This window comes from Glycine max, chromosome 5 (genome assembly GCF_000004515.6).
Source record: "Glycine max cultivar Williams 82 chromosome 5, Glycine_max_v4.0, whole genome shotgun sequence".
In the NCBI taxonomy this organism is placed as follows: domain Eukaryota; kingdom Viridiplantae; phylum Streptophyta; class Magnoliopsida; order Fabales; family Fabaceae; genus Glycine; species Glycine max.
The window spans coordinates 31,498,560-31,559,507 of record NC_038241.2 but is presented as its reverse complement, the minus strand read 5'-3'; the positions used below and the strand labels follow the sequence as shown (position 1 = coordinate 31,559,507).

General features: G+C 34.1%; 4 protein-coding genes, 1 long non-coding RNA gene and 2 pseudogenes across 5 annotated transcripts; 2 read left to right on the top strand and 5 right to left on the bottom strand.

Moving 5' to 3' along the window:
• Window positions 1-14,988: 14,988 nt before the first annotated feature.
• On the bottom strand, window positions 14,989-16,176 carry LOC100814876 (uncharacterized). The gene is made up of 3 exons (XM_006579950.4): window positions 16,046-16,176; window positions 15,458-15,975; window positions 14,989-15,356 (listed from the first exon to the last, which is right to left on the bottom strand). Exons 1-3 carry the CDS (start codon window positions 16,137-16,139, stop codon window positions 15,258-15,260), a joined length of 711 nt encoding a protein of 236 aa, XP_006580013.3. The 5' UTR covers window positions 16,140-16,176; the 3' UTR covers window positions 14,989-15,257.
• LOC121174864 (uncharacterized) lies at window positions 16,171-19,059 on the bottom strand. Its single transcript, XM_041015291.1, has 4 exons — window positions 18,003-19,059; window positions 16,752-17,914; window positions 16,207-16,637; window positions 16,171-16,186 (listed from the first exon to the last, which is right to left on the bottom strand). Exons 1-4 carry the CDS (start codon window positions 18,439-18,441, stop codon window positions 16,171-16,173), a joined length of 2,049 nt encoding a protein of 682 aa, XP_040871225.1. The 5' UTR covers window positions 18,442-19,059.
• Window positions 19,060-24,973: 5,914 nt separating this feature from the next.
• LOC100814344 (high mobility group B protein 13-like) lies at window positions 24,974-30,679 on the bottom strand (annotated as a pseudogene).
• An 8,349-nt stretch (window positions 30,680-39,028) lies between these two features.
• LOC100813812 (WAT1-related protein At1g68170) lies at window positions 39,029-43,208 on the top strand. The gene is made up of 7 exons (XM_003524036.4): window positions 39,029-39,258; window positions 39,376-39,438; window positions 39,585-39,701; window positions 40,563-40,812; window positions 40,904-41,062; window positions 41,435-41,586; window positions 42,876-43,208. Exons 1-7 carry the CDS (start codon window positions 39,065-39,067, stop codon window positions 43,096-43,098), a joined length of 1,158 nt encoding a protein of 385 aa, XP_003524084.1. The 5' UTR covers window positions 39,029-39,064; the 3' UTR covers window positions 43,099-43,208.
• Window positions 43,209-46,409: 3,201 nt separating this feature from the next.
• LOC100813274 (WAT1-related protein At1g68170) lies at window positions 46,410-48,480 on the bottom strand. Its single transcript, XM_041015447.1, has 5 exons — window positions 48,178-48,480; window positions 47,805-48,054; window positions 47,368-47,526; window positions 47,108-47,259; window positions 46,410-46,779 (listed from the first exon to the last, which is right to left on the bottom strand). The coding sequence occupies exons 1-5, from the start codon at window positions 48,315-48,317 to the stop codon at window positions 46,593-46,595; spliced, it is 888 nt and encodes a 295-aa protein (XP_040871381.1). The 5' UTR covers window positions 48,318-48,480; the 3' UTR covers window positions 46,410-46,592.
• Window positions 48,481-51,704: 3,224 nt separating this feature from the next.
• LOC100812736 (WAT1-related protein At1g68170-like) lies at window positions 51,705-54,262 on the bottom strand (annotated as a pseudogene).
• A 3,317-nt stretch (window positions 54,263-57,579) lies between these two features.
• LOC102662799 (uncharacterized) lies at window positions 57,580-58,630 on the top strand. The gene is made up of 3 exons (XR_414383.4): window positions 57,580-57,631; window positions 58,226-58,293; window positions 58,536-58,630. It is a non-coding gene; the product is annotated as an uncharacterized lncRNA (long non-coding RNA).
• The last annotated feature ends 2,318 nt before the right edge of the window (window positions 58,631-60,948 follow it).

The following is a 60,948-nucleotide window of genomic DNA, read 5'->3' as shown; positions in this document are numbered from 1 at the left end:
ACATTGATGGATTCCATCACAGTTCTGGTTCTGGAATTGAATACTCTATATGCTCTGCTGTTTGTAGAGTATCCCAGGAATATTCCTGCATCACTCTTGGGATCCATCTTTCTCCTTTGCTCTCTATCTGCCAAAATGTAACATGGACTTCCAAAGATGTGGAAGTGCTTGACAGTTGGCTTCCTCCCTTTCCAGATTTCATACAGTGTGGTTGGAGTCCCTCTTCTCAGTGTGACTCTGTTGTGGATGTAGCATGCTGTGTTCATGGCTTCAGCCCAGAGATTATAGGGAAGTTCTTTGGCATGAAGCATGACCCTAGCAGCCTCTTGCAAAGTCCTGTTTTTCCTCTCAACTATGCCATTCTGTTGTGGTGTAATGGCTGCAGAGAACTCATGAGTGATGCCTTCAGATGTGCAGAATTCAGTAAACCTGCTGTTTTCAAACTCTCTGCCATGGTCACTCCTGATTCTCTTGATGACACAGTCTTTTCTCTTTGAAGTCTTAGACTCAACTCCTTGAATACTTCAAAGGTGTCTGATTTTTCTCTGATAAAGTTGACCCAGGTAAATCTGGAGAAATCATCCACAACAACATAGGCATACCTCTTTCCTCCAAGGCTTTCAACTTGCATAGGCCCCATCAAGTCCATGTGAAGTAGTTCCAGCACCCTGGAAGTGGTCTGATGTTGAAGCTTCTGGTGGGACATCTTGACTTGCTTTCCAATCTGACATTCACCACAGATTCTGCCTTCTTCTATTTTCAGATTGGGAATGCCTCTAACAGCACCTTTGTCAATGATTTTCCTCATGCCTCTTAAGTGCAGATGTCCAAATCTTTGATGCCATATTCTGACTTCATCTTCTTTGGAGGATAAACATGTGGAGGAGTAACTGGTTTCTTGAGGTGTCCATAGGTAACAGTTGTCCTTTGATCTGCTGCCCTTCATTAGAACTTCACTCTTCTCATTTGTCACCAAGCATTCTGACTTTGTGAAGTTTACATTGAATCCTTCATCACACAACTGACTGATGCTGATCAGGTTTGCAGTCAGTCCCTTCACCAGCAGTACTTTGTTCAGACTAGGAAGTCCATCATGAACTAGCTTTCCCATTCCAATGATCTTTCCTTTAGAGCCATCTCCAAATGTCACATAGCTAGTGGAGCAGGGCTCAATGTTCACCAGGAATTCTTTAACTCCTGTCATGTGTCTGGAACAGCCGCTATCTAGGTACCAATCTTCCTTAGCTGATGCTCTGAGTGAAGTATGAACAACAAGACTGACAATCTTGTGTTTTGGAACCCACATCATCTTCTTTCTGCTGTTGCTACTTTGAGTTCCATGATGTGGATGGCCATGTAGATGATAGCAAAAGGGCTTTATGTGACCATACTTGCCACAGTAGTGACACCTCCACTTCTTTCTTTTACTTCTTTTACTCTTTTTCTGCTGCGTTCCATGATGTCGAGACCGATGTTGTGACATCGTGGCTCCAGTGCTGTTTTTGGCAGGAACAAATTCTGTCATGGTTATTCTGCCAGCAGATTTAAACACAAGTCCTCTCTGGTTTCCAACATTCTTCCCAAGCTGTAGCACTTCATCAAGCATATCTGAGCCTTTATTCAGCATCTTTATTGATTTTGTCATGTTTTCCAGTTTAGAGTTCAGAAAATCAACTTCTCCTTTAAGCTCAGAGATCTCCTCTTCATGTGCCTCCTTCTCAGCCTCCAGATCTGCAATGACCTTCTTCAGTTGTGCTTCTTGCTGAAGGATCTTCTCACTTTTGATGCATAGTTTTCTATAGGATATAGCAAGCTCATCAAAAGTGATTTCACTATCTGTATCACTTGAATCTTCAGCAGATTCAAATCTCCCAGTGAGTGCATTTACATCTCTGTCAGAATCACTTTCTTGTTCACTCTCTGTATCATCAGACCGACATACAGAAAGTCCTTTCCTCTGCTTCTTGAGATGAGTGGGACATTCAGCTATGATGTGTCCATAGCCTTCACACCCATGGCATTGAATTCCTTTGCTGTGACTGGGCTTTTCATCTGACCTTTTCTGGTATTTACTACCTTTCCTGATGTCGAAAGGGATGTTCTGGACATGTGGTTTCTGCCTCCTGTCCATTCTGTTCAGCACTTTGTTGAACTGCTTTCCAAGGAGCACAACTGCCTTAGTCAGACCTTCATCAGTATCCAGGTCATACTCATCTTCTTCTCCTTCATCATTGGACACGAACGCCAAGTTCTTGCTCTTCTTTTCAGCCCTATCCGAGAGTCCTAGCTCAAAGGTTTGAAGGGAACCAATGAGTTCATCTACTCTCATGTTGCAAATGTCTTGGGCCTCCTCTATTGCAGTGACTTTCATGTCAAATCTCTTAGGCAAGGATCTGAGGATCTTTCTCACCAGCTTTTCATCTGTCATTCTTTCTCCCAAGGCAGTGCAAGCATTGGCAATTTCAAGAATGTTCATGTGGAAGTCATGAATACACTCTTCCTCCTTCATCTTCAGATTTTCGAATTTTGTAGCCAATAGTTGCAATCTGGACATCTTCACTTTGGAGGTTCCTTCATGAGTGGTTTTCAGGATCTCCCATGCATCCTTGGCCACTGTGCATGTGTTGATCAGTCTGAAGATATTCTTGTCAACTCCATTGAATAGAGCATTCAAAGCTTTGGAGTTTCCAAGTGCCAATTCGTCTTCTTCTTTTGTCCAGTCTTCTTCTGGCTTCAATTCATCAGTGGGCTTTCCTTCTGTGTCCAGCATCTTGGGATGTTCCCAGCCTTTGATGACAGCTTTTCAGGTTCTGCTATCCAGTGATTTGAGGAAGGCCACCATCCTTGCTTTCCAGTATTCATAGTTGGTTCCATCCAGAATTGGTGGTCTGTTCACTGGTCCTCCTTCTTTCTCCATGTTCATCAGAATTTATCTCCCTAGATCTCACTCAGTGATTTCGAGTGCCTGCTCTGATACCAATTGAAATTCTGATACTGGGGACAGATGTCGTACAGGATGTCACGACATCACGCTTCAGAACATGCAGATTATATTTGGGAGTATGAACAGATTAAACAAGTAAATAACACACGAGAATTGTTAACCCAGTTCGGTGCAACCTCACCTACATCTGGGGGCTACCAAGCCAGGGAGGAAATCCACTAAAATAGTGTTAGTTCAAGGTCTAACAGCCACTGTTTACAACCTTCTCACCTAACCACTACCCGTGCGATCTCTACCTAAGAGCCACTCTTAGATATGAGAAACCCCGCTCACTCCCTCTCAATCACACTCCCGTGTTTACAAACAAATCAAAGACACACCAGAGATTGCTCTCTGAACAATAGAGATCAACTCCACACACTAGAGATCAACTCTACACACTAGAGATCAACTCTACACACTCAGGTCCAACACTTGATGTTAGAGTAACATCAAGGTGGCTCACAAAACACTCAAGTCCCAAAACTCACAAAATAACTCTTCAATCCCGGACTTGGTACAGAACTCGTGCAGCCTTCGTGTTTATATAGCAGTGAGCGTATCTGGGCTGCAACTTCTTGTGCTGGATGAGATCTATCATTCTTCTGAAAAATCTGCACTTAAAGATCTAAAAGATACAGTTTGATCTTTTAGTTTTTATCTTTAATCTTTAATCTTTAATCCCTGAACGAACTCTTCTAGTTTGTAATTCGAACTTTACTTATCTTTTAATTCGTTCCTAAAGATAGATCATCTTATCTCTTGCTAACTGCACAATAATCTGTTAACGATATAACAGATTTATATGTCCAGTATTTTCGGGCCAGATGTCCTGGACATCGTATCCGACATCGTGGATCCTGCAGCTTCAATGCTTTTAGCAACTCCAGTATTTTCGGGCAGGATGTCCTGGACATTGTATCCGACATCGTGGATCCTGCAGCTTCAATGCTTTTAGCAATTCCAGTATTTTCAGGCAGGATGTCCTGGACATTGTATCCGACATCGTGAATCCTGCAGCTTCAATTCTTCATTTGACATTTCATCTTGCCTTGTGCATTGTGCAGCCCGATCTTATTCTTTGACATAACGTTGGACATCATGTGCAGCAACTCCAGCTTTCCTTCATTGTCTAAGTGCTTATGTTTTAACAAAATCTTAGCCAATCTTTTAAAACTCAGTAGAGCTAAACACTAACATAGTGAATATTGACTGACTCAAAGGAAGATTTTTCTTATTCATAAAGTTATATGATATAAAAATCACTTTAATATTATATTAACAAGTCATGCCCTGAGGGAAAAATAGTTTAAAATATTGATTTTGATTCTTGAATAGCTAGTTGTAATACTAAGTCATTCAACATCTGCCTGTGACTAGGAGTATTTGCCTTTGTTAATATCTTGAGGAGGTAGTGATTTGAAGCTCACTAACTTCAATAAGTTACACAAATCCTTGTAAACGGAAGCTTAAAATTAAAACCATCCCCTGCAATGCAATTTTGCAGTGTTAGTCCTTAGATATTTGCATTTGGGTCTAGTTCAACCCCAAAAGGTAACTCAAAATGTAAAAATTGTCTTTTATTTATAAACTTTATTTTGGTCATATCATTAATCGATATAGTATTTCCAGCATGCAGTGCATACACACAACAGACCATTCTGTCCAGATTTAAGGCATGTCTTGACCCCTAAGTTGTATGGTAATATCTTAATTAGACTAAGAACCCAATCACTCTTGTCTGTACCTTCAATCTCTAATAACTAGCCACTAAGTCCAGCTTGTAGTGAACTTGGAAGATCAACTTTGAATACATTTAGTTAGAGATGCTTGTGTGTTTGTGACATTCATAATTATGCACAATCATACATATGTTACAGCTTCAAGTTTGCTATTAAGTATAGGCTCATTCATGGCATTATCTTGACAGCTTCAACTTCCACATCCATTGTCTGCATGTGCACACTGAGTGTTCATCTCAACCAACTTCTCTTTGGGACTACAGTCTATAGGAACTGGAATGTTAACAGAATTTGAACCCAGCTATTGGTTCCCTTTGGGACTGACCTTAGTCTAATGTTGGAACCATGTGACTTGAGTCCATAATTTAAAGTCATGTTTCTAACACAGATCCAAACATGTTGGTAAAAGAAAAAATCATGTTAAACCCATCCTAAACTCAAGTCATGCCTTCCAAACTGCTCATAATTTCCTGCTGCATAACAAAAAGTATTGCAGTCTAAACTAAAAATTTCAACCAACCAAATATCTAGAAAGTCGAACATCAAGAAGGGCTACATTATTGATATATAAATAGCATCCTGATATTAAGCCTTTGCCAGCCTTGTTACCCTCATTTCATTATGACTTGGTAGATTCTAACCAAAGGGACGGTTGAGTGCATCAGGTTGAGATTTTTGAATCTTTTGGAGGTGTGTTAGCATACTTCCATGAAAAGTGATGCAGTCCATTGTCTCGGGTCCTTTTCTGACAGTTTCACTATTAAGGCCGCTATGTTTTGATTCATGTTTTTAATCTTAGTTGTTCCTGTGAAGGTCCAAAGAAACTGAGGAAATTATCATACGCTCATGCACCAAAATATAGATAAATATTGAACATATTTGTGCTTCATGATCAGGACTGAGGAGAAGGAGAAAAGTAAAAAACGTGAAAAAGAAATCTCAAAATGCTTTGGATATACTTAATAGTTCAAAATTCTCGAAATACTTCATGCACTCCTCAATATTTATCAATGACACGATACAAGTCAAAGCCTTGGCTTTAAGGACTTCAGGCCGATTGGATATACAACAAAAGAAATCAACAATATTTTAAAACTTTAATAGAGCTTCAACCTATTGAACTTTATCAAAACTAAACACTTGAGAAATGAAGTAGAGATTTATCTGGCAAGATTTACAATTCGCTTTGAACAATTATTAATTGAGAAGACCTTCAGTGAGTAACCTTAATGAGAATCATTTCTTCTGAATACTCCCCAACATGTGATTCAGAAACTGGTAAATTGGGGCAAGACAAGCCCTGAATGGGTTTGCATGATCTGAAACCCTCCATATTGAATAGGAAGCAGCCCTGTTCTTTAGCCTTTCCCAGAAAGTCATAAAGCAGTTTTCGTTTTTGGTAATCTACAACGCCGCAGATTGTAGGTAAACCGAAGTTGCACGCTTCACCAACTCGTTTCTGATAGCAAGGGTCGAGTTAAAGTCATTTTCCTCATACAAGGTTAAATAATACCTTGTTGGTGTGTTACATTTGATGTCCTTCAGGCTCGTGTATTGCAGATTTTCAATGATATCAGAGTCTCTAGCAACTGAAGAGATTTTGGGGATTCTCAATGAACGTGTGCTCTGAATCTCTTCTATTTGTGTTTCCATTGTTAACAAAAAGCCATGTGACGTTGAATTGCATGCAAATGAGGCCATGCTGATCAAGTATACAAATTGTTGTTTTTTGCAAATATTTGAAGTTTTTACTTTGGTATATTGTTGGGGGAAAGAAGAAAAGGGAAGTTCATGCATTATTAATTTCTATATTTGGTGTAATAAGATCACCTTTGAGGCATGGAAAGGTAGAGAGAAAGAGAGACCGTCAGAGGTTGGGGGAATTACTCACTATATATGGTTTCCTAACTTTCCTTTGATGTAGGGAAATATTCTCCAAATACAGGGTTAAATTGCAGGCTTATTAGCATTTATATTGGGAAAATTAAAGAAAGCAGCCATATTTCTGTCACAACCTTAATACTTGCATTATGATTTACGCGATACTTACAAATCATATATACAATATCAAGTGTTAACTAGTTATGATTCATATTTAAGAAAAGGACATTTCTGAACTGCCAATTTTGATATTCTGATTTTTCTTTCTTACATTTTTTTTTATAAAAAAAATTATCTCTTTTTTTTAACATCATTCATTACATTTCTTACTTCTCATTTTTCCTTTTCTACCATTGAGGTGTATACATGCCAACGGGTGTGAAAAAAACCTTTCTTTCTAATCTTGACAAATACATAATGATATCATGTCTTTTTCCTGAACATTAATTAATTGATAGCCTTGTCTTTCGCAACAAAGTTTGAGAAAAATGAAAGTCGTGAATCTCATCTCATAGGCTAAAAATCTGGTTTGTTGATTAGATTGGGCTGCAAGAGAATCTTATAGCAATATGGCCCACACACACACACACACACACACACACACACACACACACACACACACACACACACACACACACACACACACACACACACACACACACACACACACACACACACACACACACACACACACACACACACACATACATATACACACACACACATCCTATGCACATCAGATTAGTCTCCATTTACCTTGGCTTAATCCAACTCTGTTACTTGCTCATTGTACAACAATGCCTTCTTAAATGGTTTTCTAGTTCATGAGGTTTCTAGCAGTGAGGAATAAGCAAAGATGCTGCAGCAAGGACTTCACCCAAGTCCCCATATTCTTCTTCACAGAGGCATCCAAATTGGCTTTCATAAGATAAACAGTTGGCTGCTTCCATTTATGAATTTGGACATTATCATTTGATACCACTTCAATTGGAGGCACAACTAAATTCTGATATTTTTCTAACAATAGTCACATGGGGACTTTCCTTTGTTGAAAACAGCCATTGGTTACTTCTAAACCAGATGGTCCACAGAAATTCACAGATACGAGCCACTCCAATATGTAAACACTTGTCAAACTAGACCGCAAAGTCCATATCTTACAAAACATCCATTCTTCCTTCTAACGAAGATGTAAACCATGCCATGTTCGATTCTTCACATAATAATAAAGCATATACCTCAGTTTCAGGTTCTTGGGTAGAATCATTTCCCAAATCTCACAAATAACCGTGCATCACAAAAAAATTACCATCACTAGTCAACTTCCAATGAGACAATTCTTTGTGAGCTTCGGATAAAGTTAAAAAAAAATAACTTTGTTAAGAATTTGTGAGCTACGAAAACCATTTAAAATCTCATTGCTTGATATTTGCTTCAGCTTCCATGGAGATTGTGGTCTCTTTGAAACTCGTTGTTGCAGATCTGACAAATGAACGTATTAGTTGGCAAGAGAGTTTTTGGAGACCACCTTCTTACTACCAGTGGGAGGTATTTCTCTTTTACTACCTACACTAGAATCCCATACTTCTAATGTGGGACTAGTCTCATACCCTGTTGGATCCTAACATTGGATCTTGGTTAGCATCTTGCTTTTGCTTGTATTATTATGACTAGTCTCACAACTATTGATGTCGATATTTGTATGTTCTTGTATATCATCAATGTAAATTGCTATATAAAAAACTGTTGTTCATGCTGAGTGAACCTTAGATTCCCATTTGAGACTGAATGCAATGATTCTTGCGGATAGTTTGCATTAGTCATTGTATTTAGTCTTGAATTGTCCGTTTGGACAGTTTGGGGAGACTGGTATTTTTATGTTAGATTCATTTGTTAAGGTTATTATTATTTTGATTAATTTGATGAAATTTCGGTTCAATGCATTTCAAGTTGTTCTCTGAGTGCATACTTGATTATCGGGAAATTCATTTCACCGATGTCATGTCGTGTACTTGGAGACCAATGCAAAATGCTGCCGAAATTTAGTCAAAATTTTCAAAATAATGCTAACCCTGACGTTTGAAGCTAACATAAAAGACAATCTTTCTAAATGGGATAGGGCCACACCTATAAATAAAAAAGTGAGATTTTCATGCATGGAATTGCTTAGATGGATCGAAGTTGGATGAATGAAAGTCGCATAAGCCCAGAATATGAGGATGGCGTCGAGCAATTCTTGCAATTTGCTTCAGAAAGGGGTCGACCGAATGAGGAAGGAAAATATTATTGTCCTTGCATCAACTGTTTGAATGGAAGATGACAACTACTGGACGACATACGGGACCATCTATTGTGTGATGGGATTAAGAAGAATTACACGACGTGGATATGGCATGGTGAAGTGACAAACATGTAGAGTGGGTCCCAATCTGAACCGTTTGATGTAGAAATGGGAGATCACTTGGAGGACATGATTCATGACCTTGGACAAGAGTCTTTCCAGCAAGCACATGCCCCTGTGTATGAAGGATTGCAGAGTGATTCAAAGAAGCCTTTGTATATGGGGTACAAGAATTCCTTAACTCTGTTATCTGCAGTGTTAAGTCTGGTTAATGTGAAGGCCAGGTATGGGTGGAGTGACAAAAGTTTCACCTCACAGCTTGAGGTAGTGCACAATCTGCTTCCAGAGGACAACACGTTGCCTAAAACTTACTATAAGGCGAAAAAGATATTGTGTCCGATGGGTATGGAGTATCAGAAGATTCATGTTTGCCCCAATGATTGCATACTATACAGGCATGAATTCCAAGACATGTCCAAATGCCCTATCTATGGGACTTCACGGTACAAAGTGAAGGATGAAAGAGAAAGCAGTTCTGATGAAAACTCAAAGAAGGGCCCTCCAGCGAAGGTTTTGTGGTATCTTCCAATCATTGCAAGGTTTAAGCGTCTTTTTGCTAATGAGGACGACGCAAAAGACCTTACATGGCATGCAAATGGAAGGATTTCTGATGGAATGATCCGTCATCCGACTGATTGCTCGCAGTGGAAGAAGATTGATGGTTTGTATCCGAATTTCGGGAAAGAGCCACGAAATCTTAGACTTGGACTAGCCAGTGATGGAATGAATCCATATGGCACCTTAAGCACTCAACACAGTTCATGGTCAGTTCTGCTAGTAATTTATAATTTTCCTCCTTGGTTATGCATGAAGCGAAAATACATGATGTTGTCTATGATGATATCAGGCCCAAGATAGCCAGGAAATGACATTGATGTTTATCTAAGTCCGTTGGTTGAAGACCTGAGAAAGATGTGGGATGAAGGGGTTGTAGTGTTTGATGCGTTTCGCAAGGAGACGTTTGAAATGTGTGCAATGCTTTTTTGTACCATTAATGACTTTCCAGCATATGGGAATCTCAGCGGTTATAGTGTTAAGGGTCATCATGCATGCCCTATCTGTGAAGAAAACACAAGCTACATACAACTAAAACATGGAAGAAAAACAATCTACAGTAGGCATCGCCATTTTCTAACACCCAATCATCGTAGTTTCCACGGACGTCCCGTAGCTCTTCCTCCCTGCCTCCTGAAGAATTGCAGCAGCTGGCCCAGCAAATCAGGAACCAGCTAGAGGAGTCCATCACAGAAAAAGTGATGCGATAGCTCATGGCATCGTTCAGCCAGATGCAGTCCCAGATTCAGTCCTAGATGCAATCTCAGGGACTTGCACTGTCTCCCGAGCCTCTGGTTGGTCCCTCAGGTCCTCGAGTAAGCACAAAGGGGAGTTGTGTTGATCCCTCAGGAAACGATCCTGAGACGGGTGACTCAGATAGGTGCGGCTTATACATCAAAGCAGATCCTGCCCGCCTGGTTGCCCTGGGGAGAGTTTATGAGGGATCTACTGTTGTTCATAACACTCCTTTGTTGCCTGGCCAAGTAAAGGTGGGTGTGGAGGAGGTTACAGATGCAGATGCTCCAGTTCCTATACCTACTGATGAGGTTTCCTTAGTGGGGCAGACAATTCACACTTTCCTTGCTTGGCCGACACATTTGGTCAAGTCTTTATCACAGTAGGTACTTTACTCTTACTATATGTTTCTTCTTTTCGAATTAATTCATTCAACGTGCCTCAAATTAGGCCATTTAACTTTGTTTCATGAACATGCAACTGTGTCTCTGGCAAAACCACCTCAAAAGCCCAATCAGAAGGTCGATGATCTGCTTTATCTGATGACATTGACCATCCCAGAGCTTTTCTGGAGGCCTTATCAGGTTACATGGGATGCCACCGTGTTCGGGGTCTTTAATCCAGACTTCCCGCTCTACATAAAGCACAAAGACCTCTCGAAAATCGCACACGGTGGTCAATGTCTCAATATATCAGTGTTACAGTTGTGGATTCTGTAAGTCATTTTAGATTACTTTTATTTATCCAAGTTATTGCTTTCAATTCATAAATATTTAACTTTGACTTAACATAAACAGGCATCTGACTGAAACAAGTATGCGAGCGGGAAATTCTGATATGTATGGATTCCTCGAGCCACAGTCCATTCAGAGGTCTGGGCAATCACAGTTTGAGTCAGAAAGTTACATAAAAAGTTGGATGCAGAGATCAAAACGCGATGTCTATCTTGGAGCCTACCTGAATGGGTAAGTCACACAAAATAACTGAATTAAATTAATGTTTACTAATATACTAACCCATATTGATCCCCACTGCAGCGGACACTGGCAGATGGTGGTCATTGTGCCCAACGAACACCTAGTTGTCTGGTTTTGTTCATTGCATAACAGGCTAGACAACTACCTTAAGGGGATAATTAACAGATCAGTATTCTTTTCAATGCATTTGCATTCAAATACCTCAACAACACCACTTTTTAATTGTTACTCGCATGGAACAGTGCTTTAAAAGGTCTTAATGATGCTCCCACTACTACAAAAAGCGGATTTAACATCGGTGGCTTAACATCGATTGTTAAAAAAACCGATGTTAACGTAAGCGCGATGGCATAATTGTAAATACCGTGTATCCATTAACATCGGTTTTGTGAAAAACCGATGTTAACGAAGTGCATTAACATCGGTTATTGGAAAAACCGATGTTAACATTTATTAGTTAACATCGGTTTCCAAATAACCGATGTTAACATAAGTTTATTAACATCGGGTTTTGAGAAAACCGATGTTAACGTTTGATAAGTTAACATCGGTTTTTCCAGAAAACTGATGTTAACCTTAACATCATGTTGTTAACATCGGTGTTTTTAAAAAAACCGATGTTGAACTTATATTTTAAAAAATATCGTGAGCCCTATGAAGCTCGCGCTGTCTTCTTCTCCATCTAAGCTTTCGCGCTCTCTTCTTCTTCTTCTAATCTCCGTCTACCTTGAAGGTCTCTGTTCTGCATCTGAGCATCGTGTTCGTCGCACTCGAGCATCGTCATAAGTCTCTACTTCTTCTCCTTCGCCACCATACCTAGGTATGTTTCGTCTCCTTCACGCTGTCTTCTCCTTCTCGCTGTCTTCTTCGCCATCTAAGCTTTCTTGCTCTCTTTGTTGTCCATTTACCTTGAAGTTGTCTGTTCTTCATCTGAGAATCGTTTTGTCTAAGCTCGAGCATCGTTTTCGTCGCACTCGAGCATCGTGACAACTCTGTGGTTCTTCTCCTTCGCCACCATACCTAGGTATGTTTCGTCTCCTTCACGCTGTCTTCTCCTTCTCGCTGTCTTCTTCTCCATCTAAGCTTTCTTGCTCTCTTTGTTGTCCATTTACCTTGAAGCTGTCTGTTCTCCATCTGAGAATCGTTTTGTCTAAGCTCGAGCATCGTGTTCGTCGCACTCGAGCATCGTGACAACTCTGTGCTTCTTCTCCTTCGCCACCTTACCTAGGTATGTTTCGTCTAATCTTGTATAAATATTTGATTGCATTCATGTATAGCACACTTAGTGAAGTAAACATGGCTAGGGTATCTCATATTTAACTCGAGCATCATAACTGCTTTGTATTCATTACAAGGATAACAGCTTTAAGGAATAACTGGCTCTTTAGGTCTGTTACTTTAATACATCATTCATTAGTTCTCTTGAGGCAGATGATCCTAAATCCCAAGCTAGACAAGAAGGGCAAGAGGACTGCTCTGTTTTTTGAAGGGTGCTTGAGGTGTCCTTCTTTGTTACCACTCTTTGCTTTGTCAGACTTTCAATTCATTTTTTTGTGCTCGTTATAATTCGGTTTTTAAGATGAGAAGTAGAAGCTATTGCATACTTGTTATTACTTAAGAAATTTCTACATGTCTTATGTTCAACATTTTACTGCTTTGACTCTCAGTAGGCTAATTTCCCTTTCATGAGTAATAGCTAAAATTTCTCTAAATTTTTTGTCTGAAACCAAGATCATACCCTCTTCGCTCAATTACCATAAGACCTACTTGGAACATGCACTCTCTAGGGCGGTCAAACAGTTTGACACTATCTTATGATTTTACCATTCCATTAAAGTGCATATCTGCCTTTGTTTAAACAATTGCTTCTGAGATGATGTAGTAGGGGATCATTATGTTTTGCTTAATGGTTGAAGAGTATTAATTCCTAACAATTTTTCTCAACATGGTGACTGCATGGTTAGCATCCTTGTAATGAATACATAGCAATGGTGGTTTTGATAGAATTAACTTAAAGATGATTGATTGTTTGCATATGTTGTATTCCTTAAATATTGTCGAAATTTTTTATAACCATTAAATGCATGTCTAAAGAGGTAGGTCCATATTGTGTGCGATACCCTTCTTTGATGTGGCTTGTATTATATATAGTTGTCTTGTGATCCCTTTCGATGTTTCTTTTTCAATTTTGCCAGAAGGATACATATAATATATTCTTAGAGGTGCTTATTCTCCTTTAAACCAAAATATAGAATAGGGAGAAGATATATAAAAGATTTGCTCATGTACAAGTACAAGTGGAGAAAGGCATTTAAATGTTACTCCATGCTAATATAGAGATGCTTGCTCAAATTATGGCTATATATTTTCACGTTAGGTGGTCATGCTAACGGAGAATCATAAAGACTACAAATATATTTTGACGCCTAAGCAAAATGCATTTAATTAATATACTTTTATTAGTTTAATGCTTATTGATAGTTTTATATTATGTTTCAATTAATTTAAGATAATTATTTTCTCCGGTTGCATCTACGCTTGTGGAAAGAAAATATTTCCTTGAATCACGGAGTTGAAGTGTGAGGCTCATCAACATATTTCAGTTTTCTTCCGAGTGAATAGGCAATTTAGTCCCTGAGATTGTAACCACTTTGCATATTAGTCCCTGACTTAAATTTTAATTCATAATAGTCCCTAACTTTACATAAGTTTTGCAAAATAGTCCCTGTCGTTAATTTCTCAGGTGACGGCGTTAGTGAGGTGTATAGGTGGCAATTCAGTGCCACGTAGATTGTCCAACGTGGCACTGAGGTCTGCATCTATAAAATCTCTCTCACATGCAAGGTTGCTTCTTCTTCCCCAAAAAAATTAGGGTTTACGAACTGCTGGTTGCTTCTTCTTCTTCTTCTTCTTCCCACGCTGAGTTGCTTCTTCTTCTTCTACTCTGAGGCTCAGTCCCTGCTGCTTGTTCACTTGATTTGTCCATGTCTGCAAGTGGCAGTTGTTGTGCATTTTCTGGTAGTTTCATTCGGCAATGCCACCATGGAAGACGTGCAGCTATTCGAACTGCAAGAACAAGGAGAAACCCAGGAAGGTTATTCTATACTTGTGCATTACCCCAAACAGACCCAGATAACTGTCAATTTTTTCAATGGGTTGAAGAAGAAAACCAACTTTCTAATTCGTCTTCTGTCTCAAGAGAAACAATGGTAGTGGCTGATTTGAGGCTACAAATTGAAGCTTTGCAGAAGAAAATGAGAAATTTAACAAACATTGTGTTGTTAGGTTTTTCATTTTTAATTGTAATGTTAGTTTTAGGGGGAATGTACTTTAGGTAAAATGTGTAATAGCAGCTTTTGATATTGTAATTGTTGTTTTGCTGAAGAATTTGTAGTAGGAAGTAGCTTTTGTAGTGTAATAGCAGCTTTTGTTGCTACTGTCAATTGTTGTTTTGATGAAGAATTTGTAATAGGAAGTAGCTTTTGTAGTGTAATAGCAGCTTTTGTTGGTACTGTCAATTATCCATTTTAATTAAATATAATTTGTTGGTGAAATTTGTTGTTGAAATTTGCAGTTTATTAAATATAATTTAATAAAAGAAAGAGAATTAGATAATAAGAAGCAACTCATAATGTATGTTGGGATGGATTGTACTACTCCAACTCCAAATCCAACACAGTGTATAATTTATAAAAGAAAGAGAAGAAACATGACTTTAGATCAATTTCACATAATATTTGACATCCCAAAGCATGGTAGTTAGAAGCAATTGTTCAGTAGGCCATAATGTTTACATCATTTCACATGCCAGTGAAGCTTTCAAAATATACAACTACACATCCTAATATCAAAATGCAACAAAAAATGCTTCTTCAGTTTTCTTCATCAGCAACCTTCAAACTCAGCAACCTTCAAAATGCGCAACAAAAAATGGGTCTTCAGCAACCTTCAGCAACCTTCAAAATGCAACAAAAAATGCTTCTTCAGTTTTCTGCATCATCTTTATCAGCAACCTTCCTTTTTTTGGCTCTTGTTATGGCTAGCTTATTCCTTGCTATTGGTGGAACAATAGTTGCAGGGACCTACATGTAAATGCCAAACATGAATAATTGTAATATATAAAAATGGAGTGCTGCAACAAATTAGGTTGAGATAAAACTACTTTGTTGTGACAAATATTTACCATAAACTCCATGTCACTATCTTGTGACAAATGAGGCTGAGATAAATTAATCTCCACCGGATCTTGTTGAACATGAGCAGCAGCTTCTTCAGCCTCATTCAAAGCTTGTTCATCTTGAGATAATAGGTGGTCATCCTCATTTGAAGTTGATGGTGCAACATATTTCTTTGGCCTAACAGGAACTCCAATATTTTTACAGCTTCTAATGTTATGATTGGTTTGGCCACACCTTCCACATGTAAACTCAGCCAATTTCCTCTTTAGCTTATGTCCTGTGACATTGTCCTCATCTACAGATCTCCTTCTATTTTTCTTTGGCCTTCCTCTTTGGACCTTTTTATGTGGTGGAACAGGGTGTGTATACTGTGTCTGGGCCCAATATTGTGGTCCTTGGACTGGTTCAATAAAATGCTGGTATGTCTTATTATAAGCTTCTATTGACAGCCACTCATGACACATGTCCTCAGGCTTCCCTCCTTTGTGAGTTATTGTTGCAATGGCATGTCGGCATGGCATCCCTACATCAAAGTTGTAAAATCAGCACACATGTAGGTTAGGAATGAAAAAAAAAACTATAAAAAACACAACCTGTTAGTTGCCATACTCCACAAGTGCATGTCCATTCACCTAAATTGACCTCAACCTTATTCCCCCACATGTGGACCTCATATCTCAGGCCCATGTTATCACCACACCAAATTGGAGTCCATTGATTAGCAAAATGGAATTCTTTTTCTAGTCTTTTATACTGCACTGGACATAATGGTCCAGGTTTTCCAGAAAGTTTAACCTTGCGGGCAGCCATGGTTCTCATGATATAACTTCTAATTTCTTCAAGCATTGTGATAATAGGCTTGCATCTATACTGCAGAATTCTGGAATTGAATACCTCACAAGTGTTGTTGCATATATTGTCCACCTTGGGTATTGTACTGAAGTGGGCTTTTGTCCATGCTTGTTTGGGCCATTTATTCAAATACTCCCAAGCCTGGCAGTTGATTGTCTTCAAATGGGCCATATGGCCTTCAAACTCAGCAACAGTAGTGGATTTTGCACATTGCCACACAATTCCTTTAAGTTCCTTGCTTTTCCATTGCTTTGTAAAATTTTTCCAAAGATGCAAGACACAAAATCTATGAGGTGCACCAGGCATGACTTCCTGTAAAGCTGGAATAAGTCCCTGAAAAATTACAACAAAGTAGTAAATACTTCTGGACTAGTCCCTAACTTATGTCATTAACTTCAATTAAATACCTAACTTATGATAACAATTGCAAATCACACCATGTCATACCTTTTGCATGTCTGACATGAAATTCCACCCATTCTGTATGTAATCCCCAAGATCTTCATGCAACAAAGTTAAAAACCATTTCCAATTGTCTTTGTTCTCAATGTCCACAACAGCATAAGCAATAACATAGATGTGGTTATTGCCATCAAGCCCAACAGCAGAGAGCAAGTTTCCTCCAAATGCACTCTTTAGGAAACATCCATCTAGACCTATGAATGGTCTACATCCAGCAACAAACCCCTTCTTACAGCCAGCAAGACAAATATATAGCCTCTGAAATTGTGGTGGACCTTCTGGACTTGGCACTGTGTTGATCTTAACTGTTGATCCAGGATTGCTCCTCAACAATTCATGTGCATAATCAAATACTTTGGCATATTGTTTCCTCTCATTCCCTTCCACTAATTGCTTTGCTTCTTTCATGGCTCTCCACATCTTTGTAACTTCAATGTGCACTCCAAACTCTTGCTTGAAATATTCCAAAGCTTCAACACATTTAAGGGTTGGCTGCATTCTGAGTTTGCCCTCAAGTTTACTGACCACCCACTGTCTATTTGCTTGTTTGTTGTTCACTTCTCTGCAGCAATTATGGTTATGCTTAAATGTCTTTATCTGAAAAGAGTTTCTAACTTCATTCTTTGCACAGTAGATTTCCCAATCACAAAATGCCTTCTTGCATTTTGCTCTAGCCCTCTGTTTATCATTCTTCTTCCACTTGAACTCCCTGCCCATCAATATGCTATACTCCCTCAAGGCAGATTTAAATTCATCTAGAGTACCAAACTCCATCCCTAATTCCAACTTCTGTTCACCAACTCCACTACTTTGACTATATTGAGGATAAACTTCAACATCCTCATCTTCATCATCACTACTAATGGGGATATTAAGCTCCTCTGAATGATAACCATCTGTCTCAACTTCAGCTTCAACTTCATTCAACATACAAGAGAAATTTATAAACCACTCAGCATCTGTCTCATCACTGTCAACTTCCTTTTCCTCCTCACTATCAGCAACATCTTTCTCTTCACCATCAGTATCCCTCTGCTCACTACCATGTCTTTGCTCACCAGCATCAGTATCCCTCTGCTCACCACCATCCCTCTGCTTACCAGCATCCATCTGCTCACCAGCATCTGTCTGCTCTCCAGCACCAACATCTGCATCAATGGTCATAAAGTAAAAATTAATCATATTAATTAATTATGGTAACCATGTTGGACCAAGTACAGATGAATTAAAACTTACCTTCCTCATGGCCAGCAACAGGTACATCATCTAAATCATCCTCATTCTCAACAGCTTTTCGAATTGGATCACATTCCAAGTACAACATTTGTGGGACTTCTTCTAAAATTGGATCTACTTCATGATGAAAATAAACATTTATCTCATTCTCATTTTCAAAAGCATCCCTAACTAAGTGTAATATATCTCCATCAGTTGTACAACTCCTTAACCCATGATTAAAATCTAAGTCCTTATCAATCAACCAAAAACATTCTCCTATATTACTATACTTCTTACAAGCTTTCACCAAATCATATAAGATAAATGCATTCAGGCAATCTGCAGATATATCTTCCCAAACGTCAAATTCTCCGCCTATATATTCAACCTTTCCATCACTGGCACGTGGAGTGAATCTTCCTCCATGGTGCAATACTAAAGTTATATTGTCATTCATTCTACACAATCAGAAACCGCAAACATGGTCAGATATTAGGAAATAAAAAAACCTACCTCAAAAAGCGCGAAGACATTGACATTGTCAAAAACCGCGAAGACACAATCAAAAACCAAAAACATTGTCATCTATAAAAACAGAGCATCATAAACGAAAATAATAAACTATCATAAACCTCCCTACGAAGCGCGAAGACAATGCCGCAGATGAAACCCCTCGAACATGTAAAACCCCAAATCAAACCACCAAAACAATGCAAACGAATTGAATGAAACCACCAACCTGACAAAAAGCGCGAACCCTCAATCACGAGAATGCAGGGGAGGGAAGAGCAACAGTGAAAGGGAAAATGGTTTACTTCATTTTTGATTTCTTTTAAACCTAATTTTTCAATTCAGTCCTTGCCTTGCCACATAATATTGCTGACTTGGACTCAAACCTGCCACATTGGATGCTTACATTTGCCAAATAGACATTTGACTAACGGAGGAAATTAGATTTTAACAGCAGGGACTTATTTGCATAACGGAGGTAAAGTTAGGGACTATTATGAATTAAAATTTAAGTCAGGGACTAATATGCAAAGTGGTTACAATCTCAGGGACTAAATTGCCTATTCACTCGTTTTCTTTCTTCCTAAATCTGTTTTTTTTTTCTCACATTCAATTTATTGCTTACGATTTGGAATAGTGACAAGTAAAGACAAATCACAACTCACTGTCATCCAATTCCAAGAATAAAGGTTTGTTCCTTTCTTTATAGCTTATTATATTGGCTACTTCTTTTGTTCATTTATTTAAGATTTTATACTTCTTATGGCATTATGAAACTGTGTGAACTTATGTAGATGAAACTGTAATTTTCATACTACAAGTAGCTAACAAACTTATAGCATAAGCACATAGAACCCATTGTTGTGAGCAGAACTAGGAGCCATTTTGGAAATCCAACAAACTAGTATGCTTTTCCCCCTTTTTTTATCAACAAAGATAAATATATATATATATATATATATATATATATATATATATATATATATATATATATATATATATATATTAAAGGAAGTACCAGAGGTACTGATTACAATGTTAGACTCCATAAAAATGGTTCCTCAATCAGACAGCATAAGTCTGATTGGGAACCAAACTATGGGAAGATGAGTATACATGTGTTTTGACCCAAAAAATCTAACCCCTACTGCTGCAAAAAATGTTGTCGGAGGTTACTCGACCATTGATTAAAATGCAATGTAAAATCCTTCTCCAAATTATGAAGCCAAGTCCACATTAGGAAAGTCGCGTCTTCAAACAATTTGTTTCCATCAAATGTTGCGTCAGAGAATAAGATTCTGTTTCTAAGCGGCCAAGTGGACCATGTGATAGCCAACCACCAATATTGCCACCTCCTATTCCTAATGCCTTCAATCTGCAAAAAGGAATACTGCATGAAGTGATGTTTTGTGCTCAATGGAGGGGCACCCTTCATATTTATCCAAGACATTGCTTCCCACCATAAAGGTTGGATCTTAATGCAGTGGATAAAAAGATGGGATGCATCCTCCTCCATCCTTCTGCAAAAGGGGCATGTTATATCCAAAATCTGCACTTGTCTAGCCCGCAAATTTGACTTTGTAGGTAGCCTGTCCCTAAATAACCTCCATGCAAAAACCGCAATTTTATTAGGAATCTTGATTTTCCATAGCTCCTCAAAACATTCCTCGATACTCTCAACTGCTGCCTCCTCCCAAAACATTGAATAAGCACTATGTGTAAAGTAGATATCCGACGGATCTGCTGTCCATTCCCAGCTATCAGATCCATGATTGTGAATAGACTTACCTTCAACTTCAAAAAGAAAAGTGATAGCCAATTCAATTTCACTGTCGAACAACGGTCTTCTCCAATTAAAATACCACTCCCAACCAGAGTTATTATGCTTCCCCAATTGTCCAATAAGCTGGTGTTGTTGAGAAGAGATCAAGTAGAGCCTAGGATACTTTCCAACTAGTGATTGCTCATGACAAATCCATCTATCCTCCCAAAATTTCACCTTATCCCCAGCTTCTACCTTCCATTTGAGTTCATGTTGTAGGATCTTACCATGGTGTGAATGATGAATAGCTCTTTTTAAATCCCTCCACCATATGCTTTTCCCCCTTTAATTTTACTAGTGTAGGAGTATTATTATAATGATTTAATATTATACACACCAAAAATGGATCAAAATCTAATTAAAATAAATGATATTCATAGGTTGTAAGGAAAGAAAGGTAGAGTTTGGAACCAATTTTATGAACCAATGGCAGCAAGCTGATGGAGGAAGCACTGTTTTTAGTATGGTCCTGGTTCAGACAATTGGAGAAAGGTTTGACAGCGCATTATAATTACTGGTCTAGCAATCTACCAGCAGCTTTTTGCAATTAGGATAGATGGGCTGTTTTGACTATTGTTTTTATTTTGCTCAACAAAAATAGATAAGATTTATTAATAGTGAGTACTAGTGGTACTAAAATTACAGTATTTTAGGGGCCAACTGGTTCCTATGATTATTAGTAGGACCCAAGCCAGCACCACAACACCCTGCTACCTAACACCGTGCTACAAAAATCCATCCCCCATACTCCCAAGCTAAGTACAGAAACCTAGTGTTAGATTGGTAGTCCATTGGTTAAAATGAACTGTGAAATCTTTCTCGCTGGACTTCAGCCATGACCAAAGTAATAGTAGAGCATCATCCATAAGTTTGCTGCTGTTGAAACATTGATTTTGAAAGACTATTCTATTTCTTTGTTTCCAAATGGTCAAAGCACAATTTACTAGCTTGTAATGATGAGTTGAACTTTCCCCCACTAAGAACATACATGAATTCTAAATCAAAGTGACTAGTTACTAATACATTTCATGATATCTTTTTGTATGATTCTGATAACTATTTTTAACAAAGCTTGAAGGCACTTGTAAATAGAAACTGATTGTTGCATTCTCTTGGCAAATAGCTAGGGCTTGAATGAAGCAGCTATGTATCATACATTTTAAGCAAGAGAACTGATGACACACACACACACACACACTCATCATACAAACACACACACACACACACAAGTTTGATAACAAATTTGTTCAATTATACATGCAGAAATTTCTTCAATTCTGACTTATTAGCTGTGACAAGGTAGCTGGCCTCTTCATAAGGTACTTATCTAAGTTTAACTTAAATTCTACTACAGTGGTGATGACCTACTAATATTAGTGAAAACAAATTTGCCAAGTGTACCTTAGTTAATTTGTTCAGAGTTGTAAGAAAATGAATAGTTTTTAACTTGAGTTATTCGTATTTTAAGTTTTCAAATATGCTTGCATGATTGTATTTGTATGAGGATTATATTCTTTTTTTATATAAATCTTGGCAAGCTGAACAGTTGTTAGTGTAATGTTGGTATTTTAGGGGCAGTGGAGTTATTTAAGGGTACTTGTTAGTTGTTTTTTTTTAACGGCGAAAATAATTTATATATTATAAGATATCTAGTACGAGAGGTACTACAAGATAACACAGGAGATAAGATCTCCTGAAACAGAAAACAAAAACAGCATTACATCAGCCCGACAATAAATCACCAAAAGCCCAACCCTACAGACCACACACTAATTAAAAGCCATAGCCATAGCTGAGGACCATTGATGGAAAGGAACATTAAAATCGTTTTCCCACCCCCTCAGCCAGGACCAAGTGAGAAAATTTGAATTATCCACCAACTTCTAGATGTGAAAAGGCTGATTATTAAAGATCATATCATTTCTGAGCTTCCATATTGACCTTGTAGCTGTTATCCACCATATTTTCTCAAAATTTTCCACCCTTATTTAGAGGAGCAAAATCCTTTTTTTCTTCCCAAGGCCTATACCCCTTCATATATTTGCATGCATACTAATGAATCGGGGACACTGTCCTGATGTAGTCAATGACAAAACTTAGAAAGCAAGGAACGCGCATGTTTCTCTCCATACAGGACTAAGTTTATGGACACAACTCTGCTTACACAACTAAACAATAACCAGCTCCAGTCAGTTTATATTTAGTTAGAGTCTTTCATTGAAGAAGAAAGCGTACAATAGCTATTCACTCTATAAAGATATATTGCACTTATTATGCACAGGTTAATAGGTATAAAATATCAACAGAAAACAAATGATATATACTTAAGGTTAAAACTTATAAATAAACATACAAGGCTAACACAAATGAATGAATGAAAAAAAAAGTTGTAAAGTAGATTAAATACAAATGAATGAATGAAAAAAAAAAAGAAGAAGAAAAGAAAGTGACTTATAAAAAAATGGTGAAAGAACAGAACAGAAGAGTAAAGGTTTGATAAGGTTACCAAAAAGATGGTCTTCGAGTGAACCCATGGGCATGTACTCATAAACCAAAAGCCTTTGATCTCCATCAGTGCAGTAGCCAATTAACTTGACAAGATTAGAATCGTGCAGCAGGCTCAACATAAGAACCTCCGTCACAAACTCATGAAAACCTTGCCTACCATAAAGATTCAATTATATTTAACATAAAATCTTCACTAAAAAATTCGGTCAACCTCTAGATCTTCTTCATCATAGGAAAGAGGATAGAAAAAAAAGGAAATGGAAAAGATCACTAAGTTATTCCTCAGACATGCAGAACCCATTGCTTTCCTCTGCCATTTCTGCTAAGGGAGAACCTTCCACTAGAAAATGATCTTTTCATTGCAATTGGACTCAAAACACAATGCAAAACCCTTCTCCTGTAGCTAGACTTGCTAATTTCACCTCTTGAATTCTTTGAAGGACCAGCCCCATTAGAACACCCTTTATGCTCTTGATTCACATGCAGAACATCAGTAATTGAAAGACCACTACCCCTTTGAAACGAATGGTCCATTGAAACCGTCCTTCTAATGGAATCATACCCTTCATCTCTAATATCAATTAAACTATGCCTCCCTCTCAAGTTTCCTAGATCACTCAAAACACACAATGCACTCTTTGAAACCGCTCCACCATGTGTGAGTGTGACTGATTCTCCTTCAACAACATCTGATTCACTGTCCCCTGCAACAGCAACAAGGTTTTCATCATTTGCATGTCTGTTTCCTGAAGTGGTATCGTTCCTTGAAGTTGATTCTGTGACCATCGCAGCAACATGAACCTAGCCTCGAATTTTCTGATTATAGGCTCCCACACCACCTTCCTTCTCGGATTGATTCCTATAGGCAACCCTAGATAGTAGAAGGGAAAATGCAGTAGGGCACAGTTCAAGTAGTCAGCAGCAAGACAGCACCACTCATCAGATTGCCCAATTGCTCCAAATTGACTATTACCAAAATTGATTCTCATGCCAGAAACCATCTCATAACTTCTAAGAATATCCTTGACAGCTTTAACATTATCCATTGAAGCTTCCCCGAAAAAGATAGTGTTTTAGGGGAATAACAAAGCCAAGTCTAGTCTTTATGAAAAACCTAAATTAGTGTTACCTAGGAGCTGCCATATTCGATATTATCCCAGTTTCCGAAGCTGTTTGTTCCATGCCTCCTCTGTGATTGTTCAGCATGATGAGAATCTGCAAGGCTTCTTTATTCATGACCACACTCAAATTTAATCTCTATTATCCTTCTAATGGCTTCCGCCATGTCTAACCGCTGCTGAGGGTTGCTTTCAGTGCAACCAGCACCAATGTGGAGGAGTTGCTCCATCTCAGCAAGCCAATTCCTAAAGCTTGCAATCTTAGGATCAAGCACTTTTGATTCCCTTCCCTCAGAGATTGCAGTTTCCACCCATTGCACTACATCAGCCCCACCCTTTCCATTGCTGACATACTGAGAAGGGAACCTTGCTACCAGTATCTTAATTATGACAACACCAAGACAGCAAACAGCGCATCTGTGCGAAACTTGGCCTTGTTGTGTTGCCTCTGGTGCCTTCTAAGCGAATAGTGTTTGTGCAATGGTTGAAGGGTTAACCATATGGCTGACCCCGTAATCTACAAGCATTGGTTCATTGTCTAGTCCAACGAGAACATTGCTGGACTTGAGATACTCGTGTGGAAGATCCGAGGAAGCAAGTACTGCGTAAAGATAATGCATTCCTTGTGCGATTCGTCATACACACACACACACACACCCTGATGCGACACACATACACACTGAGAAACCTTAATCACAAACACACACGCATACCCTCATCACAGACACACACACACACCCTCTTGAAAAATACACACAAACACACCCCCTGATGAGACACACACACACACCCCCTGATGAGACACGCAGACACACACACACCCCCTGATGAGACAGACAACCCCCCACTTGAGGCATCGGTTTTTATACATCTAGATGGCATCCTTAGGACTTCATACAACTCATGTTTGTCACCAATTTCATCATCCACCACCCTTACCTTCTATGGCTTCTCACGTTTATTGTTGTTAAACTCATATTTATGCTCTCCTCCCTTTATGTCTTGTTTTATCACAACTTTAGCCGAATCTCCTATCTTCTCTTGGCTTCTTGGCAAAAAAGAAACACTCCTCGCATTTGTTCCTTTGCCACAACAATGCTCTTCTCCTTCATGGTCATCAAGAATCATGCAGTCGCCGGCATCAGCATTATTATTTTTCTCACTTATCTTGACCACAGTTGAATCTCCTGTCTTATTCTCCAATGACACACTTTGATGGCCTCTATCTCTTTTCTTCATATGTTCTAGTGCTTCAGCTTTAGAATGCATAAAGCAATCTGAACTTTCCCAGTGATCACCAAAGGCTTCTGCATCAGCATTGACACTCTCCACCCTCTTTGGTTTATGCTTATGTGATGCATAAATCTCTTATTAGAGGTTGCAGCAACAATAAACGTGAGAAGCCAGAGAAGGTAAGGGTGGTGGATGATGAAACTGGCTACAAACATGAGCTGTATGAAGTCCTAAGGATGCCATCTAGATGTGTATGAAGTCGGAGGTTTTGGTTTTTGTATAGGCAATTAGTTATGTTTTTTAAGGACTGATTTGACATTAAATTGTAAAATTTAGAAACTAATTTATTTCTCAGACTAATTTATCATTTTCCACGTATTCAAAAATAAAATTAAAACATTTTACATGTTTAAAAAATTAATTTATTTCTCAGACACTTTATTTACCCTTTAAAATTACTATCATAACTTCATTGTAACTTTGAAACTATAAAAAATTTTGTAACAAAAAAAAAAGAAATTATAAAAAACTTTATTTAAAAATTGGTGAAAGTATAGACTATAGAGTCCTTCCTGCACATTAATTTAAATTAGAGATCGTACTGAATTTTAATTAAATGTTGAGATGTGGCAAACTATGAATTGAATCCTCCTTGAACTTGTAGGACACAATATGGACCTACCTCTTTAGACATGCAGTAAATTAGCCTATTGAGAGTCAGAGCAGTAAAATGTTGAACATAAGACATGTAGAAATTTCTTAAGTAATAACAGGTATGCAATAGCTTGTACTTCTTATCTCAAAAACCGAATTATAACGAGCACAAAAAAAATGAATTGATAGTCTGACAAAGCAAACAGTGGTAACAAAGAAGGACACCTCAAGCACCCTTCAAAAAATAGAGCAGTCCTCTTGCCCTTCTTGTCTAGCTTGGGATTCAGGATCACTTGCCTCAAGAGAACTAATGAATGATGTATTAAAGTAACATACCTAAAAGGAAAAACAAAACTATAAGTTTAAATAGAATAATCTCCTTTTCTCCACATCTAAACATACCAAAAGATCAGCAGGTCTTCTATCTTGAGTTTTAGCCTCTTCCTTTGAGACATAACTAATGTACTCTTTTGTATCTTCCAAAACAATTATCGCATAGATGAAAAGCCAATAAAACATATGTTTTTATACAGCTCCACATTGTACATTAACACCCAGAAGATTTTAATTTTAAACACAACAAACCTCATTGCTTTAAACAATAAAGATTCAACCACCAATAGTGAAAAACTGAAAATAGTGTGGATTGGAAAGGTTTTGCTTTTTTACAAGGCAAACCTTCAACACACTTTCTTATTATAGGAATGGCAGAATTTTGTAAGTTGAAGTATATATAATGAAATGCACAAATGACAAATTCACTTTCAATTGTTGTAACGAAGCACGCATGAGGTAAATTAGCTACCCTCGTAGGCCTTAAGCTATCAGAACTTCAGTTCCACTATTCCACAACCAGCTCATTCACACTTTTTGCTTCTTTTTGTTTTCTGTTGTACATCTATCTTTAATTAATTTTGATTATGAAAAAAAAATCTCATCTTTTTAGAAAATTATACTGTCATTTTCTAATATATCCAGTGTATAATGTTGTTTCTTCTCCTAAGTAATAAAATTTATATACTCTCTTTTCCTGAAAAATTCAAATATATTTTATTTTTTAAAACCACAGAGATGCCACAGGGACCCCCCTCTGTTAGTTAACAAATGAAAATTAAAAAAAAAATCAGGCATTGAACAACACGAAGGAGATAAGACTAAAAAAAATGGCCAAATTCAACATTAATAAAAACTACATGAAGAGAATGAGAGTTGCAAAAGTGAGGTAGGTTTCGTTTTAGGCCTGTTTGGATCAAAATTCTTGTCATCCTTGTTCTGTTTCTTCTTCTGACGGTTCTGTTTTGTTTTCTGCAACATTGCTTGGGTGGATTAGCATCAACTAAAGTACTGTGATGTAAAACAAAAGGACTAGGACTAAATTGATACAGAAGAAAAAACCTTGATTATATTTTCAGTTTTCTCCTTCTTCTTAAGCAGTTGCAATGCTTCTTGTTTTTGAAGTTTCATATGGTCCTCCTCTTCCTTCATGAAATGGCCAGCCTCCTCATCTTTCTTCTGTTTATAAGCCTCCATTTCTAGGGCATATTGCTCCTTATTTCTTTGTCATTTGAGAGTTACATAATAAGTTATGCGTCTAAATGACTCAATGATAATTGATACACCAAAGAAGCATACTTCTTCATAGGGTCTTTTTTGTTCTTCTGTCATGTTTTTCCACTCTTCGGATGTGATTTTTGGAACCTGAATTTAAATAATGAACCCTTTATATGTGTTCTTCAATCATGATTAATGAACTCTAAGATCACAATTCACAAACAAGGGTGCCACACAATTACCTCCAAGAAATTCTTGTTCTCGGCAGCAAGAGCTGCTCCCCTATCATTAGTGAACAAGAAATAACTGACATGGGGTGCTTTGGTTTCAATGGATCCTTCTCTTTCCTGTGAACATGTATAAAAAACATCAATAACCACACAAGAAAGAAGAATGGTCCAAAGGGAGGTATATGTAACTTACTTGTTCTTCTTTCCATCTTTTTCTGCCTCTTGTTTGAATTGCATGTACTGTTCAAGCAATTCCATCGCAGTCCTCTGCTTCTGCTCGTCTTCCAACAACCTCATTGACTCAGTTTCACGTTTTTCCTTTGCAATCACCTACAAATAAGCTTCTTTCCCCGCATGGTATATCCCCTCATAAGGCTTCTTTTCTTCTGCAGTAATAGTCTTCCATTTAGCACCTACCATGGTTGAAATTTCCTTAAATTCGGCCTCTGGGTTCGCTTTCTTGATCTGCACCAAGCCATCAATACATAAAAAACATTGAGCTTAAACCAACAAAATAAAGAGAGAAAATAAGAAAAATTGAATGGATTATCCCAAATGAGCTTAAACCAACAACCAGTGGACTTAAAGGACACAGTCTTCCTCAGGAAATCATATCCAACCAACTGGTTCATCTGTGCTAAGTTTCCAAAGATGGAACCTGATGCCACTGGGGCGAAAGCAAAGCACATTGCATCATCAGAAACACTAACAAAAGTGTTTAAAGAATTTAACACAATGTCTGTGCCAGCAAAATGTGTTGTAATAATTGGAACCTCAATTGCATTATTTGGTGGAGACTTGTAACAAAGGCTTAGAATTTGGTCAGTGCTATTAACACGTTCCAAATTGATATGTGCTATTGAATTCAAACAATGGTACCAAACAATATGAAAATTTAGAATCAATTGAAGGACCTATCTGGGAGATAAGTGAGACAGCACCACCTCCTAGCCCTATTATGCCAGAACATTTAGAATCAAAGGTACCAGCATTGTTGAGACCGCAACCAATGGGAATCTTGGGAAATGAGACCGAGGAACCTAAAAAGAGAGTTTAATACCAATTAAAAAAGTAAAGTTTATAAAAATTATGAAAATTTTAACTCCTGAAGACATTAATTAAAAAAATAATAGAAAAAAACTCCTAAAGACAATAAATAACTAACAAACTACAAGTATAAAAAAATGTAACATACAATATTTTAAATGTCCAATTCTATTCTTTTTTATCAGTTGTCCAATTCTACTCTTGGGCATTGAAGTCTGGTGTTGATGGATACTCAAGGCCCTGAAGAATAGCCATCCTTCGTATATCTTCCTTTGAATAAGCAGGGATGAACCAGTATCTCTTGTCCATTCCAAAAACCTGAGATACCATAACAACATAAATCATAACATAGAAACTAGACCTATGTTTGCCAGTTTTGTAATGTTCTATCTATCCACTGCTTCTGCCATTGCTAGTAGCAGTTTGGTCAAATTAATGGTGCATGGACTAAACCATCTCCAGAACTTATAGAAGTTGGCTAAAGTATTTGCACATTGCAGTCTTCTTATTTAAGAAAATGATGCTAAGGACATTAACTAAGATTAAAGTCCAAACCATATGACTGAATGAAGCCAAATCCATCTAGATTTATTTTTTAGGTTATATAAAAATTCAAGGAAAAGGAAACTGTCCTATTCCAGAATAAGGCATGAAGAGTAATTTGACTCTTTTGAAGTTCCAATTTTCAAATATCTTAATCCAATCAACCTTTATGTCATAAATAAAAAATAAAAACCTTAGAGTCCTACTAGAGATTGACCCTAGAAGAGAATCGACACTGCACTAAACTACCATTATGCAGGCCATTGGCAGCAAGGACAGAAGGACCAAGCTGAACCAAATTCAGCAGTGAGATGCCTCATAATTGTAATGAAACACATATGACAGAGTTTAAAATAAATTCAATTAAACACGTTTTGAGTTTATAGGCAATTTAGTGCATGTTTGTGGGTAGTTTCTGTTCAGTTCGAACATGATGATGGGTGGAGACTTGCAAGCTTTAGTTGGGTCAGTGTTTTAGTTGCCTGATCATGATGGACTTCTATGGTTTTGTAACTAGTGGTAGGTGATCATTTGTAAATATTTTACGCTTAAGTAAGATATAAGTAAATTTACACTGGCGTATGTGGTTCAATTAGTAAAATTATGCTTTCTAGCGTGTGTGAGTGCATCATATCCTGCACCGTGTGTAAGGAATTTTTTCACCATCAACGGTTGATTTGATGCAATCAACGTTATGTTAGCACACCAGATTATAGGACCGCAACTCTTTTGGTCGTGTAATCCTTTGAGGCCACGAAGCCAAGCGCATGTAACATACTCTCAATCTCAAATAAAACATAATTTCGTCCCTTGACACTGTTGAGAGGATCATGTACGACCCCAATGATCGGTTTCTTGGTTTGGGTTACTACAGATCTTCGTGGTAGTGGCAAGGGCCTTATTCTTCGTGTCTCCAATCTGTAAAAGAATAATAATTCAGATTGGAAATGATTATTATTTTAGAAAAACCGTTTGACTCACTTTAAGAACATAAAAAAGAAATAAATTGAATACAACCGAAAACATAAAGGATTAAAGATTTATTTTAGTCTTATTTGTGTAACCTTTATTTATATTATGTACGAAATACTTATACTCGTTTAATATATTTTAAATGACTTCAAAACTAAGTTTTGAATTTTTTTGACATGTTTAACATCATTTTTTTTACTTTTGTTCTCTTAATTTATAGTAGTGTACCTAAGTTTAATATTTATTTTATAGTTTTCGAATGCAATGAACTGTTGATGTCGATATTTGTCTGTAATCCAAATTTACATTTTCATGATGTATACAGGATATGGCTTCTCCACCTGCCTCGCCTCCTCCTCCTCCTCCTCCTCCTTCTCCTCCTCCTCCTCCTCTTCCTCATTCCGATGCATCAGCTTCACCGTTTGCCGTGAAGTGGACACGCAAAGCCTCACGTCTACGATCCTTGTCTGCTAGACCAGCTGGTGCTGAGAGACTAGTGGTCCACATTGATCCTGCTACCGACAAGGCTGACGGTCCCCACAGGAAGAAATTAAGAACTTATTTGGGGATTGTAGCGCGTGATAAGGTGGACATCACGTACGAGAACTGGAAGGAGGTCCCTACTGCTCAGAAGGACTTGATTTGGGAGGATATTCAGGTATTTTTATTTTCTTATTTGATGTTGTTTAATTAATAGCCAAAAAATACATTATTGTAACAAATAAACCTTATTTGATGTTGTCAGGCAGAATTTGAAATCCCAGAGGCTTCTGACAGTAGGACGAAAAGGAAGTTACTTCAGACTGTGGGCGAGAGATGAAGGCAGTTTAAATCAGACCTCACAAGGAAATGGGCCCTTGCACCCGATACCGATAGTGTGGACAACACTGTCTGTGAGAAATATGGCATAAGCAAGGAAAAATGAGCCCAGTTTTGCCAGACTCGAAGAGACCCTTCTTGGGAGGTATGTTCCTTGCCATTTAAGTTGTTTTTCAAAAAACATTAACTTGTTATACTTCATTCTACCAATTTGAAAGATTATTGTTTTATTTTTGCAGGATGTGCACAAAAAGGCATAGGTCATCCAGAAATAGAACACTACCCCCCACGTTTTGTCTTGTGGGGGTTATGAATATTTGGAGCAGAAGCTCCTCGCTGAGAAGACGAAGAAGAAGCTGGAGGAAGCTGCACAGTCAGGAAGCGTAGATGGCGTCATCGACCCTCCATCCCTGGTCAGATGCCACGTGAAGTGGAAGATGGCCTGCACGAAGAAAACAGGGGAGATGACGATTGAGGCTACAAAGGAAATCGCTGAGAAGATCGTAAGTCATTTTCAACTGACCATTACAATTATATTTCAATATTTTGTGAATGCCATGTACAATTGTGTGTTTTCTGTGCAGGATTCCTTTGAGGAGCAGGCGACACAGGAATCCTTCGTCCCCCATGGACGTCAGGATATTCTCACCGCTGCTATTGGACGTCCAGAGCACCCTGGACGTGTCCGTGCTGCTGGAGCCGGTGTCACCATCAGGCACTACTTTGGTTCGGCTCCACGGACGTCTCGCACCTCTTCCTCCCTGCCTCCTGAGGAATTGCAGCAGCTGACCTAGCAAATCAGAGACCAGCTAGAGGAGTTCATCACAGAAAAAGTGACGAGGCAGCTCATGGCATCGTTCAGCCAGATGCAGTCCCAGATTCAGTCCCATATGTAATCTCAGGGACTTGCACTGCCTCCAGAGCCTCTGGTTGGTCCCTCAGGTGCTCGAGTAAGCACAAAGAGGAGTTGTGTTGATCCCTCTGGAAACGATCTAGAGGCGGGTGACTCAGATAGGTGAGGCTTGTAAATCGCAGCAGATCCTGCCTGCCTGGTTGCCCTGGGGAGAGTTTATGAGGGATTCACTGTTGTTCATAACACTCCTTTGTTGCTTGGCCAAGTAAAGGTGAGTGTGGAGGAGGTTACAGATGCAGATGCTCCAATTCCTGTACCCACTGATGAGGTTTCCTTAGTGGGGCAGACACTTCACACCTTCCTTGCTTGGCCGACACATCTGGTCAAGTCTTTATCACAGCAGGTACTTTATTCTTATTATATGTTTCTTCTTTTTAAATTAATTCATTCAGCGTGCCTCAAATTAGGCCATTTAACTTTGTTTCATGAACAGGTAGCTGTGTCTCCGACAAAACCACCTCCAAAGCCCGATCCGAAGGTCGATGATCCGCTTTATTTGATGACATTGACCATCCCAGAGCTTTTCTTGAGGCCTTACCAGGTTACATGGGATGCCACCGTGTTCGGGGTCTTTAATCCAGATTTCCTGCTCTACATAAAGCACGAAGACCTCTCCGAAATCGCACACGGTGGTCAATGTCTCAGCATATCAGTGTTACAATTGTGGATTCTATAAGTCATTTTATATTACTTTTAATTATCCAAGTTATTGCTTTCAATTCATAAATATTTAACTTTGACTTAACATAAACAGGCATCTCAATGAAACAAGTATGCGAGCGGGGAATTCTGATATCTATGGATTCCTCGAGCCACAGTCCATTCAGAGGTCTGGGCAATCGCAATTTGAGTCTGAAAGTTACATAAAGACTTGGATGCAGAGTTCAAAATGCGATGTCTATCTTGGAGCCTACCTAAATGGGTAAGTCACACAAAATAACTTAATTTAATTAATGTTTACTAATATACTAACCCATATTCGTCTCCACTGTAGCGAACACTGGCAGATGGTGGTCATCCTGCCCAAGGAACACCTAGTTGTCTGGTTTTATTCATTGCATAACAGGCCAGACAACTACCTTAAGGGGATTATTAACAGGTTAGTGTTCTTTTCTATACATTTGCATTGAAATACCTCAACAACACTAGTTTTTAATTGTAACTCATCTAGAACAGTGCTTTAAAAGGTCTTGATGATGCTCCACAGCCTAAATCAAAGGCTCTTGCTAGGTGGATTGTCATCAAGGTACGTCATTTACATAAAATTTTCACTTATATATATTTCTTATGTGTTTGTACACTAATTGTTTAATTAATATTCAAATTTCATTATGCATTTAGTGTAATAGACAAAAAGGAAGTACTGAGTGCGGCTATTATGTCATGCACTGGATGTCCACCATCATTTTAGGAACTTTTAGGAATAACTGGGAAGCGGTACGTTTATTTCAAACAAATCCGATTTTTTAATAATTTGTATAACATTATTAACTTATTATCATTTATTTCATCATGCAGTATTTTAACGATCCTAGACCATTGGAGCCAAAGAGATTAAAGGCGTTGCGGATTCAGTGGGTACAGTTTTATCTCCAAGTAAGAGATCAGACTTAGGGTATAAGAATATTAAGTTTAGCTTAGTTTACTTTGGTTTAACATTTTTGACATTTCCTATGTAATTTGAACATTGAATTCATTTGTTGATGGTTGTTTATGATAAATCAATTATTAATTGTTTATTGTGTGATTAAAACTGCTTGAAAGCAGAATTAAATGTTTATTTGCTATGAATTGAGTCTGAAATTGCATTTTACAGGTACACTTTTGGGTTTATTGTAAAAACAGAAAGTTTATATAAAAAAAACTTGAAAACAACATCGGTTATTAACAAAAATGGATGTCAACATTCACCTTAACATCGATTATTTATAAACAACCGATGTTAATGTACATAGGTTAACATCGGTTGTTTAGAAATAACCGATGTTACTGCATACAGTTTAACATCGGTTACTTCTAAACAATCGATGTTATACATAAATTACTACAGCAAAATAAGTGCATGAATGATGAACGTTGACATCGATTTCCTCTAAAAACCGATGTTAATATGTTACGTTAACATCGGTTTTTTGTAAAAACCGATGTTAATGTAACAAATTAACATCAATTTTTACAGAAAACCGATGTCAACATCCCTCACGTATACACTTATTTTGTTGTACTTCTTTCTTTATAACATCGGTTATTTATAAAATCGATGTTATCATTTTTATGTTAACATCGCTTTTTAAAAACCGATGTTAACAATACATTCAACATCGGTGCTTTCAACATCGGTTTTACAACCGATGTAGAATGCCCTAAATAACCGATGTTGAAAGTGTATTTTCTAATAGTGTCCACAGCCTAAATCAAAGGCTCCTGCTAGGTGGATTGTCGTCAAGGTACGTTATTTACATAAAACTTCCACTTATATATATTTCTTATGTGTCTGTACACTAATTGTTTAATTAATATCCAAATTTCATTATGTATTTAGTGTAATAGACAAAAAGGAAGTACTGAGTGCGGCTACTATGTCATGCACTGGATGTCCACCATCATTTTAGGAAGTTTTAGGAATAACTGGGAAGCGGTACGTTTATTTCAAACAAATTCAATTTTTTTATAGTTTGTATTACATTATTAACTTATTATCATTTGTTTCATTATGCAGTATTTTAACGATCCTAGACCATTGGAGCCAGAGAGATTAAAGGCGTTGTGGATCCAGTGGGCACAATATTATCTCCGAGTTAGAGATCAGACCTAGGATTTAGGGACATTATGTTTAGTTTAGTTTACTTTGGTTTAACATTTTTGACATTTCCTATGTAATTTGAACATTGAATTCATTTGTTGATCGTTGTTTATGATAAATCAATTATTCAATGTTTATTATGATTAAAACTACTTCAAAGTAGAATAAAATGTTTATTTGCTGTGAATTGGGTCTAAAATTGCATTTTACAAGTACAATTTTGGGTTTACTATAAAAACAAAAAGTTTATATAAAAAAAACTTGAAAACAACATCGGTTATTAACAAAAACCGATGTTAATATAGTAAACAACATCAGTTATTTACAAAAATCGATGTCTACATGCACCTTAACATCGGTTATTTATACATAACTGATGTTAACGTGTGTATATTAACATCGGTTATTTATAAATAACCGATGTTAAAGTACAAAGGTTAACATCGGTTATTTATAAACAACCGATGTTATATACAAAGAACTACAACAAAATAAGTATATGCATCATGAACGTTGACATCAGTTTTCTAGTGAAACTTATGTTAATGTAATATATTAACATCGGTTTTGCTATAAAACCGATGTGAATATATAACATTAACATCGATTTTACTAGAAAACCGATGTCAAGGTTCATTATGCATACACTTATTTTGATGTAGTTCTTTGTGTATAACATCAAATATTTAGAAAACCGATGTTATCATTTTTATGTTAACATTGATTTTTCAAAACCGATGTTATCATTTTTATGTTAACATTGATTTTTCAAAACCGATGTTAACAATAATACATTCGACATCAGTGCTTTCAACATCGATTTTATAACCGATGTAGAATGCCGTAAATAATCGATGTTGAAAATATATTTTCTAAAAATGTTAACTCATCAATTAATTAATTAATTCAAACACTTAAATTTAATTTCTTTTGTAATTTAATTAAATCATTTAAACAATCAATTAATAAAATACAACATTAAAGGAGTCTTTGATTCCTATGACAATTGTCTTGTAACAATGGTCATAAGAAATTGAATTTGAATCGGATGCATAACTATGTATCAAGAAAGTATAAAGTATGAACTTAAATAGCAGTAAAAAGAACTATAAAAAATGGTGAATAGATATTGGACTAGAAGTTGGATTTTCATGACAAAGATAGAGTAAATTATTAACCATAAAGAATCAGTTGCCTTCTACCTTAAGTAGGATCATTCTGACCCTATTACAACCTATATGGAAATCCACCAGTTTCGTGTTATTTCTAGCATTGAACAAAATGTTTTAGATCATAAAAATTATAGAAATCATTATTATTTGATTCCCAATTTTTAGTTTGGATTAAAACCTCTAAAACACAATTCCGTCACCGATGAGATTCGACGTCATTCTCATTAATTACCACTCACTAAAAGAAAATCATTTTCTAGTAGCCAAAAGAATATTCTTCGCAAAAAAATATGACAACTCTGAAAAACATCAACATCAACATCAACGAATATGCAACAAACACACGACTCTAAGTACGAACGACCGTCAAGTGTTTGTTTTGAACTTAGCTTGCAATAGAAGAAAAACTTGGCAACTGGTATGTTTGATTTAAAGTTACAAAATTATGTTTACAAATTCCAATTAAAATTGTTCGTTCAAATGCATAAAATGAGAATAAAAAAATTATCGCTTTATAAGTAAAAATAGTTTAGAGCTCTCACAATTTTAATCCAAACATATAATAAAAGATTCTAGTACTACTACATGGAGAAGAAAAGGGGATGTAATGAGAGAAAATTTGGGACTAGTTTTCCAAAACTACACGTGGATTGTCTCTTTTAAAAAGAGACTTGTATCATTCAATACTTTATCTTTATGTTACACCTTCACAATTTTCATCTTTAACTAAATTTTCTATTTATATAAATCAAGTAATTAGATATAAATGATTAATATATAAAAATTAAGAATAAATTATTTGATTAGTGTCTGAATTTGATTTTTGTAAGAAATAATTTTTAGTTAAATTTTATTTATCTTTTAATTAAATTTTGAATTAATTAAAATAATTTTTTTATATGAATGGAAAGATTAAAAAAAAAAAATTACATATAAGAGTCAAAAAGTCTTCAAAACCTTTGACAAGCCTGCGAGATATGAGGATGAGGTGCTAACGCAGGCAAGACTACGTCACCAAACTATTATTATACAATGCATCTTGACTTTATAAAATCGAAATCAACATCATTCTTGAGGCCAAATGTCCAAATCCCCCTCCCTCTATTTCAAATTAATGGTCCAACCTGAATAAAGAGAAAAAGGGATCAAGCACGATGAATGGCTGACATTAGGGCCGCCTTAGGTTCAGGTCAAGTCACCCAAAGGGTTAAGCTGTCATTTTTCATATAATAAATTTGTTAAAAGAAAAAAATATTAAACATTGTATATATTCAGAATATTTTTCTTCGTATAATTTTGTTTAATAAAATTAAATTATTTTTATGAATATTATACATCTGCACTAATAATAATATATAGGATATATTACAATAATATTTAACATATTAATACATACACTATATCAGCAATTTATATTAGTATAACTATTTGTTAATATATGAATCATATCGTCAGTTATTAATATAAAATCTTAATATTTATATTAAAGAGATAATTTTAATAAAAATTATTCTGCTAGACTAATTTAGGTTCAAGACATTAATATATAAATTTTATTTTTTTCTCATTTTTAAAATTTTTATAAATTCGCATCTCCTACTTTTCATTAAAAATATGTAATACATTTTCTCCTCACTTAATTATAATGGTCCAATACACTTTTTTCTTCATTAAAATTTTATTTTATCTCATTGTTCGCAATATTTATAAAATATCATATTTTTCTCAATTTCTAATTGTCTAATACATTTTTATTGTCTACTATTTTTCAATTTTCATTTCTTTTATTCACACTTCTCAATTATTTCTTTTATTTTCAGTAAACATTATATTATATATATTAGTGTATGTATTTATTAACTGAGAGTGCTAACAAGTTTTTTTTTCAAGGTTACAAATACTATCTTTTTTGTTTTCTCAGTTTACAATCTCCAATCATTTTCCTAATTTACCTTGACTTAATTTTAAATCAAGTATCTATATTAATAATTTAAAAATAAAATTAGAATAATTTAATTATAAAAGTTAAGTTTAAAATTTGACATCTCAAACAGTAAAATAAAATTTGATTAAATATTTTTTTTTATTTTTAATCAAATTAATCCTTTTACGTTTAGTATTGGGCCTCTTTTTGCATTAACCCGCCTCTAAACAAATACGTGAACTTTTTATTGTGGGCTATATACTGAGTAAATATTTAAATTAGTTACTAAAAGATATCATATTGATTGTATTATTTGTTGTTAAATTATAGAAATTATATTTAAATATACCTTTGAGTGAATCATCTCACAAAAAATTATTCCAACTTAATTAGTTCTCTCAATTTTAAATCTTAGATATGTAACTACCCAATTCAGACATAAAAAATGTTTTTAAATTTGTATTTAATCATTAAATCAGGTGCTTAGTATTTATTTGCTCAATTAAATTATTTTTGTATAAATGTGATATAAAAAGCTAATTTAACTAATGAAATGCAACATAATTTAAGCATAGTTTAAGCATTGTACACCAAATCTCAACACATTATTACATATATGATGTTTAACAATTTTTTTTTATCTAACACTTAGTAGAAATATTGCTAAAAAATTTTAATAACATTTAAAAATTATCATCAAATATAAATAAATGTTACTAATATGTTTTTATAGAATGTTTATATAAAAAAATATTATTAAAAATCAAATATATATCAATGACACAGAACTATCCTTGATTCAAACCTCAATACAATCCTTATATTGTACACACACAAAAATTAAGCATAGTTTTTATTACGTACTCAATGACTCATTATACTTTTTAAGAAGTAATTTGACAATTTAATATTTTTTTTGGTATTCATGATATTGGTGTGAATTATTTATCAATTTTATTGATTATTATTATTCATTGGAGAATTCAATTGGTCACATTTAGTTTGATCTTTCCTCTTAATTATATTTTTTTTTCATTCATAATATTTGAATTTGAGAACTTATTTTTTTTAAAAAATAAATCTAGTACCACTCGTACTATCGTTACCACTCATGCTAACGACTAATTGATTCACTATTCAATATTGAAAAAAATGTATGCATATCTTTTAAATGCGCCACTTGGGCTATAAATCCCATGCATGCCTCCATATCTTTCTCTATTTTCTATCTTCAATCTCAAACCAACAGCATTCTGAAAAGATGAATGACGTAAGGAAACTGGTGCAAGACTTAAAGCCTGTATTTCTGATGGTATCGGTGCAAATTGCATACTCTTCCGTGAATGTGCTCTATAAGCTCGCCATAAATGATGGAATGAGCATTAGGGTAGTCACTGCCTACCGCCTAATGTTCGCAGTAGTTTTCACTTCTTCTCTTGCTCTTATTTTCGAAAGGTAATCCATTCTCAACCGATTTACTTCTTTTGTTAATTTTAAGCACTTGCATGTATGAACATAAATGGCTCAGTAATAAATGGTGCTTTCTTTTGTCTTTTTTAATATTTAAAACAGAAAGAGCAGGCCAAAGCTGACATGGAGGGTGCTTTTCATGTCATTCTTTAGTGGCTTATTTGGGTATGGTTCATTTTAACTTTCTATCTTCACCCTTTTGCCTTACTTTTTTTGGGACATGCATGAATATTACTAAATTGTTTACTAATTAATCAAAGAGAGACCAAGACTATCCATATTTATATATGTTTGTGTAATCATATAAACAGTGCAAGTTTATTTCATAACCTATTCCTCGAGGCATTGGATTTGGTGTCGGCAACATTCGCTACTGCTGTTTATAATCTCGTTCCTGCAGTCACTTTTATATTGGCCATCTTGTGCGGGTACGTAATCACTAGTCATAACCATTATATGCTTTTTTATTTAAATATATTATCACTAAACTCTAATAGAAGAATTTATAGACCACATATATGTCTATAAATTTATGTGGATAGCATATATATGCCATAGCCATCATTTCATAAATTGTAATCAGCGATCAATGATGGGTTTAGTGACTTAAATCTGACTCACTAGCTCCAAAAAGTTGTATTATGACTTATAATAATAGCAAACCTTTCCTTTTTGTAAATAGTAGTGGAGGACGCGTATACCTTGTAAAAACATATTGGATGTCATCTTCAGACACACGACGTAAGGGCTAGTAAAAAGTTAATTTAAATCTATATATATTTAGACCTATAGTACTAATTAATAACCATAAATAACATTAAGCCGAATATATGTAATAAAATACCAAACTCATTAAATATATATGACTAATATGACCATGGACTATATATAAATCTGTTTTTATAATCAACTAAATACGCCATCAATAACCTAATTAAACTATTTATTTAGTTCTTATTTACATTTTAAGTTTTAGTCCTTAACCATAAGATAAAAACTATTAGAAGTTTTAAACTCTGCACAATTTTTTTGTAATAGTTTATCACCACTAAAATGTTTATTAGCAGTTTTACACCGGTAGAAAAATATTTTCTAATGTTAGCTATGACGGTCAAAATTTAACTTACATGTGTTTGGGATTAAAACATACAGTTTTCTTGTATAAGTACTAAAATTTATAATGGAGTTATAAGGGACCTAGTGAATACTTTAATCTAATATAAACTAATATTCTACTGTACATGAGCATGCATGCATGGTTTGGATGAATTCTTTTTGAATTTTTTCAGCATGGAAAAGTTAAATGTGCGAACCGCAGCAGGGAAGGCCAAGGTGATGGGAACAATAATAGGAATTGGTGGGTCAATGTTGCTGACATTTTTCAAAGGGCAAGAGATTAACGTTAAGAGTTTCGGTACTAATCTTTTGCAAAAGAATGAGCAGGTAGTAGCTTTGCATACTGACTCTGGTAAAAAATTTCTGGGAGTTTTGTGTGGTTTTGGAAGCTGCTTCAGTTTTGCATTATGGCTCATCATTCAGGTACCTACTCTTCCTATTTTATCATTACATATTTGTGAAGTTTGTGGTTTGATTTTGGATTTCTTTTGTTATTGATCACCACATGTGACAGTCCAAGATGAGTAAAGAATACCCAAGTCATCACTCAAGTACTGCATTGATGTCCTTGATGGCTGCAATACAAGCCACAGCCTTTGCCCTTTATGTTGAGAAGGATTGGAGCCAGTGGAAGTTGGGTTCGAGTATTAGGATTCTAACTGTGGCTTATACGGTAATGTGCTAATTTATTTTATAGTAATAGGTAAATGACCACTTCTGTAGAAGACAGTGTCAATTTAGTCCTTAAAGGAAAAAAAATTTCAAAATAATTCCTAAAAGTGTAAAAAATGCACAAAAATCGTTAAGTGTAGAACGTGTATCAAAATCGTCATATCGTGTTAAGTGTGAAACTGTAATATTCTACCCTTAATGGTAGGGCATTTTTAATTCACTTTTTAAATTTTCAAGATTATTTTAGAATTTTTGTTCTTAATAGATGTAAGTAGTCATTTTATCCTAATTAATATAATTGGCATTGGATTTGGATGGTGAACTAAGGTTACACCCATTTTAATTATAGTTGTGAAATGAAAATGTTTTGCAGGCAATTGTGGCCTCCGGATTAGTGGTAATTGTCATTGCATGGTGTGTACGGATGAGAGGCCCAATGTTTGTATCTGTTTTCAACCCTCTTATGCTTGTGCTTGTGGCTGTGGCTGATTCCTTGATGTTTGGTGAAAATTTATATGTAGGAAGGTATGCAACAAGTCCTTGTTCATTTAAATTTGATGTCTACCTGAACGTAAATGATATGTTCAACTAACTTTTATGATATGCAGGGTGGCAGTAAGACAGTTAAATTTCCGGAAAAAAAATTAGTATTCACTTTTAAACTTATATATTAGTAAAAATAATTAATTTCATACTAATTAAAAAAGTTAATTGATATTATTTAAATTTTTTAATCTCCGGTAAAACGTAAGATTATTTCTAAAATGTATTTTATTAGAATTTATTATCATGAATAAAAAAATGGTTGAAAATAAAATTAGAATTAAATGAAAGGTATTTTAAGAATAATAGAATTATATATTACAAAATTACTTATATTTATTTATATTTAAATCTAACATATAAAATCACTTTTTTTATATATGAGAGGAAATATTTATTAATAATATTTTTAAGGTTTAAATAAATTATTGGTCTCTCTATAAAATAGAGTGTGATTTTAGTACTAATTTTTTTTTGTTTTACTTTAATTCTTATAAATTTTTTTTAGGACCTACTATCAAAAATATCCATTGATGACATAATAACAAAAAAATGGTTATTGATTTATCAGGTCACCAATAGATTTAACAAGTCACTCATCAATTGTTGAACATATAGAAATTTAAAAATAATTTACCAAAAAAATTACACATATTTATTTTGTCAATTGTCAGATTCATCGATGAAGTGATAAGTTAATTGATTATCAATATCGTTGTTGTATTATCAAATAATATTGTTACAAAAATATTTAAAGAATTAAAATAAAAAAATCCTGTTATAGGTACCAAAATTTATTTAAACTTATTTTTAAAAACATTAAAAAAATTAGTAATTTCTTAATAAATAATATTTATCTATTAATTAGAAGTAATTAATTATTTTCTTCTTCTTAAAAGCCTCTCCTTCTGCGTTCATTATGACTCTTTCTCTTCTCATAAAATGCTTTTTTATCCCTTACCTTCACTTTTTTCACTAATTAAACATTATTCTTTCTTTGGTTGTATTTTTGTTTTGTTTTTACTTCTATTTAGTAAAAGACTTTATTCCACCTCGTTGTTTAGTTTTTTAAAATTTTTAACTAAATAAAATTTATTATGATAATTTGATAAGTAGTTTTGCATCTTAAAAACTTTGAAAGATATATAAATTTTAGATAAAATTATAATAACTTCAGTAAATTATTTTCATTATTTTAGAAAGTTTTGGCTTAAAGTTTGGTTTGGGTGTAAATAGACTAATTAATGATATGATTTTTTGCATCATGTTAGTGTAATGGGAGCCATGCTAATTGTGGGTGGCTTGTACATGGTTCTATGGGGTAAGAGCAAAGAAATGAAAAAGGCGAATCTGTCGGTCTCATCAGAAATCAACCAAGAGCATGAAGCAACTGAAGTTGTTGTCATGTCCACAACAATAAATGATGATAATTGTGACCGCGTTAACAATACCGACGCCAATTGTAAAAGCAATATAGTTGCCAAGGTTTCTTGAAGAAGATCCTTTGGAGTGGACATTGAAAATTACCAGCTAGCTAGAAGACATGCCTTCAGGGAAAGCCTCAACTTAATTAAAGCCGTTGTTGTTAATAGTGATATTATATGCACCACATAATATATATATATATATATATATATATATATATATATATATATATATATATATATATATATATGGGGCTATAGGCTTTTTAAAGTAATTGTACACTTGAATATTTATCATCTTTGAACTAATTAAACATAAAGTTGTGTACACCCAAAAACACACTACTAAAGTACATCAAGTTGTCGGCTGGCTTTGGTTTTTCATGTACAAAAGTATCAATTGTTATAACCTAACACCAAATAAAAGTCGTATAAGATGAAACCGTGGGAAAGTCTCATAACTCTTCAGCAAGACCTTAAACTTTTTCTTTTTTTAATGTCTAGATCATAAAAAAAATTTATCTAAATATTTAAGATAATTACATGTTTAAAACTCAAACTTTGAAACAATCTACACCAATTTATCTACTTATTTGATGGTTAAATTTTTTATTTTACTCAACATAAAACTCGTTAACGTGTAATTTCCCAATTGATAAAAAAAGAGAGGAGGAGTCGTGCCCTAAAAATAAATTGACCGATACACAAAGCACATCCACTAACTTTGGAGCAGACATTATTACGAACCAGGAAAGGCTGGAAAGTTATGGAGTTTGAGAAAGAAAGAGAAAGATCACACGATAGCGGAAAAAAAGAAGAAGAATGAGTTGTATCTTATATGCTATTTTCCATCATAGGTGCTGCTGCATGCACCCAGTGGCTACTTTGATGCAGAAATCCCGTACGACTCTTTTACTGAAGGATAAATTACAACTTTTTAAATTTATTTGTGAAAGATGTTAAATTATAATGTTTTAAAAAACATTATACTTTTTTTATGGAATGAGAATGTGATATATTTTAATTTAATAAGCTTGTCTATTTATGATTCAGCAATGCAAATATGTTTAATTTTAATTTTATTATTAACTAATATTTTAGTTTGTATATATTATATAAGTTAAATGTTTCTTTTATATAATATAATCAAAATTCATAATAAAAAATTATTATATCAGTTATATATTTCCTTTTTCTTTTAAAAAATATCAATTATATTATAATTAAAATTTATAATTAATAAATTTCTTTAAAATATATAATTATTTTAAACTTATAATGAATAATTTAAATTGTATTACGATGAGGTTATTTTTAATTAACTATTGACAATTCCTTTTAAAAATTAATGAAATTCAATTTAAATATAAGTATAAAGAAGAGTAGACTAAAACGGGCATGTGATTAATAAGATCAAGAACACAAAAGTAAATGGAGGATAGTTAATTTAATGAGATGATTGGGAATGGAACGTTGCAACAGTAACCTGTGAAATACACTTTAAAAGAAGATAAACCATAACTTGCTCCTTTTATTTATGTGATTCATGCCTCTTCCTTCTAGTAAACCAACTATAGTTAATTTATATTATGCTATTATATATCAAAAGTTTTTTTTTTTTACTACATTATGTCAAAAGTTATACTCTAGATGGTATAAAGACACTATTTAATTTTCATGCTTTTTAATTCTTAATCAGTGTTATACACTCGTGACGCACTTATTTAATAAGTTCATGTACTCTTCAACACCAAACACCTCAAGAAAACTAAAAGCATGAATCACTGTTGACACGGTAATGTCGGGTTCGACACTGATGTTATTGGTGACGCCAGGGCCAATGCAAAACAAACGCAAAGTGGATGCAACACTTCAATTTTTTACATATTAAAATAATTACTGTCGGTTTAATTAGCTGCAAGGTAGTGTTGGCTAAATCTATCAATTAATGGAATATAAACTTTATTGACGAAAATTAACTAATGAACTACACATCTAGTTTTATCTTTATATATCTATAATCATTTACGATGAAACATTCAGTTTTTTTTTTTTGTTGTGAAAATGCAACTTTCAGTATAGAGACCACACATACAGATTAATAAACTAATAAAAAATACTATAATAGACGAAAAAACTAGTAAATACTATATAATCATTTAATTTGTTTAGTCGTACCATTTCATAAAATTGGCTATCAAAGAATCGTGGAACAATAAATATTTTTACCTTACAATAATTTAAAATTAAAAATTCATATAAAATGGACAATAATTAAAAATAAAAATTTGAAAATATAATATATTTTGTTTTATCATGATTCAATGATTTGAACCAAATCAACCCAATATATTTTGATTGACCATAAAAATTGTCAAAAACCCCATGCTTTGCTACACTATAATCATAAGGAGTGATCAAGTCAAGACCCAAACAAAAGAACATAAGGTTGATCTTATAGCCAAGCAATTACAGAAAGGTACCGACTCAGTCCCAATAACCAAAAAAAAGAAAAACAAAAATACAGAGGCCCATGTAGCAGCCTAAACAAGTGAACAACCATAAATTTCCCACAAAAACTAAAAAGGCATAAGACTATACCAAATCAGCAAGCTAGCAAATTAAAGTGGGAAGAATAGCGTGTAAAAAAGCCAAAAGAGTAGACATTTCAAAATCTTCCATTTGTAAGGTCAAATTTCAGGAAGCACATGCACCATGGCGCCATGTAATGTTATCCAGAAGCATTCCCATTCACTTAAGTAGAGATGAATAACACGGAAATTGAAAGCTGAGTCAAAGATTACTCTCCATTGTTAATATATATAGTTCTTGTTCTCATATTTTAATATTATTAATAAAGAAACAAAGTTGAATTGCCTATTTCATCCAGTTCAATCGTCAATGATTGCGAGTCAAAAATCGTAGAATTTTATTTTTTGAACAGAAAAATAATTATATTAAAAGAATAAAATCACGGATTTGAAAATATAGTGAGAGGATTAAAATTATAATTTAATCTAAAAATTAAATAATAAATATTTTTCTCTTTATATATATGTGTTTTTTTGGTATTAATATTACATTTATTATTAAAATATGAAACATCTCATCATTTTGTAAATGTTTTTTAGAAGATCATCATTTTGTAATGGAATCATGTATTCTATTCTAAATAATATTCCTATATTTAAGTTCATATTCCCTCTCTAACATTGCAATAGAAAGCCGAGTCAAAGATTACTCCATTGTTATCAGTTCTTATTCTCGTGTTTTAATATTATTAATCAAGAAGTAAAGTTGAATTACTTATTTTATCCAATAGTCAATGATTGCAAACCAAAAACCATTGAATTTTGTTTAACAAAAAAATAATTATACTTAAAAGATTGAAGTACAAAAAGAATTTTGCTGAAGTTTTTTTTTTTTTCTCTAGAACTCTAGACTATTCGAATCCTGTGCCATCCGCATACACCCATACTTAACATTTAAGGTCTTGAAACTTTCCCGTTCCCATGCATGTCTATACTTCATGAGTCTGTTACAATATTATTGCTCTTAGTCTTACTATTGATGTTGACATTTACTGCCGTCGTCACTATTGTCTGTCGTAGACACGACAACAGCCTCAGTCACTCCAAATTCTCCTACGGTGTTGTCTGATGATACCATGTGAGTTGCTGTTTTCATTTCTTTGCTCTTCCCCCACAGCATTATGTACAGACCACAAACAATTAGCACTGCTCCAATTACACTGAACATGCATGTTTCAGAAAAACAAACAGTCATTAAAGAGTAATTAACCTAATAATCTTCTATATGGTTTTAAAATATGATGACAACCACAATTGCAGTCACATCTTAGGCATTTTTCCACAATGTCAAGAATATTGGTAAAACCATAATCAGGATCGCAACCACAAATTAAAATCATCGATATATCTTCTATACAAATAATATTTCCGAACAAGGTGTGAAATAATTATTTAAATAAAATGATGCAAAAGAAATATTTCTTTGCAAGTTACTGTGACATTATTGCTATTCAAATTTAAATGAACAAGCTAGGTCATAGTGCATACCTTCCCAAGTATAGGTGCTCTTGTAATAACAGGGAACTAGCAAAAGCCACGAGCACAAGGCAAAGGGGGTTGAAAACAGATGCAAACAATGGACCTCTCTTCCGTACACACCATGAAGTGGCAATATTCACTAACCCAGTGGCCACAATTCCCTGCCACAAAATTTTAGTCTCATGATAATTATCCATTAACTAATTATTGATTTATTGGTATAATAATAGTTCACCATCCAACACTAATTATGAAATTAATTAGCTTACCGTATAAAGTGCCGTGAGAAGCCTGATACCTGAACCCAACTTCCATTGACTCCATTCTGTCTCAAAACAGAGGGCATAGACTGCGCCTTGTATTGCTGCCATTAAGGTCATCAACGCTGTACTTGAGTGATGGCTTGGATATTCCTTACTCACCTTAGCCTGTAGCATACATATATAGGGATCAATGGCAAAAGGTAACCCCTCAAACCGTGGCACATACAAGATTAGATAGGATCTTGCTAACCGAGTAAAAGTTTTTATTGGAAATCATGTTAGAGCGAGAGCGTATTTTCATGCATCCTAATAAAACATATTTTTTCCTTTTACTTCTTTAACTAGTATCCTTATAACATACTGATTAGTATTTGCACGCCTTTAAGATATATGAGAAAACATGTGTAGTGAGTAGCGATAAATACAATATATAGGAAGCTAACCTGAATGATGAGCCATATTGAGAAACTCAAGCAACTTCCAATGCCACATAAAACACCTAGCCATTCTCTTCCATGCGATGTTCCTAGCTGACTATTGATATTTTTATGGAAAAGATTGATGTGAATGTCCTTCCAAATATTTATTTCTACCCCTTTGAGAAATGACAGCAGCATTGACCCGGTAATTCCTAGTATTGTTCCCAACACCTTAGCGTTCGTTGCCGCGGTTCGCATATTTAACTTTTCGTAGCTACAAAAATATGTAGTTGCTGCAATTAGTTCAGCAAAAAAACTCTTATCGATGATAAATGAAATAAAATAAAGATCACATGAAGAAGGTGATGGTGAAGAGTGGTGAGTGGTGACTACGTACCCGCACAAGATGGAGAGAATAAAAGTGACTGCAGGAACCAGATTGAATATAGCAACTTGGAACGTTGCTGATACCAAAGCCAACGCAACGAAAGCTAGGTTTTGGAATAAACTCCCTCTGATTATATTATCAATAAACATATAGTAATAGTTTTGCTAAGTAATAATTTTAATATCTGAATTTAAATTATTATACAATTACTTTAGCACTATACATGCCAAATAATCATAATAAAATCATTTTAGGGCAAAGGGGTGAAGAAGAACGTAGAGTTTACATCAACCATACCCAAATAGGCCGCTAAAAAATGACATCCAAAGCACCCTCCATGTCAACTTTGACGTGTTCTTTCTGCATTAAATATCAAAATAGAACAAAAAAATAAGAACCCATCATTTTGATTTTATTTTATGTAATGCCCTAGCATAGGGTGAAACAACCAAAATTCTGTTCTTATAAGATTAGAAATTAAACAAAACAGGTTACGGGATTGAGAATGCTACACCTTTCGAAAAAAAGAGCAAGAGAACATGATAAAGCAGCCCCGAAAATGTGACGATAGGCAACGATTACTCGAATGCTCATTCCATCATTTATGGCGAACTTCAAAAGAATACTCGTGGAAGCATATCCAAGCTGCACCAACACCATCAGAAGGACAGGCTTCAACTCCTGCATTACTTTCTTCATCTTTACTTGGCTATTGTAATTTGGTTGAGTTTCACGAAGGAATTGAAACAGAGAAAGTTTAGGATCGAGAACGGAGTTTCTTGCGAACAAGTGCGTAGAGCCTTTTTTTATTACATTTTCGAAAGTACACAGCTCATTCTGAACCGTATATTTAATACTCATTTGACAATGTATAGTAAGTATCCCCAATAGTTAGTTTCTTTCAATTACAGCAGTTTTTTCCCCCCCCAAATAATGATGGAAAATATTCAGGGTGGTTTTTCAAGGCTTCATGGTGGAATGGCTATTGGGAGGCTTCGTGTATTGTGTTGAAATCTGTGTACACTTGTGGTAAATAAAATTATCTTTAGCTTTTCAAATCCTTAACAGCTTCTTTGTATTTGACAAAAAATATTTATAATAATTAATATTATGTGTAATTACATGTCTGAAAGTAATTTTATTAATACTACCTCTATCTCATTATAATTATGAGAAAAAAATTTATTTCAAAATAATTATTATTTTAATTTTAATGTAACATTAATTATTATTTTTCATTTATATTCCTTATAATATTAATAAAGAAATCTTTAAATAAATTAATGATGATATAAAATTTAATTTTCTAAAATTATTATTATTTTTTATCTATTTATTATTTTTTATAATAATCTAACTATTATTTTGGAACAGAAGAAATATTATATATGTGGGTGGAGGGAGAGAGAGAATATACATTATAGTTCAACGTATCTGTATCTATGTATACATGACCCTCTTTACAAAGTGATTAAAATTGGGAAAAAGAAATTGATGAAAAAATCTAGCTTACTTTATAAACATTTAATTTAATGGATACCAAGTTAGAAAATATTAATATTTATACACACGTATGCACATACGTCACCGAGTTAAACATGTATATTCGAAATAAAAATTAAATTTGAAAATGAAATTTATATGATAGTAATATAAAATTGATTTTAGAAAGTATAGTTAGATATTTTAAGTGAAATTTATCAACGCTTTAGATGGTTTATAAATGTAGTATAGCTCTTCAAATCCCAACTTGACCTAAAAGACGTACACTTTAGAAAAGAATCAATGTAATTTGAGTGCTTAATTGGCTTCCCCGTTAAATAATTCTCACATATTTTAGTTAAAATTATGATATTTAAATATTTGTAATTTTTTAAATTTAAATATACTTTTAAATGATTTTTAGATTATATATTAAATAATTATTAATATATATATTACCATTACTCAATTCTATTTATATAAATAATTTCAAATGTATACATTACATAAAATAAAAGAATGTTACTAAAATAAGTACTTATTATAGTTAACAAATTTTTATTTGAATTTTTTTTATTCTTTCATTTCAATTTGAATTTCTATTTTTTTCATTATTTATAACTACTTTTTAATTTCTTAATTACAATAATATATTTTAAAATAATTTTGAATTATTTATTAAATTATTTTTAATGTATATTGGCATTATTGAATTCTATTTTATTAAGTTATTTTTCTCTTATAAAATATTTTGGAACAATAATATATGTCATTAATGCTTAAATTAATTTATTAATATTATATATTTAAAATATATGTAAATTATCTTTTATTAATTAAAATAATTTTTACATTTTAAAAAGTAAAAATTTATATATTTTAATATTTTATGTACTTTTGTTATCATTAAAATAAATTTGTGTTAATTAAATTGATTTAATATAATATTTATTATCAATATATTATTTTATTGAGTGAAACAATTAATTTTAAATAAGTTTATTTTTTTATCAAATAAAATTTAACTTAAAAGGAGCTTTAAGATTTTTAGAAAAATGAAAATTATTATAAGAATATAATTTGAATCTCTATTTTTAAGCTTCAAAATTAAATGGGGGCTGGTGGCTTAATTTATTTTGGGCCTTGCCTGGCTCCTTTTCTTGTATGTCTTGGTTTGGGTTTGGGTTGTGCTTAATCAATCTAATTAGTCGTCTTAATCATCAATAAATTTATTTTTTGCTTCTTTAAAAAAATGGCCTGCATGCAAGGCCTGACGTTTACTCATTTTGATTAAGATCCGATCTATTATATCAGAACTCTGAGAGTACATGCAATTGAAAAACCATCAAGGTGTAGCCATACATAATAAAGATCATAATGTGCAAAATGAACCAAGCATCTCCCAACATCTATGGCTACGAAAAAGTAATAAATTTCATAAAAAGAAATTGCTGAAGTTAAAATGCTGGTTGCTTGAGTTTTGTTGGAACTGTAGTGTACCATACATATCCTAATTAGCACTTCAACATTCTACGTACTGAAACTACATCTATTTCGTGAGAGCCATTCATAGATGTCTTTTATTATCCCATTATTGCCAATGCATGTCATTCAGTCAATCAAGTCCACTTTATGAAGACTCATCATGAACAATCCTAACAACATCCATGTTGTTAGTCAAAATAATTATGGTCTTAAATTAATTTATGCAGACGAAGAATAAGTAATAAATAAATGAAAAAAATAATTTTATAAAATTAATCTTATATTATAATTAATTCATTTATAAATTTTATTGTCAATTATTAACGGGTGGGTTTGTTTAAAATTAAAAAAAATTTAAAATAAATATTTTTTGAGTGTTTCAAACATGAAATTATTTTTTTAAAAGCAAAAATAATTTAGATAAACACAGAAAAAACAAAAAATTATTTATTTTATTAAAATAAGTATTTATTTTAATAAATAAATTTATAAATATAAAAAATTAAAATAATAATTATTTTAAAATAAAAAATTCTTACACACCAATTATAATGGGTCAGAGGGTAATATTAATTGGTGTGGCTATTGTAGTATTGTTGACTGTTGTCATGATCCATTCTCGTAATTTCAACATTTTCCGTGTTGTCTGATGACGTCAAGTAAGGGACCGTTCTCATTTCTTTGCTTTTACCCCACAGCACCATACATGTACAAGCCACACACAATTAGCACTGCTCCAATTACACTGAACATGTTTCATAAAAACAAATCATAAAATAGTAAGTTGAACATGATTATGAGATAATCTGCAGTACAATAAGCAAGCTAATTAGTAGTTACCCAAGACTTTTCCCGAACAACTGGTTTGCTCAAGAATATTTGTAGCACGTATTAATGGTGCCAATGGTATCAATTCTTAAATGAAATGTTGGTCATACCTTCCAACGTATAGGTTTTCATCCAAAAAATATGGAAGCAAAAATAGCCACTATCACAAGCGCGAGAGGGTTGAAAACACATGCATACAATGGACCTTTAATCCGTACACACCATGCAGTAACAATAACCACTAATCCAGAGTACACAATTCCCTGCCACAACATCTTGGTTTCTTAGTAATTACTAATTTTTAGTATACTAGTTCACCATCCAATTAATGCAAATTTTAACTTACAGAAAATCCGCAGTTAGAAGCCTAATATCCCAACCCAACTTCCATTGGCTCCAATCCTTCACAACACATAGGGCTAAGACTGTGGCTTGTATTGCCCCCATTAAGGTCATCAGCGCTGTACTTGAGTAATGGCTTGGATATTCGATCTTTACTCATCTTAGTCTGTCCCATTTAGTGATTATTCATCAACAACAACAACTACACTTTTTTTTTTTTTGCCAACAAATAGAATTATAATTAGATAAGGCCATAAGGGTAAACCCTTAACACATCATATATTTCATCAACATTTTTTTTTATCGCTTTCTTCTAATCATGTTATTTATCTTATTGCATGTTATACTTATATTTTTTTTTTTCTCTCTTTCTCAATTAGCAACTGAGTGCCCATGAAATATATATTTCTCTTTAAGTACTGAGATATAACAACAGGAAGCTTAATTACCTGAATGATGAGCCATAATGAAAGACTAAAAACACTTCCAAGACAACATAAAACACCTAGCCATTTTCTTCCAGAAACAGCATGCGATGATCCAAGGTGGCCATTTTGATTTTTGTGAAAAAATATTTATGTGCAAAGTCAAAATGTCAATTTCTAACCCTTTGAAAAAGGTCTGCAGCATTGACCCGTCAATTCCTGTTATAGTTCCCAACACTTTGACCCTCCCTGATGGGGTTCGCAAATTTTCAAAGCTACAAACAGTTGAAAGAGTTACTGGATGCAATAAATTATTGCGAATAATTGTGCAAGTTCAGTAATAATCTTTCTGAGTAAGGACAAAAAGTAATAAATATATATACCTGTGGTAATTGTAAAGAGTGATGACTCTACGTACCCGCACAAAACGGAGAAGACAAAAGTGATCACAGGAATGAGGTTATAAACGGAGGTAGCAAATGTCGCTGATACCCACGCCAAACCAATGAAATAAAGGTTGCGCACCAAGCTCTCTCTGTTCATATTATTAAATGCACAATATACAGACACACATAAATATTTTTTTTTTTTTTCTCTATCTATATATATATATATATATATATATATATATATATATATATATATATATATATATATATATATATAAACACATATATATTGGTCTAAAAAATAAGTAAATTAATCTTTATTTGTGTCACCTTATATTCAACAAAATAAGCTCTATAATACCTTATTAAAAATTCAATGTCAATTAAATGAAAGGTTTGATTGGCATTTTTTAAAACCAAAAAATGTCTACTTTTTTATATGAGACCAAAAAAATATTTATAATACCTTTCACTTAATTCAAATTGTATTTTCAATGATTTTTTTATCTTAAGTTTCAGTAAAGGATAATTTAGAGAATAAAGGCTAATTTTTTAAAATGAGTAGATTAGTAAAATTAAATAATATTAACTAAGGTTTTTAATTAATTAGTTTTTTTAGTTATATTTGAGACCGAAGAAGATATATTCCAGATACGCGGGAAAAGAAAAGGCACAAGAAAACCTCATGGCCATGGCAAAGGGTTGAAGACTGAAGAGTTTAACCATACCCATATATGCCGCAAAATAATGACATCAAGAGCACCCTCCATGTTAACTTTGGCCTGTTCTTTCTGTTATAAATATCAAAATAGAAATATAAAAAAAGGGAAAGAAAAACATCATCTTAATTTTAGCCATTATCTAAGGTAGCATGGGTCAAAGAATTAATCACAAATTTTGTTCTTAATAATAGAAAACAAAAGAAGTTACGGGCTGTGAATGCACCTTTCAAAAATAAGAGCAAGAGAATAAAGAGAGAAAGCATCTACAAAAATGTGACGGTAGGGCAGTGACTACTCTAAAGCTCATTCCATCAGTTAGGGAAAGCTTGTAAAGCACATTCACAGAAGCAGCTGCAACCTGCGCTAGCACCATCAACATGGCAGGCTTCAACTCTTGCACTCCTTTCCATGTGTATTTCATCTTTATTGCCTAGCTGCTGTAATATACTGGTTTGAATTTGAATAAGGAAAAAGAGAAATATAAGGATATATAGAACATGCATATCATTGCCAAAAGCCAACACAGCAATGCATATATATAGGAAATTAATAATACTCGATCACATTATTTCTAGGTTAAAAAAGCTTGCATTTCGTTTTAGTTTACTATAAATAAACTAAGGACAAAACTTATAGTGACGCATCTCAAGAGAATTAATTTGTCTTATTTTTCAATAAAAAGTAGAGTTTTATGGGGATTTAAATATTTTCTCGTTGAGTTATATGGGGATTTAAATATATTCTCGTTGAGTAATGTAATAAGTTATATTATTATTATTATTATTATTATTATTATTATTATTATTACACTACTACAAAAACAAGAATTAACATCGTCAAATCTACATCGGTTATTAAAAAGGCGATGTAGTAAATTTCGCGGTGGCATTTTCGAAATTTATACAAACTTTTTGACATGTTAACCACGGTTATTGTGAAACCGGAGTCGATAAGCATGTTACAAAGACGGTTTTAGAAAAACCGCCTTTGTTTGATTTGTAAGCACGACAGTTTTCTACAGCACGTCTTTGTATAGACTGACTTTTCATTTTTCTCTCTCTCTCTCTTTGTATAGACATGTCTTTACACACTCGCCCTTCATTTTCTCTCTCTCTCTCTTATGTTATCTTCTCATCTTCTCCGCTGACCCTTCATTTTCCCTCTCTCATTGTAGCCTTGTGTATGTCTTTGTCGCTTTCTCTCTCTGGCAGAGAACGTCTGTGTATGCCTTACTCCACCGCAACCTAAAATGTCTTGTTAGGTTCTTTAACAACAGCAACTGCTGGCGCATTCCGTGCTCTTTCGGCTCCGTGTCGTTTCCGTCCTCGCTTTGATCCTTTCGTGGACTGCCCCCGCGAACGCCGCGCTGCGAGCTCCGCAGTTTCGTTTGCTTCTCCTGCTGGCGGTGGAAATGGCGATGCTGGAACCGACGACGGTTGCGGTTCTGGCAGTGAGTCTGGAGATGCTAATCTCAAACTGGTAGGAGACGTGGGTCAAGAGCTTTTTCGACTTTCGCCTGATGTTATCATTCTCGATGTTTCGGTGTGAACTCTTCTTTACTCTGAGTAGATTTTTTTTGTTATTATTTTTATTTTTAGTAAAATAATAATTTAGTTTTGTTTATGTGTGTGATAGGGAATGATATGTGTGGGGGATGTGCTACACTAACCTGATATTCGAAACAATAATGAAGTGGCATGGGTTGTTTTTCACTCACGCATGCAAAACATTTTTGTGTAATTATTATTTGTTCTCATCCCCTCTCACTAATTACTTCTCAGTCCAAGTTTGTCACTCCTTTCTCGCTACCACGCTAATTTCTTTCTTCTATTCCATTTCCATGCCTTGATTAAACGTACTAATCCTTGCTTATTATTAATGAGTTTCTTTGAGATATTTTCAGTTTCACCAATTGTATTAACTATTTTTGCTATTATTCTCATTGTAACTTTAGTTTTGAAGCTTGGTTGATTCAATTGATCGATTTGCAATAAGAGGAATCTGGTTTGAGACATGCTTTGGATGGTCCTGATAGCATGGGATTCGATTCTCTTATTTCCATAGAGAATGAGAGGTCCCTCATGGAACGTGTATGACATGAAGTAAAGCAAGAATTGAAACAGGTAAGGGATTAAATGTTAATAGCTTTTAAAAGTCTGCGTTTGAGTCCCATCATTTTGAATCTCCCCCGTGATTGACCTCAATGTCTTTTTTTTTTAAAATATTATGTAGGGTTATAAAGAGAAAATTGTGGACATAAGAGAGGAAATTTTACGCAAGAGATGAGTTAGGAAACTTCCTGGTGAGACGACCTCTGTCCTTAAAGCTTGGTGGCTTTACTATATATTTTTTTCTTTTAGTAAACCCTGTTCAAACATATTTGAACGAATTTAAATTGTGATTTTGGATGTTGTTGTGTTTGGGTGGCCCTGGTCAGAAGATGTTTTATTAAGTGTTTATGTAATGCAAGGTTGGTCAGTTTGGTTTTGCACTAATGTATGATTACTTTGTGGAATATACTTAAAGTTGAAGATTTTTTAAAAATCTTTGGTTTTTTTTCTTGTATGTGTAATCAGGAGAGCCCGAGAGGGGTCTTGTATTGTAAGTAACTGGCCATGCTAAGTTTTTTAATAAATTGTGTTAACCACTTGTTGCAGTAATCAAGAGTTAGATCATTCATTTCAATATTCTTAGATTTTGTTTGCTGTTTACCAAATATGTTATGTGGATAATGAATTTTAATCTACTATTGCTTATTGTTGATGGCCATTTCTTCTAAAATTTAAGACTGATAATTTTTACACTTGCTGCCTGTTTTAGGTGGCTACGAAGACTGAGTCAAATAAAGTTGCAGGGAATGCCATTTTATATGAATGTGTTTATAAAGTTGCAGGGAATGCCATTTTATAGTTGTTCCTTTCTTCAATAGCCTTGTATCAAGTGAATCTTAACCTTGCATACTTTATGCAGGTGGAGTTCTAAATCTGGCCATGGTTGAGTGTGTGGACAATCAGAAGGTAGACATATAGAATCAAGTATACTCTAATATGATTATTGTGGAACTATAATGTGATATCTTGTTGCTTGGATGATTTTTGCCACATCGCTTGTGATGAGATTATCTTGGAGGTCAGCTGAAAATTTTATGAGATCTTAATCTTTGGATTCATCTGGCTTTGAAGCTTTATGAAAAACTATGTGTTCAAATATAATTTGGTTGCTCTATCCCTTTATGAATTCTCTGTAGTCTCTTGTCTTCTCCCAAATAGTTGCTACAAAATACACCAGAAGAATCAATGTCATTTGTTTGATGAGTAATTGGTAAAAGACTGAGTATGATGGCCTTAATTTTTTACAGTAATTGTCACCCATTGATTATCTGGGCTTGTGACTGCTAACTATTTTTAAGCAAAAAAAGGTTTAATATAGAACCACAATTTTTTTGCTCTATCATTTTTCTGCCAAATTTCTTGTTTTGTGGATCTATTTTTATTGATACCTATTGCGGGGTGGGGGTGGGGGGTTGTATTATTTTAATGAAACTGGTATAAAGTATCTTTGTTATGCAGGTTGTTGTTTCATAAAATATGCTACCTCCGAAGAAGCTGATCAGGCAATTAGAGCATTGCATAATCAACATACTCTTCCTGGAGTGAGTTGTGTTTCTGAATCCTAGATAGTAAATAGTGAGGACGACTTATAGTTAGTGATTTTCTGACACTTGTATCTTATGATTAGGGTGTTGGTCCAATCCAAGTGCGATATGCTGATGGTGAACGGGAACGCCTTGGTAACTATTTATATTTATTGACATTGAATAGGCTTGAAAATTCTTACTGCCAGATGTTTCGTATGCACAAGACCTAAATAAGAGTACTGTTAAGGTATCCATAATCATGGTTGTAATTTTTGCTCTTTACAAATTAAAACGTATCTAGAGTTCTCTGGCCTGATGGTCAATCTTCTGCATGAGTGGACCTTATGAAATATGATAAAATGTTTGAAACATCTTTTACACATGGAAACTTGTGATGAAGTAAGGGACTTTATACTTGTCCCTTTTATTAATTTTATTCTTATGTTCTAAACCTCCTATATATTGTAGTAGTTTCACTTATTATTTTAGCAAAATATATTTAAAACTGCTAGTGAAATTTACTTTTGAGTTTGAACAGTAATTAGTTGATAAAGAAAAAAAAACTAGCAATACTATTTTCATCTGAACATTTTCTGAAGATAATTTTTGTGAAAATTAGGTTGTTCTAGGGGAAGAATTTATGCATGGATGTGCCTTTTGTATTTTTTAGTGCATCATTGTTATTAGTCATCTGATGATTGCACTGATTGTTTCATGTTTATTCAAATTAATTTATTTATATGATAGGTGTTGTTGAGTACAAATTATTTGTGGGCTCTTTGAACAAACAGGCTACCGTAAAGGAAGTTGAGGAAGTATGTTTCCTGCTACAATCAAACTTTACACTAGAGACTGTTATACAAGTATTTTCAATGGGACAATTTTTTATTTTATTGTCTTGCACAAGGGAAACTTAGGCACAAGGGAACTGATGTCTGTGATTAATGAATTGCTAACTTCTCTAATAAATATTTAATATCTCTATAGTATCATGTTAAACTTACTGTTATTATTAACATGAAACTAATTGATGGTGTCTCACTCTCTCTTGTATCAGATTTTCTCAAAATATGGCCGGGTTGAAGATGTTTATCTTATGCGCGATGAGAAGAAACAAAGTCGTGGTATGTTTCCTACCTATATGGGATATTAGCTGGAAACTGGGTAGGGGATGGGGGTGAAATCATGGGGGCGAGGGGTTGGTTTCCATGCTTCAGTTTCATAATTGTTCTTGAGGAAAGTATGAATTGGTTGGTGTAATGAGTGGTATTGTTTTTTACTATTCCCTTCAATGTTTGGAGGCATCATAGTTTTTTATTCTGGGGTTACTTCTTTTTGTGTCTCTTTATGTGTGTTTGTGTTTGATGGCAATACTGAATAGATAATATTTTCCCTTATTTTGGTTGAAGGGTGTGGTTTTGTTAAATACTCACAAAGATATGGCTCTGGCAGCAATTAATGCGCTTAATGGAATCTACACAATGAAAGTAAGAATATATATATATATATATATATATATATATATATATATATATATATATATATATATATATATATATATATATATATATTCTTTTAATAATTCTTCTTATGAAAGCACTATGGTTAATCTTGCATTTTTCTGCATAGGGTTGTGAGCAGCCACTAATTGTCCGGTAGCAAATCATCTTAACGGCATGGTGTTTATAAAAATGGTCCTATTTTTGTTTAAGAAAACTATTATTTAAAAATTATTGTTATTACTTAAAGGAAAAATGGTCCTAAATCACATTTATGCTGCTAGTTTCTTTACACTATTTCATCCAATTTCACTCTTTTTTCCGTTAGTTATTACTTTTCAAATATCCTAAATCATCTCATTCATGATTAGAACAAATTTAATTTCCAAGTTAATTTCATGATTAATATAAAAAAACACTACGTACAAATAAGTCTATGAATTTAATTTAAATACTATTGAAGGTTGTATAGTGGACATTAAGAATGAGAATAAGTTGGCTATTAGGAGATTATAGCACGGCTTATATATAATGAGGTCTAACGTACATGACTTATTTCAATTCATTTTGGCCAGGTACTTTATTTTTGTAAGGTGGAGGCTCCCTTTTGACTATGGATATGGTGACTCCGATAAGAAATGATTGAAAAGTCTGTGCCCCTTGACCATGTGTTTCAACGAAAAAAATATTAGGTAATACACAATTATATAAGGAAAATTTTTAACCAATGGATTTCTATAAAATAGTTCAAATATGAAGATTTATATATTATCTTGCAGGAGAGAATTCAACTTGAAACTACTCGGTTGTATAAACTTAATTGATATAACTTTCATGCTCAATTTGATAATTTTAAATAATTTTGAATATTTTCTTTTAGTGTATATAATTTTAGTGAGCAGCACTTTTAGACAGTTTTTTTGCTAAACGTATATAGTATCTATGTTCAAATTTGATTAATTTTATTCTTTTGTTCTCTCTTTGTACGAACAATTTAGTTTAGTAATTATTAATTAGTTTGTAGAAATATTTTTTTTAATGAAATGACTATGTCACTAATTTTTATGTCATCATAATTCTTGCTTCCAAAAAGCAAAAAAATTAAAAATAATTAATACTTCTACATCGGTTCAGGCGACGACCGATGTAGAATATCTAGCATTCTACATCGGTTATTATAATGACCGATGTAGAATGATGACTTTCCACATCGGTTTTCAGGACAACCGATGTAGAAATCTGACATTCTAAGTCTTAAAATTGACAGATTTCTACATCGGTCGTGCTAATAACCGATGTAGAATGTTACATCGGTTATTACAATGGCCGATGTAGAATGATGACTTTCTACATCGGTTTTCAGGACAACCGATATAGAAATCTGGCATTCTAAGTCTTAAAATTGACAGATTTCTAGCTACATCGGTCGTCCTAATAATCGATGTAGAATGTTAGAATTCAACATCAGTCGCTCAACCGTTGTTGTGTTTCAACGACACCGGATTACAATTACGAGTGATAACCGATGTAGAATGATGCCGATAACCGATGTAGAAAACCTATTTTCTAGTAGTGTTATTATTATTATTATTATTAGTATTATTATTATTATTATTATTATTATTATTATTATTAAGTTAAAATATATTTTTCATTTTTATAAAATAGGAAAAGTTCAAATATCATTGATGCAAAAAGTTCATTTGTTTTACATCCTTATGCAATTAAAATATATAATACTTTGGCTTGAATTAAGATTCGACTGCATCCAAACCTAAGTGTAACAAATTGTGACGTATAAATATGGGGTTAAAAACTGCCATAAATTAAAATTACATAAAATATACCACAAATTTTAGAAAAATTATGACAAATTTTTTTATTTTTTTATTTTTTCTATAATTTATGATGATTTTTATTCCTTGAAAATTCTCACATGGGTTTTGATATAATCAAACCTTACTCCTTTGA

Excerpts from the sequence above, each read along its gene's own strand:
- LOC100814876 (XM_006579950.4), bottom strand. The coding sequence starts at position 16,139 with ATGGGCCTGAGATATGAGGTCCACATGTGGGGGAATAAGGTTGAGGTC. Across the intron at positions 15,976-16,045 it reads TGGAGTATGGCAACTAACAG|GGATGCCATGCCGACATGCC; the intron begins GTTGTGTTTTTT and ends ACTTTGATGTAG. Across the intron at positions 15,357-15,457 it reads ATAGTGACATGGAGTTTATG|GTCCCTGCAACTATTGTTCC; the intron begins GTAAATATTTGT and ends ATTTACATGTAG.
- LOC121174864 (XM_041015291.1), bottom strand. The coding sequence starts at position 18,441 with ATGAATGACAATATAACTTTAGTATTGCACCATGGAGGAAGATTCACT. Across the intron at positions 17,915-18,002 it reads TGTTGCTGGCCATGAGGAAG|ATGTTGGTGCTGGAGAGCAG; the intron begins GTAAGTTTTAAT and ends CCATTGATGCAG. Across the intron at positions 16,638-16,751 it reads TCATGTCAGACATGCAAAAG|GGACTTATTCCAGCTTTACA; the intron begins GTATGACATGGT and ends GTAATTTTTCAG.
- LOC100813812 (XM_003524036.4), top strand. The coding sequence starts at position 39,065 with ATGAATGACGTAAGGAAACTGGTGCAAGACTTAAAGCCTGTATTTCTG. Across the intron at positions 39,259-39,375 it reads CTTGCTCTTATTTTCGAAAG|AAAGAGCAGGCCAAAGCTGA; the intron begins GTAATCCATTCT and ends TATTTAAAACAG. Across the intron at positions 41,063-41,434 it reads TTCTAACTGTGGCTTATACG|GCAATTGTGGCCTCCGGATT; the intron begins GTAATGTGCTAA and ends AATGTTTTGCAG.
- LOC100813274 (XM_041015447.1), bottom strand. The coding sequence starts at position 48,317 with ATGTTTATTGATAATATAATCAGAGGGAGTTTATTCCAAAACCTAGCT. Across the intron at positions 48,055-48,177 it reads ATTCTCTCCATCTTGTGCGG|CTACGAAAAGTTAAATATGC; the intron begins GTACGTAGTCAC and ends ATATTTTTGTAG. Across the intron at positions 47,260-47,367 it reads TTCTCACGGCACTTTATACG|GGAATTGTGGCCACTGGGTT; the intron begins GTAAGCTAATTA and ends ATTTTGTGGCAG.